Here is a 72,089-nt window from a genome sequence, read left to right on the forward strand (position 1 = left end):
TTAAATCAACAAAAAATACAACTGTGGAGATTGATTGAGATATTAAACCCTAACCCTTATCGTTATTTCAACAGAAAGGATGTAAGTAATTGTGTAAATTCGTTGGGTTTGATTGAGTACATTTTCCCCCAAAAAGTAATATACTCGTAGCATTGGAGCTATATCCCTATTTCTTGATTCAAAATTACATGGAATAAAGTGACTTCTCTAATCAAATCTAATCCTTTAACACTAAACAAGGCCAAATAGAGAAATATCTAAATCATAACTTGATATTGATGCAGCCAGTTATAGTTGCACGCCTGGGATGCCAAACCACAACAGTATCCTTCGTGGCCGATCAAGGTGACATTTATTTACAGTGTGCATCAACGACTCCAAAAAGAAACTGATAAGGAACCAATTAAGATAATTTCCAACCGAACCTGCCATAGGGTCCTGGGTCAGAACATAACTCGTTTTGACACAAAACTCATCTCTAATGGAGGAGGGTTAGGCCAAAAAAATTTAGGACCACAAGGTTAAAATATAGCCAAATGGCCAAAACGCTGGCCAAACATAGTCAACCTTGAAAGTTGGGCCCAGCTGTGCTACTAGCTAACATCATGTAGCCTCTTTTTTTTATTTTTTTTTTCAAAGACGAAATTAAAAGAAGAATTAAAATTTTTAATTTTTTCCTATAAATACCTTAGTTATTTCTACACCATTTCTCATATCTCTTTCACCCTTCCATATTATCTTACCTCATTTTAATGTCTAAGTTGTTAACATGCAAGTAAAATTAAAATATTTAATAACATGAAACTTAAAACAATATTTTAATATGATAGTTTATTCAATTAACCGATAAAGTTAAAGAACAAACTTAAAATAATAAATTATCGAAGGGGTTAAAAAATAGCCCCCTTTGGTTGGAGAGTGTATATAGATATGACCAGGTTCATCTTTTGGATTAAGAACTTCCCAAAAACCTCTGTTTGAGATGAGGTAATGATTAGTTTGATGTGTCAATGGAATTTCTTCTTAGCTTTTCTTTAATGAAGTACTAATAAGTTTTCCTCTTTCTTTGGTTTTGTGTTTATCTCCCTCTCTTCACAGCCGACCAATGGAGGAAGATGTAAGTTATACTACTTTTGAGATTATTTAGTGCATCTTTGTTATGTTTCTCTTTGGTATTTTCTCTATCTTTTCTCATATCTGAGATTGGGAATATGGTTGAGTTCTACTGGTTTTCCATTCTCTTCTCACCCCAAACCCCTAAAAGAAAAATAAACAAGAGATGGCATGTGTTTGACGTTTACCTGATAATGCCATCCTGATTCTAAGATTGTTATGTCTTTGTAATTTTACAACAATCTCTGGTTTCTCTGTCACAATTACATTGAAAGGAACAGACTTCAATTGCTTAGCATCACTTGATTGCTGATCGCCTCGTAAGCTTTCATACCTATAGTAAAGTTAACTGCATTACTTGATTACAACTTTCGATTTGGACTTATTGTAGAAACACAGTTGCAGAGGCACAGTAAAGAATAAAACCAATAACAAAAGTCTAGAATACTTGGAGTTGACATGGAACTGGAAAATAGGAAGGTTGCAGGGGTCATGTATCAGCATTTCTGGTCAATCAACTAGAAGAAAGCCTTTACCCTTTAGGTTGCACTTTCAATTGGATGCGTGCTTTATTCAATCATTTACAAACTCAACACCCCAACACACGTATGAAGTGGCATAACCACTTGCATTTGTTTACAGACATTTAATATACTTAGTACTTGAGTCTCTTGAGTCCATCAAACAAGTTTTGGGTGAAATCACTTGCCATTAATCAAGGCAGGTCATATGCCAGAGTAAAGACTAAAGCCAGAGTCTGTATTGCTTTGTATTTTTATGCATATTTCTTTTAATTCTCCTTTTGTTGACTTGGTGCCACTAACCAAAGACATTTTCATTAAAAAGAATATGTGTTGTATGCAGCTTTATATAATCAGTTTTAGAAGATGTATTTGAATGCATGATGATTTCGTGTTCAAATAATTTAGTATTCGAAACCGTAAACCAACAAGAACCGAATCGAAACCGGTGTAGATCAAACCGTAAGGTTCTAGTAATAAATTTAAACGGAACCGCACCAAACCAAATCGTTGATATTTTTCGGTTCCAGTTCCGGTTTAGAGGTGGAACCACACCGAAATGCACCATGCCCACCCTTAATCGCACCTAAGCATAATATTAGGACCCATTAGTAAAACTCCACTAAAACAATAAAATTTGGGAAAACGGAGTGCAAATTTGGAATTAGGGTATCGCAATACGCTAAGAAGGGTCCCTGAAAAATTTTGTAAAAAGTCAACAAGAAGGTCGACGATCAACCCTAAAAAGTCAATCGAGACGCCCCGGTGGTTAACTACGTTAAAACTTTGGAATTTCACTAAATCGATGTCCAAAACGGACTCGGGGTGTGATAGGAGTATATTTATGTGACTTTGTTATCTTATTTCTTTGCATTTACTTAGTTAATTTCCATTTATTTTGGTAATTTAAGTTATTTTCGTATTATTGTAGGTCCAGTTGGTAAAGATGACAATAAATGGCAAACTAGAGCAATTTGGAGCAGTTTTGGACTTAGATTGGATAGCATGCGTGGATAGTATATGGGCTGGACATTTTGGTGTTTAAATGGTGTTAAACATTGATAGGAGCATATTCATGCGACTTAAATGGCTTGTTCTCGTACATTTACGTTATGTTTCTTTAGTTATTTTAGTTCTTTATGCTTCTTTTGTGTGTTTTCAGGTTCTAAGGGCTTAGGGAGCAAGAAAGTGCATTTTGAGGCTATTTGGAGCATTTTTGGGCATGGATTGGATAGCTTATCCATGGAGCCAAAGTTTGGACGAAATTGAAGACTTGAAGTAGGAAAGTTAAATCCTAAAAAGACCTCATGTTTAAGCATCATTGAAAACTCCTACGCATTTTAGAACACAAAAACAACATTCCTAGCAACCTTAGGACATTGTCGTGTGTTTCCTTGTGTCTCCCTTCCTTGCCATGCAAGGAAGGGCTTTGTTCCCTATTTTAAATACTTAAACACTACCACTTATCATTCACCACATATCATTCACCACTTATCATATCATACATTCATTTATCACTTATCATAATCATTCACTTATCACTTAACATATCATACACTTATCACTTATCACTCATAATCACCTACAACATCCACCTACTTCACCTACAACATCCACCTACTCACCTACAACATCCACCTACTTCACCTACAACATCCACCTACTTCACCTACAACATCCACCTACTTCACCTACAACATCCACCTACTCACCTACAACATCCACCTACTTCACCTACAACATCCACCTACTTCACCTACAAATGACATAGCCATATGTTCCCTCCACTACTCCTATAAATACCCTTGCATTCATTCATTCATGGAGATCTCATTCCATTTCACAACACAACACCCCTCAAACACTTCCATTATTCCCTAACCGTGAGTCCCCCTTCCACCATTCCTCATCCATTTCCATAATTCCCCAAACCTCACCTTAGACCTTGTGCTACAACAACGAGGAAGATAAGAGGGCCTAAACGTTCATACAATTCAAGTTTGAGTTGTTGGAATGTTTAGGTGTTTCTTTGATTTCAAAGTTTAAATTCAATTCTCTTTGTTTTGTACGTATGAGGAATGGAAGAGAAGAATGCCTAAACGTTCATACAATTCAAGTTTGAGTTGTTGGAATGTTTAGGTGTTTCTTTGATTTCAAAGTAATGAGGAACTAATCCCCCTTTAGCTAGGGGGTGATTCGAAACTATGTTTATATTTGCAATATGAATTGATTACTTTTGGTTGGAATTTCATAAGTTGTGGATTCAATTCGTTTAACTGTTTGATTGATAACTTATTTATGTATGTTCATTGAGATTGCAAGCTTAATTTTCATGCATGAATATGACGCTAGAATATAAGTGAGTTTCACCTAATCGTTATGAACTTATATTCACAAGTAGTGGAGGTTGCTTATAAACAATCGCGTTAAACGAATTCTTGGCATAAGTTTCATGCGTATTCCATAGTAACGAATGCCTCGTCAACACTTCTAATTTTCATTGAACTTAATGATCTTTGTTGAATGTCTCTATCATGCGTATTCCATAGTTAGGGACTTTGATTAAGAATAATTTGGTTGTAATGCGTATTCCATTCAATCCAATGAATTTAGGGAAATCTGAAAGTTAATTTAAGCGGACCTAATTAACTTGGAGCATTGAGTTTCATAATTTATCGAAAGACCAACTGAGAATCAATCTTGTATGCAAGTATAACATGTGTGGAGAAGAACCCCTTAGCTAGCCTTCATTCCATTTATTCCATCATCCATATTCACATTTACATTCTGCTTAGTTTATTAACTTGTTTTGTTATTTCAATTTTCGTCAAATCAAAACTCTTCCCCCCTTTTTCCTTATTGTTCAATTTAGTTTATGTTTTAAAGCATTTTGAGTCTTTGGTTTGTCTTAGTGATTTAAAGTTTAGTTTTGCATTCTTTGAGTCTAGTATAGTGTTTTAAACTTTATTTTACGTTTTTGAGTCAAATCCAAGTGATTAACAATCCCTCCTAATCCCCGGTCCAGAACGATCCCTACTTATACATATACTACAATTGATAAAAAGAGGGTTTAATTTGTGTGCGTATAAATCACGCATCAAATTTTGGCGCCGTTGCCGGGGATTAGAAAATTTGCTAATTCCTTGGATTGTTTTATTTTCGTTTGTTTTTATTTTATTCCAGTTTCTTAATCTTGTTTTGTTTGTTGTTCTAGGTACTAGTTTATGACTCGGAGTTCTCATCCGATTCGTGAACACATCCTGGAGTGATTGGGTTCTTCGTCCGGCTGCAAGACGTAAAAGAAAGCGCTACTTGGGAGGCAACCCAATGCACTGAATAAAACAAAGCTTGTTCATAAAAAATAAAAAAAATAAAAAAAAAAAAATTGAAAAAAAAAAAAAAAAAAAAAGAGATACTAAACATGGAGAAAGATGGAGCCTTCACAGAGGTTGTTTGCTTGAAGCCCCACTACTGGGCAAAACTCTAGAAGCGGAAGGCATAGATGCGGAAGGCATAGAAGCGGGAGGCATCGGAGCGGAAGGCATCGGAGCAGGAGGCATCGGAGATAGAGCATTCGAGGCCTCAATACTTGGCCAAACGCTGGACGAGCCAGGAAAAATGTGCCTCTGGAAGTAAGCCGCAAGCCTTTGACGGTCACTTTGACGGTCACTTTGCATGCGACTATTGGATTCTTGCAGCTCATCAAGCTTCCTCTTCATGCCCGTCGAATAGTTGTTTGCAAGCACATGCAAACTTCTATTCTCGTACTTAAGCAGTTTGATCTCTTGCTTAAGACTTTCCACCTCCGCCATCAATGATTCCACCTGACGGGAGCGGGCAAGCAGGCGTTGGCCCATGTTGGACACAGAACTCGCACACTGAACACTAAGTGCGAGGGACTCTTGAACGGCCAACTCATCGGACCGTCCTGACAGCAGCCTACTATCTTTTGGAGTGAGGAGGTTCCTAGCTACTATTGTAGCTGTTGTGGCGTCCTGCATCACAGAGTCTTCACCTGTAAGAGGACCGTTAGAAGATAAGAAAGAAGGGCGCTATACGTTACCTTGACGCGGCGCGCCCGTATCACTGCTAAGGCTCAATTCCAAGCTAAGGTTCGATGGGTTTGCCATTTTTCAAAAGTGTTCAAAGAGAAGGGATGGAGTTAAATTTCAAAGGGCCGGAGTCGATTTTCAAGAATGGGAAATCTTCAGAGTGTGTTTGTTGTGGTGATCGATAGCTCAATAAAAAAGCCAAGGCGACGCGTCCACCGATTCAAAACGCCGGAATTTCCGGTGAAAGTTCGGCGACGTTTTCTCTGCTTTTCAGAAAACGCGTTCAACTTTGTCAAAAGTTCACGTGGAGGTCATCATCGCAGCTACATTTTTGCCGACAAGCGTAAATTTCGGCGACGCTTTCTCTGCTTTTCAGAAGACGTGTGCAGCTTTGTCAAAAAGAGCCGCATCCGCACTACTACGTGTCGTTCAGAAAGCAAAGGGGTGTCGTTCAGAAATCGAAGGGGCGCCTGCTCAGAAATCGAAGAGGCGTCGTTCAGATATCGAAGAGACATTTGTCGACAAGGGTAAAAAGTACCACCACTTGATATTATCTCTATATATGTCGACCTTCGTCTTTTATGGCAGGGCAAACCTGAAGAAAATGCCCAACTCTCCCTCACCTCTGAGGGCGCACTCCCAGCAAAGCCTTTCGAAATACTCAATTCTTTCTTCTTCCCCAAAGATGATACCAAATGCCTGGAGTACAGATGACCCAGGAGGAAACAGCACAACAAATACATGTGCTGATTCATTCACCGTTTCTTCAAAAGCAAAGGTATCTCATATCATCAAGGTCAAAAGCAAAAGTATCTCATATCATGCTCTTTCCCTGTCTTTTTCTTTGTCCTTGTTCTTACTCGCATGGCAAAGTAAAAGAAGCAATCAGCCGGCACTTGGAGTCAGTCTTCCGATCTGGATCCGACTGCCTGGAATTTATTCCTGATTGCTTACCTAGCGTTGCTCTCGAGTAGTCATCTTCAACGGTTGATACACTTCCAGAGAAGGGACCACTCCTGCAAAGATTGAACAAAGAAACAGATAAAAGGGGAAAGCTCAGACCTCCGGGGGAGACCAAAAGAATCCTGCTGCCCAGTTCAAGAGTAGCACAAAGGAAAATCAACGATGGGAGGCAACCAGTTCGAGAGTAAGCCTGTGGAATCATCAAGATCAAGCCTCAATGCAATCACCAAGGAGAAGAGGGAATTTACACTCCATAACCAGATTTGCGTCCCTAAACTCTTCTCTTTGTTAATTACATTTTGCCATGTTTAGTATGTTTAGTTGTTTTTTGTGTGTTTACTTATGTTTTGTGTGAATCTATGCTTAAAACATTGAGGACAATGTTTGATTTAAGTGTGGGGGGGTAACTAAGTATTTTGATGCAAATTCGTGGGATTTTATCACCCATAACTTCAAATGTTGTTCCTTGCTGTTTTAAGGTGTTTTTAAGATGTTTTAGAGTGTTTTAGTATGTTTTGTTTTTATAAATCCGAAAATCACATAAAAATTTGAAAAACATGTTTTGAAAAACCTAAAAAGAGTGTTTTGAGTCGTTTTTGTGTGTTTGTGTCTTAGGGTACCTTCCAACACAATGATAAGGATTTGGTTTGTAAATTGCATGACTGTTAAAAAGAGTTATAAACATAGAGAAAAGTTTGATTTACTCTTGGTATATGCTTGGTGATGCGAGAATTATACGCGCATAAATTAAACCCTCTTTTCGTCAAATTGTAGTATATATGTAAGTAGGGATCGTTCTGGACCGGGGATTAGGAGGGATTGTTAATCACTTGGATTTGACTCAAAAACGTAAAAACAAAGTTAAAAATGTTCACAAAGACTCAAAGGACTCAAATCAAGTTCAAAAGACTCAAAACTGCCTAAAAACACTAACTAAGCAGTTTCTGACCTTAAATCCAATGTTGGACGAATTTAAGATTATGGCTTGATTCAAATGTAAAAACACAATATAAAACACTTAACTAGACTCAAGTAATGCAAAACTAAACACTTAAAACACTAAAACAAACCAAAAGACTCAAACATCACCCAAAACACTCAAAACTGCCTTAAAATCACTTTCTGGGCAGTTTTGAGCACTTTGGTGAATTTGGACGAAATTGGGAAATGAAATGAATCAAAACACTTAAAAGCACAAACTAAAATGATTTCTAACTAAATTGGACATTAAAGTAAAGGGGGATTTATGTTTTGATTAAACTAAATGACAGATTGTAAATTAAAGCATAAGGAAAAGAAGTAAACACAAAATGAATAAATCGACAACTAATGAAATGAGATAACACAAATAGAGATGTAGCTAGAGATTCGATTTCACCATTGCTAAACCAAGTCCATGCTTGTTAAGTCAGATTATACTCAACCCTCTACTTATTTCTTGAGTTTGTTTCACTTAGATATGATCAGCCATATGATGTGTGGATTTGATCAAATGTCCCTAATCATGAACCTAATTGTGATGTGCAACTTTGGTTCCTAATCAAGAATATGTAATGCATAAGAAACTTTCACAAAACCAAAGGGAACACTTGGCAGGATGTTTGCAAAACATTCCCTTCATTCATTCACATATCCACCAAGATTATGCATGATGTGTGCTTTAATCTTGGCTAAACAACCTGTGGTTAATTCAAATGATGATCAAGCACTAAAATCAACACACTAAGTCACAATTAAATTGGAGAATGAAACAAGAAATAGATAGATTAAATGAGAATTCTGAATTAACTACATGGCACTCTTGCAAGATTACATCGAAAGAGAAAGTTCCTCATGGTACAAACAAAGAGAATCAAAGAAACACCTAAACATTCCAACAACTCAAACTTGAATTGTATGAACGTTTAGGCCCTCTTATCTTCCATTCCTCATTCTTACAAAACAAAGAGTATTGAAATTAAACCTTGAAATCAAAGAAACACCTAAACATTCCAACAACTCAAACTTGAATTGTATGAACGTTTAGGCACTCTTCTCTTCCTCTTCGTTGTAGCACAAGGTCTAGGGATAGGTTGATGGTGTGGATGGTTTGGGAAGTGGTGGAGGAATGGAAGGATGGTGTGGATGGTTTGGGAAGTGGTGGAGGAATGGAAGGATGGTGTTTGGATTGTAAGGGAGAGCACGGCACAAGGGAAGTTTGGTGTCTACATTCTGAAATGGATGAGTGAATGAAATGTAATGGATGGACTTTGTGAAGGGCACGGCCCCAAGGCAGTTTTGTTGTGAATGAATTGTCTTCAAAATGAGATGAATGAATGAGTATTTATAGGTGAAATGGGGAAGGTTGTGGCTGTGTAAATGGACTGAATGAGGAAGAAAACTTGCGGATGGGAAAGGGAGAGAGTAATGGAGCAACATGGAGTGTGTGTGATCCCCCAACAATCAGATTGGATCTAGGAGTTGTTTAACTCAAATGGCAGAGCATAAATCAGATGGAATGATGGGTTTCTGAGTGTGATACCTGCAAAGCATGGACATGATCTGCAAGTGTGGTTTATTTAATCCAAAACACATGTGGAATGTCTGCAAGCATGAAGGGGATAACCTGAAATTGGTTATAATACTATGGGAATGGCAGAAAGCACACGGCATGGACAAAGGGGGTTGGAATCACATGGAATGATGGGATGAAATGGAATTTCTGGAATAAAGGATGCAAGGAATGGACATAATCTGCAGGTATGTGGATATTTAATCCAAGAAACATGTGCAAAGTCTGCCACAATGGAGTGGACAATCTGAAACTTGGTTAGAATAATCTGGACATAGGGATGGAAGTGCAAAGGTGATTTGTTTCGGATGTGGAAATGCACAAGGGAGCTGGAAATGCATGAGAGTGCTCGGCAAAGTGTTTGAACATGCATGTGAATGCATGTTTTGATGTTGGAACCACCCAATCTGACTTCAAGCTTTTTGACTTGTTTAGATTCACACCAAAATGGCCGAAATGCACTACATTCCTTCATTTGCCTTCCAATTGATTTTATTACACACTTGGCTGCACACTAACACCAAACAATGTAAAATGCAACTAGTTTAATCCAAAAACAATACAAAAACGCCAAATAAGAAAGATATATATGCATGCAAAATATGACTTAACAAATACCCCCAAACCTGGTTTTTGCTAGTCCTCGAGCAAACTTGAAACTAAAACACACAAAACTCAAACATCTAACTAAACCACTTTCGCTGGCTAAACGATTGCACTGAGCATGTGCAACAAGCCTTTGAACCCCTAGGTGTCCCTAGTTGGAGGAGTTGTGTCTCCTGAGGGTTTACAGTGATGACACCCACAAACATTTACAAAATCTGCAAACAACTTGGTTAAAACATGCTTTAAACAAACTAATAAGAACCAATGAAGATTTTGTTTGTCATTCATTCAACTCAAAAGATTGCCACTTCAAAGAATCGTATCAATTGAAACGTATAAAGATATTTCTCAAAGTCTTACAACTTCAAGATCACCATACCCAAATGCTTAAGAAGGAATTCGCCTCAACTCTACTCCTCACAGAATCCACTCAAGTTTTCACTCAGATCTTAAGGTTTAGTCTCTCAACAACATATATGAGTGAAATTATGTCAATGAAATCAAAATTCTCACATATGAAATCTGAAATGGAAGCACAGTTTCTGAGTAGATCTCATGAAATGAATCAAATGCTAAGAATATAGATAACACACACACTTACCATCACCCATGAATACATCCTCAATGATCAGCTAGGTCTTTCTCAAGATTGTAATGTAAGGCTTAGGTTATAGGTTACGAGAGAAGTGATATGAAATACTAGAGCTTGGGGCTTACCAAAGTGTTCTTGAGGATCATGCTCTTCACTTGCATTTGTTTTCTTTCTTCTTTGTTTTTGGCATCCAGGCCCTATGTCTTATAATGAGGAGATTTGGAACTTGTATCCATTTTAATTCTCTTCTTTTCTTTTTTTTTTTTTTTTTTTTTTTATAACCCCCTTTTTTTTTTAGAAACATCTTCAACATAGGTGCTCTCGGTACATGCCACAATCTTGTTCTAAGCTCAATTTACTTTTAGTCTTCATCACCTTGGTATTCCCCAAACTATAAGGTATGGCTTGTAATGGGCTAGAATGTGGTGTGGGTGATGAAAGACTTGGGCTAAAGTGTTTGGCTGCAACGAGGGTGAATGGAACACACAAATGGGTAGGATTTAAGCCTTTTAGTAGTTAAACATGCATAGCCTAACATCATTTCATTGAGTTCATTCACGAATGATACTAAACACATGGTATCTGCAAAGAGAGTAATTCTTAGCATCCAATCAAAATAGAAGTAATGAGATCATTTAAAGTGAAATTGAAAGAAAGAGATAGGAGTAGAAACACTATAAACCCTCTCAAAGAAGCAAATAGGCTCAAAATAACTCACTAGGGTAGTCTCCACTATTCTTCTTCCAGAATTTGAGTATGGTACCTCTATCATCATAATTTCAAGAGTTATAGCTTTATAAATGACAACAAGATGCAACTCTTTTCCATAGCAACCTAATCGTTTGTTTTCAAACATAGTCCTCATATACATTCGTATTAGCATGCAAAAACACTCTTAACCGAAACTAACACATAAAACAAACACAAAACACAAACCTTCCATCCCACACCCCCAAACCAAATCCTTATCATTGTGTTGGAAGGTACCAAAAGACACAAACACACAAAAACGACTCAAAACACTCTTTTTAGGCTTTTCAAAACATATTTTTCAAATTTTTATATGATTTTCGGATTTATAATAACAAAACATAATAAAACACTCTAAAACATCTTAAAAACACCTTAAAACAGCAAGGAACAACATTTAAAGTTATGGGTGATAAAATCCCACGAATTTGCATTAACATCATTAGTTACCCCCCCACACTTAAATCAAACATTGTCCTCAATGTTTTAAGCATAGATTCACACAAAACATAAGTAAACACACAAAAAGCAACTAAACATACTAAACATACTAAACATGGCAAAATGTAATTAACAAAGAGAAGAGTTTAGAGACGCAAATCTGGTTGTGGAATGTAAATTCCATCTTCTCCTTGTTGATTGCATTGAGGCTTGATGTTGTTGACTCCACAGGGGTTCCTCCCATCGTTGATTTTCCTTTGTGCTACTCTTGAACTGGGCAGCAGGATTATTTTGGTCTCCCCCGAAGGTCTGAGCTTACTCCTTTGGTCTGTTTCTTTGTTCAATCTTTCCAATTCGTATTGAAAAGGGTTGGAGAATAACTCAGCCTACGTTTGTCTCCACATGCTTCAATGTATCATTTTCCTTGCCTTGCTTGCTCCCCTTGCAGAAGTGGTCGAGAGCAACGCTAGGTAAGCAATCAGGAATGGATTCCAGGCAGTCGGTTCCAGAACAGAAGACTGACTCCAAGTGCCTTTGATTGCTTTTGTTTTACTTTGCCATGCGAGTAATAACAAGGACAAAGGAAAGGACAGGGAAAGAGCATGATATGAGATACTTTTGCTTTAGACCTTGATGATATGAGATACCTTTGCTTTTGAAGAAATGGCGAATGAAGCAGCGCATGTATTTGTTGTGGTTGTCTCCACATGCTTCGATCGACCGTTTCCTTCTGCCTCATTTGTACTCCAGGTTTCTGGTATCTTCTTTGGGGGAGAAAAAATTGAGTATTTCAAGAGGCTTCGCTGGGAGTGCGCCCTCAGCGGTGAGGAAGAGTTGGACATTTTCTTCAGGTTTGCCTTGCCATAAGAGACGAAGGTCGACATATATAGAGATAATATCAAGTGGTGGTATTGTTCTTTTACCCGTGTCGACAAACGTCTCTTCAATTTCTAAGCAAAATGGCTCTTCGATTTCTGAACGGACGCCCCTTCGATTTCTGCACAGGCGCCCCTTCGCTTTCTGAACGACACGTGGTAGTGCGGATGCGGCTCTGTCAGAGCTCTTTTGACAAAGTCGCACGCGTTTTCTGAAAAGCAGAGAAAGCGTCGCCGAAATTTACGCTTGTCGGCAAAAGTGTAGCTGCGATGATGACCTCCACGTGAACTTTTGACAAAGTTGAACGCGCCTTCTGAAAAGCCGAGAAAGCGTCGCCTAAATTACGCCGGAAATTTCGGCTTCTTGAATCGGTGGACGCGTCGCCTTGGCTTTTTATAGGGCTATCGATCTCCGCCAACAAACACACTCTGAAAATTTCCCATTCTTTGAAAATCGACTCCGTCCCTTTGAAATTTAACTCCATCCCTTCTCTTTGAACACTTAAAAAAAAAAAAAAAAAATGGCAAACCCATCGAACCTTAGCTTGGAATTGAGCCTTAGCAGTGACACGGGCGCGCCGCGTCAAGGTAACGTATGGCGCCCTTCTTTCTTATCTTCTAACGGTCTTCTTACAGGTGAAGACTCCGTGATGCAGGACGCCACAACAGCTACAATAGTAGCTAGGAACCTCCTCACACCAAAAGATAGCAGGCTGCTGTCAGGACGGTCCGATGAGTTGGCCGTTCAAGAGTCCCTTGCATTTAGTGTCCAGTGTGCGAGTTCTGTGTCCAACATGGGCCAACGCCTGCTTGCCCGCTCCCGTCAGGTGGAATCATTGATGGCAGAGGTGGAAAGTCTCAAGCAGGAAATCAAACTTCTTAAGTACGAGAATAGAAGTTTGCATGTGCTTGCAAACAACTATTCGACGGGCATGAAGAGGAAGCTTGATGAGCTGCAAGAATCCAATGGTCGTATGCAAAGTGACCGTCAAAGTGATCGTCAAAGGCTTGCGGCTTACTTCCAGAGGCATATTTTTCCTGGGTCATCCAGCGCTTGGCCAAGTATTGAGGCCTGGAATGCTCTAGCTCCGATGGCTTCCGCTCCGATGGCTTCCGCTCCGATGCCTCCCGCTTCTATGCCTCCTGCTTCTATGCCTTCCGCTCCGACGCCTCGTAGTGGGGCTTCACGTAAACAACCTTTGTGAAGCTCCATCTTTCTCCATGTTTAGTATCCTCTTTTTTTTTTTTTTATATGAACATGCTTTGTTTTTTTTTTTTTTTAGTGCATTGGGTTGCCTCCCAAGTAGCGCTTTCTTTTATGTCTTGCAGCCGGACGAAGAACCCAATCACTCCAGGATATGTTCACGAATCGGATGAGAATTCCGAGTCATAAACTAGTACCTAGAACAAAAAAAACAAAACACAAATCAGAAACTAAAACTAAAATACATAATAAAAACGAACAATCCAAGGAATTAGCAAATTTTCTAATCCCCGGCAACGGCGCCAAAATTTGATGCGAGAATTATACGCGCATAAATTAAACCCTCTTTTCGTCAAATTGTAGTATATATGTAAGTAGGGATCGTTCTGGACCGGGGATTAGGAGGGATTGTTAATCACTTGGATTTGACTCAAAAACGTAAAAACAAAGTTAAAAATGTTCACAAAGACTCAAAGGACTCAAATCAAGTTCAAAAGACTCAAAACTGCCTAAAAACACTAACTAAGCAGTTTCTGACCTTAAATCCAATGTTGGACGAATTTAAGATTATGGCTTGATTCAAATGTAAAAACACAATATAAAACACTTAACTAGACTCAAGTAATGCAAAACTAAACACTTAAAACACTAAAACAAACCAAAAGACTCAAACATCACCCAAAACACTCAAAACTGCCTTAAAATCACTTTCTGGGCAGTTTTGAGCACTTTGGTGAATTTGGACGAAATTGGGAAATGAAATGAATCAAAACACTTAAAAGCACAAACTAAAATGATTTCTAACTAAATTGGACATTAAAGTAAAGGGGGATTTATGTTTTGATTAAACTAAATGACAGATTGTAAATTAAAGCATAAGGAAAAGAAGTAAACACAAAATGAATAAATCGACAACTAATGAAATGAGATAACACAAATAGAGATGTAGCTAGAGATTCGATTTCACCATTGCTAAACCAAGTCCATGCTTGTTAAGTCAGATTATACTCAACCCTCTACTTATTTCTTGAGTTTGTTTCACTTAGATATGATCAGCCATATGATGTGTGGATTTGATCAAATGTCCCTAATCATGAACCTAATTGTGATGTGCAACTTTGGTTCCTAATCAAGAATATGTAATGCATAAGAAACTTTCACAAAACCAAAGGGAACACTTGGCAGGATGTTTGCAAAACATTCCCTTCATTCATTCACATATCCACCAAGATTATGCATGATGTGTGCTTTAATCTTGGCTAAACAACCTGTGGTTAATTCAAATGATGATCAAGCACTAAAATCAACACACTAAGTCACAATTAAATTGGAGAATGAAACAAGAAATAGATAGATTAAATGAGAATTCTGAATTAACTACATGGCACTCTTGCAAGATTACATCGAAAGAGAAAGTTCCTCATGGTACAAACAAAGAGAATCAAAGAAACACCTAAACATTCCAACAACTCAAACTTGAATTGTATGAACGTTTAGGCCCTCTTATCTTCCATTCCTCATTCTTACAAAACAAAGAGTATTGAAATTAAACCTTGAAATCAAAGAAACACCTAAACATTCCAACAACTCAAACTTGAATTGTATGAACGTTTAGGCACTCTTCTCTTCCTCTTCGTTGTAGCACAAGGTCTAGGGATAGGTTGATGGTGTGGATGGTTTGGGAAGTGGTGGAGGAATGGAAGGATGGTGTGGATGGTTTGGGAAGTGGTGGAGGAATGGAAGGATGGTGTTTGGATTGTAAGGGAGAGCACGGCACAAGGGAAGTTTGGTGTCTACATTCTGAAATGGATGAGTGAATGAAATGTAATGGATGGACTTTGTGAAGGGCACGGCCCCAAGGCAGTTTTGTTGTGAATGAATTGTCTTCAAAATGAGATGAATGAATGAGTATTTATAGGTGAAATGGGGAAGGTTGTGGCTGTGTAAATGGACTGAATGAGGAAGAAAACTTGCGGATGGGAAAGGGAGAGAGTAATGGAGCAACATGGAGTGTGTGTGATCCCCCAACAATCAGATTGGATCTAGGAGTTGTTTAACTCAAATGGCAGAGCATAAATCAGATGGAATGATGGGTTTCTGAGTGTGATACCTGCAAAGCATGGACATGATCTGCAAGTGTGGTTTATTTAATCCAAAACACATGTGGAATGTCTGCAAGCATGAAGGGGATAACCTGAAATTGGTTATAATACTATGGGAATGGCAGAAAGCACACGGCATGGACAAAGGGGGTTGGAATCACATGGAATGATGGGATGAAATGGAATTTCTGGAATAAAGGATGCAAGGAATGGACATAATCTGCAGGTATGTGGATATTTAATCCAAGAAACATGTGCAAAGTCTGCCACAATGGAGTGGACAATCTGAAACTTGGTTAGAATAATCTGGACATAGGGATGGAAGTGCAAAGGTGATTTGTTTCGGATGTGGAAATGCACAAGGGAGCTGGAAATGCATGAGAGTGCTCGGCAAAGTGTTTGAACATGCATGTGAATGCATGTTTTGATGTTGGAACCACCCAATCTGACTTCAAGCTTTTTGACTTGTTTAGATTCACACCAAAATGGCCGAAATGCACTACATTCCTTCATTTGCCTTCCAATTGATTTTATTACACACTTGGCTGCACACTAACACCAAACAATGTAAAATGCAACTAGTTTAATCCAAAAACAATACAAAAACGCCAAATAAGAAAGATATATATGCATGCAAAATATGACTTAACACTTGGTTATGGTTATAATATATGACTTCACATGCAATCATAAAAGAAAAATTCGTTTTTGTAACATGCTTGAAGGAAGGAACTCAAACAAACGCTACAACCCTGTGAGACTCGAGCCATTACCTTCTTTGGAGAGTTATTTTCTGTGATTCTTTGTTTTCTTAAGTTGTTGCATGATCTCATTATTCCTTGCTCGGTTGCTACTTAGAATGCAATTGTATCATGATAGAACTAAATGCTAGAACTTATATCCGTTTCATTCAAAGCATGACATTGAATTGCATAACATATATCAAGATGAAGTTGTGTAGTTGCCATCATAGCCAAATAGCCTTACTTCCTATATTTCGTATATATTGTAAGTCTTAACCCCGTTGAGCCTCGTTTAGCCTATTTTCTTTGCTAACCACATCACCCCTTACCTAGCCTAGATTAGGACCATCTGTACCCTTGTTCTTGAAGCATAGTAAGCATGACGGAAAATGAATTCCTTTTGAGTTACATTATGCAAGAAAATGAGTGTGGGGGAGTGAAAGTTTGTTCTTAAGTTTATATATATGTTTTGAGATTCAAAAAAAAAAAAAAAAAAAAAAAAAAAAAGGAGTGAAAATAAGTAAGGATGAACTCACAAGCGTTGATGGTTGAAGAAAGGATCCAAAAAAAGTTGAATATGGCCCTAAGTTTTGTGTGATTCCCCCTTGGGTGTTCAAAGTTGATTTTTGCGTTCTAAAGGGAATTCTAAATGTCTAATTCATTACTCTGCTCACTATTGCTTAAAGAACCTTTGTTTTCCGTACTCCTTCTTTGTTATCCAAACACCCCAAGCCCCATTATAACCCGTGACTTCAATCTTAAGTGTTATGTATTTCAATTGTGGAGTTTGAACTTGGTATGAGCATATGGTGTCACTGGTTCTCGCATCTAAGTAGTAGCATTCCATTCATGAGATCATATCTAAACATGCTTATTAACTCCAGAAATTGCTTCCTTTGAAATACATATATGTGAGTGTTCGTTTTTATGTTTACATCAATCTTCTCACATATAACTAGTTTAGGGTGTGTAGTCAGAAAATCTGTGTGAAAAACGAGTGCATATCTTGTAAGGATTTGAGCAAATTCTCTAAGGCATGTTACTACATTCAAAACATGGTTTTAAATGCTTATTTGTGAAATAATATGTGGTGACTATGAGTAAGAATGTACTTAAGTGTGAAGATGACAAAAATCTATGGGACTAATGATTTTTAACTTGTCATGTGCATTGGAAATCCATTAGACGATTGTTGGAAGGTGTAGGTTGTGTTTTGTTCGTTTTGTCTAGTTTCGTGTTCTTTTGTTGTTTTGTTTTGCTCGAGGACTAGCAAAAGATAAGTGTGGGGGTATTTGATAGGAGCATATTCATGCGACTTAAATGGCTTGTTCTCGTACATTTACGTTATGTTTCTTTAGTTATTTTAGTTCTTTATGCTTCTTTTGTGTGTTTTCAGGTTCTAAGGGCTTAGGGAGCAAGAAAGTGCATTTTGAGGCTATTTGGAGCATTTTTGGGCATGGATTGGATAGCTTATCCATGGAGCCAAAGTTTGGACGAAATTGAAGACTTGAAGTAGGAAAGTTAAATCCTAAAAAGACCTCATGTTTGAGCATCATTGAAAACTCCTACGCATTTTAGAACACAAAAACAACATTCCTAGCAACCTTAGGACATTGTCGTGTGTTTCCTTGTGTCTCCCTTCCTTGCCATGCAAGGAAGGGCTTTGTTCCCTATTTTAAATACTTAAACACTACCACTTATCATTCACCACATATCATTCACCACTTATCATATCATACATTCATTTATCACTTATCATAATCATTCACTTATCACTTAACATATCATACACTTATCACTTATCACTCATAATCACCTACAACATCCACCTACTTCACCTACAACATCCACCTACTCACCTACAACATCCACCTACTTCACCTACAACATCCACCTACTTCACCTACAAATGACATAGCCATATGTTCCCTCCACTACTCCTATAAATACCCTTGCATTCATTCATTCATGGAGATCTCATTCCATTTCACAACACAACACCCCTCAAACACTTCCATTATTCCCTAACCGTGAGTCCCCCTTCCACCATTCCTCATCCATTTCCATAATTCCCCAAACCTCACCTTAGACCTTGTGCTACAACAACGAGGAAGATAAGAGGGCCTAAACGTTCATACAATTCAAGTTTGAGTTGTTGGAATGTTTAGGTGTTTCTTTGATTTCAAAGTTTAAATTCAATTCTCTTTGTTTTGTACGTATGAGGAATGGAAGAGAAGAATGCCTAAACGTTCATACAATTCAAGTTTGAGTTGTTGGAATGTTTAGGTGTTTCTTTGATTTCAAAGTAATGAGGAACTAATCCCCCTTTAGCTAGGGGGTGATTCGAAACTATGTTTATATTTGCAATATGAATTGATTACTTTTGGTTGGAATTTCATAAGTTGTGGATTCAATTCGTTTAACTGTTTGATTGATAACTTATTTATGTATGTTCATTGAGATTGCAAGCTTAATTTTCATGCATGAATATGACGCTAGAATATAAGTGAGTTTCACCTAATCGTTATGAACTTATATTCACAAGTAGTGGAGGTTGCTTATAAACAATCGCGTTAAACGAATTCTTGGCATAAGTTTCATGCGTATTCCATAGTAACGAATGCCTCGTCAACACTTCTAATTTTCATTGAACTTAATGATCTTTGTTGAATGTCTCTATCATGCGTATTCCATAGTTAGGGACTTTGATTAAGAATAATTTGGTTGTAATGCGTATTCCATTCAATCCAATGAATTTAGGGAAATCTGAAAGTTAATTTAAGCGGACCTAATTAACTTGGAGCATTGAGTTTCATAATTTATCGAAAGACCAACTGAGAATCAATCTTGTATGCAAGTATAACATGTGTGGAGAAGAACCCCTTAGCTAGCCTTCATTCCATTTATTCCATCATCCATATTCACATTTACATTCTGCTTAGTTTATTAACTTGTTTTGTTATTTCAATTTTCGTCAAATCAAAACTCTTCCCCCCTTTTTCCTTATTGTTCAATTTAGTTTATGTTTTAAAGCATTTTGAGTCTTTGGTTTGTCTTAGTGATTTAAAGTTTAGTTTTGCATTCTTTGAGTCTAGTATAGTGTTTTAAACTTTATTTTACGTTTTTGAGTCAAATCCAAGTGATTAACAATCCCTCCTAATCCCCGGTCCAGAACGATCCCTACTTATACATATACTACAATTGATAAAAAGAGGGTTTAATTTGTGTGCGTATAAATCACGCATCAAACATGTGCTAAACTCTGGAGAAATTAAAGTTGAGGCTTGGAAGGCAAGGAATTACACAAGAAAGCGAAATCATAGTTGGAGAGGAATATTATATTATCCTATCTTATCCAACATTATCTTATCTTATCTCCAGCTGCAAGGAATAATCCTAATCCCATTCCAACGCTTTCCACCTATTTCTTAGAGTCGTAAAAAACACCTAATCTCTTTCCTCCTTGGATTTAGCCGTTCCCCCTATATATATGAAATTCTTGCAACAATTTAGGGGGTGCCGTGATGCGAGATTTATACGCGCATAAATTAAACCCTCTTTTCGTCAATTGTAGTATAAGTATAAGTAGGGATCGTTCTAGACCGGGGATTAGGAGGGATTGTTAACCACTTGGATTTGACTCAAAAACGTAAAATAACAATATGAAACACTATACTAGACTCAAAGAATGCAAAACTAAACTTTAAAACACTAAGACAAACCAAAAGACTCAAAACAACACAAACACACTCAAATCTGCCTAAAAACCACTTTCTGGGCAGATTTGAGCACAAACACAAATTTGGACGAAATTAAGTAATAACTTGACTCAAGAACGTAAAAACACAATATAAAACACTAAACTAACTCAAAGAATGTAAAACTAAACACTTAAAACACTAAAACAAACCAAAAGACTCAAACGTCACAAACACACTCAAATCTGCCTAAAAACCACTTTCTGGGCAGATTTGAGCACAAACACAAATTTGGACGAAACTAAGTTGTAACTTGACTCAAGACTCTTAAAAACACAAACTAAATGTATTTCTAACTAATCTAACACTTTAAAACACTAAGACAAACCAAAAGACTCAAACATCACCCAAAACACTCAAAACTACCTTAAAAACACTTTCTGGGCAGTTTGAGCACTTTGGTGAATCTGGACGAATTTATGTAACAAATTGAATCAAAATACTTAAAAACACAAACTAAGACACTTTCTAACTAAATTGGACAATAAAGTAAAGGGGGATTGATTTTAGATGAATTTGAAATTAAAACAGAAACTTGGAAATAAAACAGATTGTAAAACGAATTTGATGGAATAGAATGGATGGGAACCTAGCTAAGGGGTTCATCTCCACATATGTTATACTTGCATAATAAAACGATTTCCAATTGCATTTCAATAAACCATTAATTCTCAACACCCCAAGTTAACCGTGATGCACTAATTAACCTTCAAATCTTCCTAACGTTATTGAATTGGATGGGTTAGCGCATGCAACAATTCAAAACATTCCCCACAAGTCCCCTACATGAATGCATAATAGAGATACAAGCAAGAATCATTACGCTCTATGAAAATTATAAGTGTTGACGAGGCATTCGTTACTATGGAATACGCATGAAACTTATGCCAAGAATTCGTTTAACGCGATTGTTTATAAGCAACCTCCACTACTTGTGAATATAAGTTCGTAACTATTAGGTGAAACTCACTTATATTCTAGCGTCATATTCATGCATGAAAATTAAGCGTGCACTCTCAATAAACATACATAAATAAGTTATCAATCAAACGGTTAAACAAATTGAATCCACAACTTATGAAACGCAATTTGAAGTAATCAAATCAAAATGCAAGCATAAACATATATTTCGAATCACCCCCTAACCAAGGGGGGTTTAGTTCCTCATAACTTTGAAATCAAAGAAACACCTAAACATTCCAACAACTCAAAGTTGAATTGTATGAACGTTTAGGCACTCTTCTCTTCCATTCCTCATACGTACAAAACAAAGAGAATTGAATTTAAACATTGAAATCAAAGAAACACCTAAACATTCCAACAACTCAAACTTGAATTGTATGAACGTTTAGGCACTCTTCTCTTCCTCGTTGTTGTAGCACAAGGTCTAAGGTGAGGTTTGGTGGTGTGAATGGTTTGGGGAGTGGTGTTTGGATTAATAGGGAAGGCACGGCACAAGGGAGTTTTGATGTCTACATTCTGAAATGTGGAAGGATGTGTTGTGGTATGTACAATGGAATGGAAGTGTTTGTGACTGAAATGTGTATGAATGAGTGTGTGTTCATTATGGCTGCAATGGATGCTTATTTATAGGTGAAATGGGGGGGAACATGACAGCTAGGAGGGAATGTGGCTGCATGTTTGAATGATTAAAGGATGCATGTGGGTTGGAAATGCATGTGCAATGAATATGTGGCTGCATGTGCAAGGGGACAATCTGGAAATGAAGGTGAATGTGCATGGCAAAGGGGAGTGTTGGGTGATGGGTGCATGTGGCTGATTTGTGGTTGCAATGATGAAATGAATGCATGTGGAATGGGATGGGAATGCAATCTGAAATGGGAGAGCATGTGGGTGGAAATGCATGTGGGTTAAAGTGGAATGACAGCTAGGTTGTGATGATGAATGCATGTGGCTGATTTAATGGAGGAACAAGTGCATGTGCATGGTTTTGGTTGGAATGCAAGGGAATGCAATCTGAAATGGGAGAGATAAGTGATAAGTGTATGGTTATGATAAGTGATAAGTGTATGGATATGATAAGTGTATGATATGTGGTGATGATAAGTGATAAGTGGTGATGATAAGTGATAAGTGGTTATGATAAGTAATGGGAGCATGTGGGTTAATTAATGAAGGAAATGCATGTGCAATGACAATGTGTTAGAATGGATGTGTGTTATGCATGGCATGATTGGGATTAGGAAAGGTTTAAATGTCCTAAAACTAAAGGGAACAAGGTTCCAACACTTTGGTCTTCAATTAGGTCTTCAATTTCGTCCAACACTTTGGCTCCAAGCATAAGCTGTCCATCCTTAGCCCAAAAGTGCTCCAAAAGTCTCCAAAATGCATCTTTTTGCTCCTTTAGCCCTTTGGACCTACAAACACACGAAAATAGCTTAAAGTACTAAAATAACTAAAGAAACATAACGTAAATGCACGAGAACAAGCCATTTAAGTCGCATGAATATGCTCCTATCATGCCGCGCCTACCATTCTTCCATTGAAGTTGTTGGAATTTTCAGAATTCTTTCTATCTTTGTTTTAAGTTTCAATGTTTATTTTAGATTGTTTTTCAATTAGGATGAACATGTGTAACTAAGTTTCTTTTTAACTAGAGGTGAATTTGAAGCCATGATCATATGTTTTATATAAATTGATTATATCCGGTTATTGTTTCATAAAACATGAATGCGATTTACTTATCTGCTTTATAGAGAACTTATTCTTGTATGTTTATTAAAGATGCGTACTTAGTTTGCATGCAGGGATTTGAAGTTAGAATATAAGGGAATTTCACCTAATCATTATGAACTTATATTTGTAAGTAGTAAAAGTCACTAGTCACCATTGAGTTAAGTAAATTCTTGGCGTATCATGCTTTTCATAGTTACGAATGTTTTGTCAATGCTTATGATTTTCATAGAACTTAATGATCTTTGAGATGTATCTCTATCATGCTTTTCATAGTTAGGGAACTTGAGAAGAATAATTTGGTTGTGTCACTGAGTCCAATTCAATGAACTTAGGAAAATCTGAGAGTTAATTAGTGTGGTTCAGTGCATTGTCATTCATGGTTTATAGGAAGAATAACTGGAAATCGATTTGTATGCATATGTTTCATGTGTGGAGAAGAATCATTTAGCTATCATTTCATCCATATCTCATTCATAACTTAATTTACTTGTTGCACTTTACTTTTGTTTTAATTAAATTCGTCCAAAATCCCCCAGTCATTGTTTTGATCTTAGTTTAACTTAGTTTTCAGTTTTATAAGTTTAATTTGTGTTGATTAGCATCCCTTCTAATCCCCGGAATAGAACAATCCCTACTTACTCGTACTACAATTGCATAATATATAGGGTTTAATTTGTGTGTTGGTTTCTACCCCAAAAAATTTTGACGTCGTTGCCGGGGATCAGTAAAATTACTAATCACTTTGTTTTTTTTTTTTTTTTTTTTTTTTTGTTTATTTTACTATTGATATTTGATTTAGTTTTTTTTTTAATTTTTTTTATTTCAGGTACTAGATAAGTAAGAGATGGCAATTGCTAATCTTCAAGCTTAAATGGTGAATCTTACTTCTCTTATGTCGCAGTATATCGAAAGGTCCATAATACAAAGTGTCCCTACATTTGGTGTGTCCTAGGCAAGGATATCAAACTAATCAACATCCTCAATTAATTGAGATTGGTGGTTGGGATAGTGTCAATGCTTGGGGTTATCAAGGCGATAACCAATCAAGGAACAACTTGTTTTCCAACACTTAAAATCCAGGTGGGAGAGATCATTCAAATTTTATGTGTTGGGAACCTCAACAAGTTCAACAAGAAGGATATTGGCAGCAACCTCAAGAGTTCTATTCAAGACCTATGCAGCCACCACAATCTCCCCCATAACAATTCCAACCAAATTCAAGTCTGTCAATGGTCATGTTAAAATTCTTCAAACACTAAATATTTCTTGTGCTTCTTTGACTCAAGATCTAGAAAACCAAGCTAAAGAGATGGTCGAGTTGAAAAATCAACTTGGACAGATCATAGAATTCATAGGACAAATTAGAGAACAAGGCAAACTTCCTAGTTCAACCATTGTCAATCCAAAGGGAGGTTTTGAAACTGCTAAAGCTATCACTTTGAGAAGTGGTAAAGAGATTGGAACTAATCCAAAAATGTCAAAACAAAGTCAAAAAGAGGACGAACAGCTACTGCTCGAAGAAGAGGAAGAAGACAAGGCCACGACAAGGAAGGAACAAACCTTGCCGCAGCCTTCTAAAGCCCTTACGCCACCCAATTCAGGTAAGGTTGTTCCAAATTTAATTCTTTCTAACCCTATTCCACCAAATGTACCTTTTCCCCGTAGGTTTATGCAATCAAAGAAAGAAGAAAGTGAAAAAGACATCTTAGAAACCTTGAGGAAGGTACAAGTTAATATCCAACTTCTTGATGTAATAAACCAAGTTCAGAAGTATGCTAAGTTTTTTAAGAAGCTTTGTACAACAAAGAAACGGATTCCGAAGAAGTAGGTGGTACATGTAAGTGAAAATGTCTTTGCAGTTTTGCAAAGAAAGCTGCCACCTAAATGCAAAGATCCAGGTAGTTTCACTATCCCTTGTGTTATTGGTAATACAAGGTTTGAACATGCTATGCTAGATTTAGGTGTTTCCATTAATGTCATGCCATATTCCGTTTATGCATCTATAAATCTAGGAGAGCTTAAAAATGATGGTGTCATTATTCAATTGGCTGATCGATCTAATGCATATCCGAAAGAGTATTGGAAGATGTTTTGGTGCAGGTAAACCATTTGATTTTTCCAGCAGATTTTTATGTGCTTGAGATGGAGGATTCAGCCCACTCGACACCATTGCCAATCTTAATTGGAAGACCTTTCATGAAAACAGCCCAAACCAAGATTGATGTGTCCAAGGGAGCTTTAACAATGGAGTTTGATGGCGATGTGATTAATTTTAATGTTTCTGAATCTGTTAAGTATCCTAATAATGTTCGTTCTTGTTTTGCCATTAATGTGATTAAAAATATAGGGCAAGAACGTTCAGCACCTATCAAGAAGGATGTATTTAGAACCTCCATTGAAAAGGGAATTTCACCTAATCGTTATGAACTTATATTTGTAAATAGTAAAAGTCACTAGTCATGATTGAGTTAAGTAAATTCTTAGCAGGAGTATCATGTTTTTCATAGTTACGAATGCTTTGTCAATGCTTATGATTTTCACAGAACTTAATGATCTTTGAGATGTATCTCTACCATGCTTTTCAGAGTTAGGGAACTTGAGAAGAATAATTTGGTTACGTCGCTGAGTCTAATTCAATGAACTTAGGAAAATCTGAGAGTTAATTAGTGTTGTTCGCAGTTAATTTGGGGCATTGTCATTCATGATTTATAGGAAGAATAACTGGAAATCGATTTGTATGCATATATTTCATATGTGGAGAAGAATCCCTTAGCTATCCATTCATCCATATCTCATTCACAACTTAATTTACTTGCTGCACTTTACTTTTATTTTAATTAAATTCATCCAAAATCCCCCCCAGTCAAACTTACTTTTTAGTTTTATAAGTTTAATTTGTGTTGATTAGCATCCCTTCTAATCCCCGGAATAGAACAATCCCTACTTACTCGTACTACAATTGCATAATATATAGGGTTTAATTTGTGTGTTAGTTTCTACCATATCAGGAGCATCGAAATTAGTCTAGGAGAGTTTTCGAAAAATTTCCAAAAAGCCAACATTATGGATATTCCAAAGAATATTCCAGGAATATTCCAAACCCAACTCAGAAATGGGTATAGGCCAAATTTGGGCTTGGATTTTGGGTCGATTGCCACTACAACAGCCGGATTCTGGAAATTTCACCGAGGGACAGAATAAGGTTCTCAAATAACCACAAATCTTTGTAAAACCTAATCACCTAATATACCAAATCGAAGATTAAAGGACGAGAAATCAAAGTATACCATTATAACTCTCGAACGTGGCCAGAGTGGGTCGGAAAAGCAACTGCAACTTTCCTGAGTTCGTTAGAAAATATGGGGAATTTTCCCCCGTGCCATTTCTAATGTTAGAGAATGAAGGATCTCGCTGGAGTTCGCAAGGTTAGGTGTGCTACTGCTGCTATGCAGCGGTCTATGTTTCTGTGCATACGTGCATCGACAGTGGAAGGGAGGAAACATAGGAGGGAGAAAGAGACATGAAACGTGGTGGTGTGGTGGCAGTCGGATTTATTTCGGTGTTCACGTGTAGCGAGCACAGAAGGAAGAAAGTGCAGAGAGTTTGAGAGGAGGAGGAAGGATAAGGTCATGGTGAGGTGGTCATCGCTAGTGGCAAAGGAGCTCGTCGGAGTGGCAAGTTATGTGGGTCACCGGTTTCTCTGTGTTTGCAGAGAGAGAGAGAGGTGAGAGTTAGATGAGAGAGAAATGAGAGTTTTAAAATAAGGGAGATGGTGCTCTGATAGGAGCATATTCATGCGACTTAAATGGCTTGTTCTCGTGCATTTACGTTATGTTTCTTTAGTTATTTTAGTTCTTTATGCTTCTTTTGCGTGTTTTCAGGTTCTAAGGGCTTAAGGAGCAAAGAAGTGCATTTTGGTGCATTTTGGAGTTGTTTGGGGCATTAAATGGATTGCATATGCTCAAAGCCAAGTAGATGGACGAAATTGAAGACCAAACCATACCTTATCACTTATCAAAACCATACCTTATCACTTATCATAACCATACCTTATCACTTATCAAAACCATACACTTATCACTTATCAAAACCATACCTTATCACTTATCATAACCATACCTTATCACTTATCATAACCATAACCATACCTTCCCCCTTGCATTGCAGCCACTCCACATGCATTTCCAACCCACATGCACATTCAATCATTCACACCACTCATTGTCGTGGCCTCCCTTTGCATTCACATGCATCCACTTCATCATTTCAGCACATTATCTTCCATATTCCTTCTTTAATCCACATGTATTCATCATCATTCACCACACCTTGCAGCCACATGCATTCCCCTTTTATATTTCCAACCCACATGCACTTCCCCCTTTATCATTTCAGCACATGCACTTCCCACTTCATCATTTCAGCCACCAAACATCCACATGCATTCATCCTAGCTGTTTTGCACATGCATTCACTTAACCTAGCTGTCATGTTCCCTCTCCCATCCAAACCTAGCTGTCATGTTCCCTCTCCCATCCATTCATCTCCCTATAAAAACCATACACACTTCACACAACACATATACACTCATTCATACACATTTCAGTCACAAACACCAACCATTTCCTTATTGCCGTGCTCTTCCCTACTAATCCAAACACCACCATCCTTCCATTTTCACCACTCCCCAAACCATTCACACCATAAAACTATCCTTAGACCTTGTGCTACAACGAAGAGGAAGATAAGAGGGCCTAAACGTTCATACAATTCAAGTTTGAGTTGTTGGAATGTTTAGGTGTTTCTTTGATTTCAACGTTTAATTTCAATACTCTTTGTTTTGTACGAATGAGGAATGGAAGAGAAGAGGGCCTAAACGTTCATACAATTCAACTTTGAGTTGTTGGAATGTTTAGGTGTTTCTTTGATTCTCTTTGTTTTGTACGTATGAGGGACTAAACCCCCCCTTGGCTAGGGGGGATTCGAAATATATGTTTATGCTTGCATTTTGATTTGATTACTTCTAATTGCGTTTCATAAGTTGTGGATTCAATTTGTTTAACCGTTTGATTGATAACTTATTTATGTATGTTTATTGAGAGTGCACACTTAATTTTCATGCATGAATATGACGTTAGAATATAAGTGAGTTTCACCTAATAGTTACGAACTTATATTCACAAGTAGTGGAGGTTGCTTATAAACAATCGCGTTAAACGAATTCTTGGCATAAGTTTCATGCGTATTCCATAGTAACGAATGCCTCGTCAACACTTATAATTTTCATAGAGCGTAATGATTCTTGCTTGTATCTCTATTATGCAATCATGTAGAGGACTTGTGGGGAATGTTTTGGGTTGTCGTATGCAATCATCCAATTCAATAACGTTAGGAAGATTTGAAAGTTAATTTAAGCGGACCTAATTAACTTGGAGCGTTGAGAATTCATGGTTTATTGAAATGCAATTGGAAATCGTTTTATTATGCAAGTGTAACATGTATGGAGATGAACCCCTTAGCTATTCTATCATCCATTCATTCCATTTCATCAATTTCATATTTACATTCTGTTTTAATTTACAATCTGTACATTTAGTTTAATTTCGTATAAACCTAAATCCCCCTTTACTTTAATGTCAAATTAGTTAGAAATCAATTTAGTTTGTGTTTTTAAGAGTCTTGAGTCAAGTTACAACTTAATTTCGTCCAAATTTGTGTTTATACTCAAAACTGCCCAGAAAGTGGTTTTTAGGCAGATTTGAGTGTGTTTGTGCTGTTTTGAGTCTTTTAGTTTGTTTGAGTGTTTTAAAGTTTAGTTTTGCATTCTTTGAGTCTAGTTTAGTGTTTTATATTGTGTTTTTACGTTTTTGAGTCAAATCCAAGTGATTAACAATCCCTCCTAATCCCCGGTCCAGAACGATCCCTACTTATACTTATACTACAATTGACAAAAAGAGGGTTTAATTTGTGTGCGTATAATTCTCGCACCAAATTTTGGCGCCGTTGCCGGGGATTAGCAACTTTGCTAATCCTTTGGATTGTTATTTTTCGTTTTCTTATTAGTTTTAGTTTTAGTTTCTGTTATGTATTTTAGTTTTAGTTTTGATTTGTGTTTTGTTTGTTGAATTCAAGTACTAGAGAAGCACAACATGGCACTTGATAATGCTTCTCTTTTGTCACAGCTCATGGAAAGGTCTCAAATGCAAAGCGTTGGTACATTTGATCTTCAATCAAGGAATAACGTGTTTTCCAATACTTACAATTCGGATTGGAGTGATCATTCAACTTCTATGTGGTGGGAACCTCAAAATGTTCAACAAGAAGGATATTGGCAGCCACCTCATATTCAATATGCCCAACCAAACTCAAGTTCGTCAATAGATTATAATCAAAAGCTTAATGAATTAATTTGTTTGGTGCAGGGCTCACAAAATCAAGTCAAGGAGGGCTAAAATCAAGACAAAAGGTTGGACCACTTGGAAAAGCAAATTGGGCAGATCGCGGAGTTCGTAGGACAGTTTCGAGACCAAGGCGAACTCCCTAGTTCAACCATTGCAAATCCGAAGGGAGAATTTGAAACTGCCAAGGAAATCATGTTGAGAAGTGACAAGGAGGTTGGAACGGACCCTCAACCATCAAAATCAAATCACAAGGAAGAGGAATACACCCAACCCACGGCAAGGGTGGAAACACCTTTACCGGAGGCACCTATTGCTCCTATGCCATCTAATTCAGGTATGGTTGTTCCAAATTTCATTATTTTTAACCCCGTTCCAACAAGTATCCCTATTCCTTGCAGATTCATGACTTCCAAGGAAGAAGAAGGTGAAAAAGACATCTTGGAAGCCCTTCCAAAGGTGAAAAGTAGGGAATGTCATGAATTCATCAAAGAGGACGTTCTTGAAACCAAAAAACCCAAAGAAGTTGAATTTGATGACATTGGACAAGTCATAACCATCACATGCAATCTGGCCAAGTCCAATATCCCTGAAACTTTCAAAGGAGTGGTGTTTGTCATTGAGTTCTTGTCGGACAAAACAAGTAAGTCATCTTTTCCAAATTCCATTACATTTTATACTAACTTGCTGTTTTTTATGAATCAGGCACCTACACTAGAATTCAAACCAATGCCGGTTCACTTCAAGTATCACCTTCCATTCAAGGACCAATTCCATGCCGTTTGATTTGATTTAAAAAAATAAAAAAATAAAAAAATAAAAAAAATAAAAAAAAATAAAAAAAAAAGATACTAAACATGGAGAAAGATGGAGCCTTCACAAAGGATGTTTACGTGAAGCCCCACTACGAGGCGTCGGAGCAGAAGGCATCGGAGCGGAAGGCATCGGAGCGGGAGGCATCGAAGATAGAGCATTCGATGCCTCAATACTTGGCCAAACGCTGGAAGACCCAGGAAAAAGGTGCCTCTGGAGGAAAGCCGAAAACCTTTGACGGTCACTTTGAATCCGACCTTCAGACTCTTGCAGCTCATCAAGCTTCCTCTTCATGCCCGTCGAATAGTTGTTTGCAAGCACGTGCAAACTTCTATTCTCATACTTCAGCTGCTTGATCTCTTGCTTGAGACTTTCCACCTCTGCCATCAACGATTCAACATGACGGGAGCGAGCAAGTAGGCGTTGGCCCATGTTGGACACAGAGCCTGCACACTAAACACTGAGAGCGAGTGACTCTTGAACGGCCAACTCATCGGACCGTCCTGAAAGCAGCCTACTATCCTTAGGAGTGAGGAGGTTTCTAGCTACTATCGTAGCTGTTGTTGCATCCGTCATCATGGAGTCTTCACCTGTAAGAGGACCGTTAGAAGATAAAAAAGAAGGGCGCCATACATTACCTTGACGGGGCGCAACCGGATCGCTGCTGAGACTCAAATCTAAGCAAAGGTTCGATGAGTTAGTCATTTTTCAAAGGTGTTCAGAGAGAAGGGGTGGATGGAGTTAATTCTCAAAGGGCCGGAGTCGATTATCAAGAATGGGAAATCTTCAGAGTGTGTATGTTGGGGTGATCGATACCTCTATAAAAAGCCAAGGCGCCACGACCACCGATTCAAAGAGCCGGATTTTCCTGCGTAAAGTTCGGCGACGATCTCTCGGCTTTTCTGAAAACGCGTTCAACTTTGTCAAAAGATCTCTGACAAAGCTGAAATCACGTGGAGGCCATCATCGCAACTACACACTTTAGCCGACAAGCGCAAAGTTCGGCGACACTTTCTCTGCTTTTCAGAAAACGCGTGCAGCTTTGTCAAAAGGAGCCGCATCCGCACTACTACGTGTCGTTCAGAAAGCGAAGGGGCGTCGTTCAGAAATCGAAGAGGGTCGTTCAGAAATCGAAGAGGCGTCGTTCAGATATCGAAGAGACGTTTGTCGACAAGGGTAAAAGAACAGTACCACCACTTGCTATTGAGAAATCCCTATATATGTCGACCTTCATCTCTTATGGCAAGGCAGACCTGAAGAAAATGCCCAACTCTTCCTCACCTCTGAGGGCGCACTCCCAGTAAAGCCTTTCGAAATACTCAATTTTTTCTTCTTCCCCAAAGATGATACCAGATGCCTGGAGTACAGATGACCCAAGAGGAAACGATAGATTGAAGCATGTGCTGATTCATTCACCGCTTCTTCAAAAGCAAAGGTATCTCATATCATCAAGGTCAAAAGCAAAAGTATCTCATATCATGCTCTTTCCCTGTCCTTTTCTTTGTCCTTGTTCTTACTCGCATGGCAAAGTGAAAGAAGCAATCAGCCAGCACTTGGAGTCAGTCTTCCGATCTGGTTCCGACTGCCTGGAATCTATTCCTGGTTGCTTACCTAGCGTTCCTCTTAAGTAGTCATCTTCAACGGTTGATACACTTCCAGAGAAGGGACCACTTCTGCAAAGATTGAACAAAGAAACAGATAAAAGGGGTAAGCTCAGACCTTTGGGGGAGAACAAAAGAATCCTGCTGCCCAGTTCAAGAGTAGCACAAAGGAAAATCAACGATGGGAGGAAACCAGTTCAAGAATGAGCCTGTGGAATCATCAAGATCAAGCCTCAATGCAATCACCAAGGAGAAGAGGGAATTCACACTCCATAACCAGATTTGCGTCCCTAAACTCTTCTCTTTGTTAGTTACATTCTGCCATGTTTAGTATGTTTAAGTGCTTTTTGTGTGTTTACTTATGTTTTGTGTGAATCTATGCTTAAAACATTGAGGACAATGTTTGATTTAAGTGTGGGGGGGTAACTAAGTATATTTGATGCAAATTCGTGGGATTTTATCACCCATAACTTCAAATGTTGTTCCTTGCTGTTTTAAGGTGTTTTTAAGTTGTTTTAGAGTGTTTTAGTATGTTTTGTTTTTATAACTCCGAAAATCACATAAAAATTTGAAAAACATGTTTTGAAAAGCCTAAAAAGAGTGTTTTGAGTCGTTTTTGTGTGTTTGTGTCTTAGGGTACCTTCCAACACAATGATAAGGATTTGGTTTGTAATTGCATGACTGTTAAAAAGAGTTATAAACATGGATGAAAGTTTGATTTACTCTTGGTATATGCTTGGTTATGGTTATAATGTATGACTTCACATGCAATCATAAAAGAAAAAATTCGTTTTTGTAACATGCTTGAAGGAAGGAACTCAAACAAACGCTACAACCTTGTGAGACTTGAGCCTAAACGTTATTTGGAGAGTTATAATCTGTGATTCTTTGTTTTCTAAAGTTGTTGCATGATCTCATTATTCCTTGCTTGGTTGCTACTTAGAATGCAATTGTATCATGATAGAACTAAATGCTAGAACTTATATCCGTTTCATTCAAAGCATGACATTGAATTGCATAATATATATCAAGATGAAGTTGTGTAGTTGCCACCATAGCCAAATAGCCTTACTTCCCATATTTCGTATATATTAGTTTTAACCCCGTTGAGCCTCGTTTAGCCTATTTTCTTTGCTAACCACATCACCCCTTACCTAGCCTAGATTAGGACTTTCCTATACCCTTGTTCTTGAAGTATAGTGAGCATGACTTAAATGAATTCCTTTTGAGTTACATTATGCAAGAAAATGAGTGTGGGGGAGAGAATGTTTTGTTCTTAAGTGTTTATGTATGTTTTGAGAGTCAAAAGAAAAGAAAAAAAAAATTGTGAAAAACATATGAAAAAAGAAAAACAGAAAAGAAAAGAAAGAAAGAAAGAAAAAAGAGCTTGTTCTCCCTTTTTGTTCAAAAGTTGAGTTTTCATTCAAAAGGGAATTCTAAGTGCCTAAATTCAATACTTTGCTCACTATTGCTTTAAGAATGTTTGTTTATCCTTCACCTTTCATTGTTAGCCAAGACCCTAGCCCTGTTACACCCCTTTGACTTCTATCTTGATCGTTATGTGTTCAATAATGTGGAGTTTGGAATTGATATGAGCTTATGGAATCACTGGTTCTCATTCTAAGTAGTAGCATTCCATTCATGAGATCATATTCATGTCATTATCGTAAATCCAGAAAATGCTTTCCTTGTTATAACATATGTGAGATACTAGTCTTTCATGTTTACATCAATCTCTCACATATAACTAGTGTAGGGTGTGTAGTCAGAAAATCTGTGTGAAAATAGAGTGCATTCTAGTAAGGAATTGAGGAAATTCTCTAAGGCATGTTACTACATTCGAAATGTGTTTTAAATGCTTAATTGTGAACTAGTATGTGGTGACTATGATTAAGAATGTACTTAAGTGTAAAGATGGCTAAAATCTGTGGGAATAATGATTTTTAACTTGTCATGTGCATTGGAAATCCGTGAAACGATTGTTGGAAGGTGTAGGTTGTGTTTTGTTCGTTTTGTCTAGTTTCGTGTTCTTTTGTTGTTTTGTTTTGCTCGAGGACTAGCAAAAGATAAGTGTGGGGGAATTTGATAGGAGCATATTCATGCGACTTAAATGGCTTGTTCTCGTGCATTTACGTTATGTTTCTTTAGTTATTTTAGTCATTTATGCTTCTTTTGCGTGTTTTCAGGTTCTAAGGGCTTAAGGAGCAAAGAAGTGCATTTTGGTGCATTTTGGAGTTGTTTGGGGCATTAAATGGATTGCATATGCTCAAAGCCAAGTAGATGGACGAAATTGAAGACCAAACCATACCTTATCACTTATCAAAACCATACCTTATCACTTATCATAACCATACCTTATCACTTATCAAAACCATACACTTATCACTTATCAAAACCATACCTTATCACTTATCATAACCATAACCATACCTTCCCCCTTGCATTGCAGCCACTCCACATGCATTTCCAACCCACATGCACATTCAATCATTCACACCACTCATTGTCGTGGCCTCCCTTTGCATTCACATGCATCCACTTCATCATTTCAGCACATTATCTTCCATATTCCTTCTTTAATCCACATGTATTCATCATCATTCACCACACCTTGCAGCCACATGCATTCCCCTTTTATATTTCCAACCCACATGCACTTCCCCCTTTATCATTTCAGCACATGCACTTCCCACTTCATCATTTCAGCCACCAAACATCCACATGCATTCATCCTAGCTGTTTTGCACATGCATTCACTTAACCTAACTGTCATGTTCCCTCTCCCATCCAAACCTAGCTGTCATGTTCCCTCTCCCATCCATTCATCTCCCTATAAAAACCATACACACTTCACACAACACATATACACTCATTCATACACATTTCAGTCACAAACACCAACCATTTCCTTATTGCCGTGCTCTTCCCTACTAATCCAAACACCACCATCCTTCCATTTTCACCACTCCCCAAACCATTCACACCATAAAACTATCCTTAGACCTTGTGCTACAACGAAGAGGAAGATAAGAGGGCCTAAACGTTCATACAATTCAAGTTTGAGTTGTTGGAATGTTTAGGTGTTTCTTTGATTTCAACGTTTAATTTCAATACTCTTTGTTTTGTACGAATGAGGAATGGAAGAGAAGAGGGCCTAAACGTTCATACAATTCAACTTTGAGTTGTTGGAATGTTTAGGTGTTTCTTTGATTCTCTTTGTTTTGTACGTATGAGGAACTAAACCCCCCCTTGGCTAGGGGGGGATTCGAAATATATGTTTATGCTTGCATTTTGATTTGATTACTTCTAATTGCGTTTCATAAGTTGTGGATTCAATTTGTTTAACCGTTTGATTGATAACTTATTTATGTATGTTTATTGAGAGTGCACACTTAATTTTCATGCATGAATATGACGCTAGAATATAAGTGAGTTTCACCTAATAGTTACGAACTTATATTCACAAGTAGTGGAGGTTGCTTATAAACAATCGCGTTAAACGAATTCTTGGCATAAGTTTCATGCGTATTCCATACTAACGAATGCCTCGTCAACACTTATAATTTTCATAGAGCGTAATGATTCTTGCTTGTATCTCTATTATGCAATCATGTAGAGGACTTGTGGGGAATGTTTTGGGTTGTCGTATGCAATCATCCAATTCAATAACGTTAGGAAGATTTGAAAGTTAATTTAAGCGGACCTAATTAACTTGGAGCGTTGAGAATTCATGGTTTATTGAAATGCAATTGGAAATCGTTTTATTATGCAAGTGTAACATGTATGGAGATGAACCCCTTAGCTATTCTATCATCCATTCATTCCATTTCATCAATTTCATATTTACATTCTGTTTTAATTTACAATCTGTACATTTAGTTTAATTTCGTATAAACCTAAATCCCCCTTTACTTGAATGTCAAATTAGTTAGAAATCAATTTAGTTTGTGTTTTTAAGAGTCTTGAGTCAAGTTACAACTTAATTTCGTCCAAATTTGTGTTTATACTCAAAACTGCCCAGAAAGTGGTTTTTAGGCAGATTTGAGTGTGTTTGTGCTGTTTTGAGTCTTTTAGTTTGTTTGAGTGTTTTAAAGTTTAGTTTTGCATTCTTTGAGTCTAGTTTAGTGTTTTATATTGTGTTTTTACGTTTTTGAGTCAAATCCAAGTGATTAACAATCCCTCCTAATCCCCGGTCCAGAACGATCCCTACTTATACTTATACTACAATTGACAAAAAGAGGGTTTAATTTGTGTGCGTATAATTCTCGCACCATGCTCCAGGAAGAAGGGAGTCACAGGGACAAAGAGGAGAGGTGACCCATATGGGTGGGTCCTATTGGCTCGCAAAACAAAGCCACAAATGACAAAACAGAAATTTATACTAAAACGTGAAATTACTAAAACATCCTTTACATTCGTAGTTCCTCAAAATTTTAACTGTAGCTACAATTTTGGTTCCGTTTGCGCCCACACATTTGTAGCGACGAGTACTATGACAATATGCTAAGAGGATGGTTCATACGTGTTACAATACAACGGTCAACAAAAGTCAAAAATCTCGCTTCTAGGGCATTTTCGTCAAACCACTCATTTGAAATTTATAAAATTGTAAAATTAGGGACGAGTTGTCACATCAAGGATCCAAACCGCCTGTTTAATTATCACGATGAAATTTCAATTTTTCTTAGAGAACAAATTATTTGTTAATTTCTTTAAACTTAATTAGATGCCTTAAACATTTTCAGTTTGGCTAATATTTTGTAAGGATGATCAATGAGGTGTAACTTGAAAAATAAATTGTTCAAATCGTTAAATTTTGATGCGGTGTGGGCCCTATTTCTAATCCCCATTTTTATATAAAAAAATGGAGATCCCTTCCCCTAAAAGCTTCATTTTAACATAAAGCAATGACCCATAATAAAATGTTAGATTAAAAACAACAAAGCTAGGGAAATAATTTATACAATCTCTTTAATTCATGCATGATTCACTTTTCTCAACTCAAAAGCCAAAATTTAATAGGGACGTGCACAAAGTAAAAAATTGTGTGAAAAAAAAAAAACAAACACTCCCTTAACAGCATGTTTACTTACAAGAAATACAATTTGAATCGTTTTATTAGTCTATTTGTTCCGTATATGAAATACGGTATGAAAATAATTTTATTTATTAACTTTCTCATGTGTTTACAAACACATATGATAGGAGCATATTCATGCTACTTAAATGGCTAGTTCTCGTGCATTTACGTTATGTTTCTCTCGTTATTTTAGTCCTTTATGCTTCTTTTGTGTGTTTTCAGGTTCTAAGGGCCTAGGGAGCAAGAAAGTGCATTTTGAGGCCATTTGGAGCATTTTTGGGCATGGATTGGATAGCTTATCCATGGAGCCAAGAGGATGGACGAATTTGAAGGCCTTGTATTCACTTTGGACATAAAACAAAGGGCCTAGCCCATTCTCTCTTATTCTCTCCCTTATAGCCATGCAAAGAACCATCCATTCCATAAAAAACAATCCATCAATTCACATGCAAAACCACCATTAACACACATGCACCCAAACAAAGCCAACCTAGCTAACCCTACTTGCATTCTTTATTCACTCTTCATCATTGCATTCATTCTCCAAACACTTTCATTAATTAAAACACATTTGCACATCCACTCATTCTTTCCCCAAAGCCGTGCATTCCCAATCCCTTTCCAACATTTCACATGCATTTCCACCTTGGTCATGCTTTCCCATTTCATTATTCATTCACTTTGCATTCATTCAATCAACCCACATGCACTTTAATCATTCAAACATGTAGCCACATAATCATTCACCCTATCCATTCTTTGTCACAAAACAATGTCACATACACTATTCATCACACAACCTAGCTAACCCTTCATGCATTATTTATTAACTCTTCATCATGCATCAACATTTTAAATCATCAAAAACCAACCCATTGCCGTGCATAATCTCTCATCATTTCAGCCACATTTCTAACTCACATGCATCACATTCATTTCCAAACAACAATCACTTCAAATGCCATGCATTCACATGCATTTACACCACCAAAAACCCCTTTGCCGTGGGCTTTCAATGCCTTTCCAGCTTTCCCTTTTATTTTCCAGCTTTCATTCTTCATCATTGCAGCCATTCCACATGCAATTCTTCATCATTGCACCATAAATCTTCCCATACATTCAAATGCCATGCATTCACATGCATTTCCAGCAAGAAAACACCTAACCCGTGCAAACACACCCCATTTCCAGCTTTCACATGTTGTCCTAGCTGTTTTTCCATCATTCCTCCACACAAACACCTTAAACAAACAGCCATATACATCTCCACTCCTCCTATAAATACCCTTGCATTCCCATCATTCAAACACATCTCATTTCATACACAACACACCACAAACACATCCCTTTCTCTCTTAGCCGTGAGTCTCCCTTAGAATCCAAACACCATTTTTCCATTCCCCTTCCACTTCTCCACCACTCCTCTTCCATTCCACACTTCCATCCCCCAAACCAATTATCCCTAGACCTTATGCTACAATAAAGAGGAAGAGAAGAGGGCCTAAACGTTCATACAATTCAAGTTTGAGTTGTTGGAATGTTTAGGCGTTTCTTTGATTTCAATGTTTAATTTCAATTCTCTTTGTTTTGTATGAGGAACTAAACCCCCCTTTAGCTAGGGGGTGATTCGAAATATATGTTTATGCTTGCATTTTGATTTGATTACTTCTAATTGCGTTTCATAAGTTGTGGATTCAATTTGTTTAACCGTTTGATTGATAACTTATTTATGTATGTTTATTGAGAATGCGCGCTTAATTTTCATGCATGAATATGACGCTAGAATATAAGTGAGTTTCACCTAATAGTTACGAACTTATATTCACAAGTAGTGGAGGTTGCTTATAAACAATCGCGTTAAACGAATTCTTGGCATAAGTTTCATGCGTATTCCATAGTAACGAATGCCTCGTCAACACTTATAGTTTTCATGATGCTTAATGATCTTTGATTGTATCTTTATTGTGCTTTTCACGTAAAGGACTTTTGGAGAATGTTGTGAATTGCGTTGCGCTAACCCATCCAATTCATTAACTTAAGGAAAACTTGACGGTTAATTTAAGCGGACCTAATTGACCCGGGGCGTTGAGAATTAATGATTTATTGAAATGAAATTGGAAATCGTTTTATTATGCAAGTATAACATATGTGGAGATGAACCCCGTAGCTAACTTTCCATCCATTTGTTCTTTCTTTTCTTGTTTCTGTTTTCATGTTTAATTTAACTTGTTATTCAATTATGTTAAACATGTGAAACTAATTTCTTTTTAGTTGGAGGCGAATTTGAAGCCATGGACATATGTTGGTTATGATTTGATTTACTCCAGTTATGAATTCATGAACTTTAGATGTGGGTTACTTTTCTGTTTTGATTAAGAACTTGTTTATGTATGTGGGTTGAGGGTCGACACTTAATTTGCATGTCTAAACTTGATGCTAGGATATAAGGGAATTTCACCTAATCGTTATGAACTTATATTCATGAGTAGTAAAGATCGCTAGTCACGATTGTGTTTAGTAAACCCTAGGCTGGATTAACATGCGTATTCCATAGTTATGAATGCCTAGTCGATGTTTATGATTTCCGTTGAACTTAATGATCTTTGTTGAATGTCTCTATCATGCGTATTCCATGGTTAGGGACTTTGATTAGGAATAATTTGGTTGTAATGCGTATCCCATTCAATCCAATGAATCTAGGGAAATCTGAAAGTTAGTTTAAGCGAACCTAATTAACTTGGAGCATTGTCATTCATCGTTTGTTGAAGTCATAACTGGGAGTCAATTTATATGCTTATGTTCATGTGTGGATAAGGAACCCTCTAACTAGTTGTTCATCATTCTATTTCATTAATTTCGTTTTTAGAATCTGTTTTAATTCCAAGTTTCTGTTTTAGTTTAAATTCATCCAAAACCAATCCCCCATTTATTTTAAAGTGTTAGATTAGTTAGAAATACATTCATATTGTTATTTTACGTTTTTGAGTCAAATCCAAGTGATTAACAATCCCTCCTAATCCCCGGTCCAGAACGATCCCTACTTATACATATACTACAATTTGACGAAAAGAGGGTTTAATTTGTGTGCGTATAAATAACGCATCAACATACAAAATTAAAATGTGTTTGTTTCCCCTTTAAATCTATAATCAAATACTAAAATTCAAGAAGCATGTTAATTAGGGAGGGCAAGTTGATCCCATTTTTTTTCTCACTTCCCTTAATTTAAGTTGTCTGATTTCTACTTTCTTCTGTAAGTAAAGATACCCTAAAATTAATAGATTAGGATAGCGGGCACCCAATATTTTTTACACACTTTGCAGGGCCCCTTTATAGTGTATTTCAATGATCCAACCGCCTATTTTTTAGATCTCCTCTCAAAATCATGTTTACTAAAAAATTAACCAAATTCAAAACCGTATTCATTAGTTTTCTTGACTACAAATGAATGTCTTAGTTGTCACATCCCCTGCTTGACTCTATTGTAGCACGATATTGTCCGCTTTGGGCCTCGACCACACCTTCACGGTTTTGTTTCTGGGAACTTGTACGAGAACTTCCCAGTGGGTCACTCATCCTGGGAATGTTCTCACTTTGTACTCGCGTAACTTCGAAGTTCCGATGGAACCCATTCCCAAAAGGCCTCGTGCTAGGTAGAGATGGGAATATACATATAAGGCATACATGATCCACACCCCTGGGCAATGTGGGATGTTACAATCCACCCCCTTTAGGGGCCCAACGTCCTCGTCGACACAATTCCGACTAGGGATTGGCTCTAATACCAAATAGCCTTCCTAGAACTTGGAGGGGCGCAAAATAGAAAGTGTGAGTGGGCAAAAACAAAGCTTTTCAAAACCATTTTACTTATCAAAGGTATTAACCCCTCGCTGTAAAACCTATATAATTTCCAAGAAAATAGAATACATACACATATCAAAACCATACTCGGAATAACAACATCCACATATATACCATGTTAAATATCTCAGCATCAAATATGTAAGCCAGTTAATATAAATCAATGCAAATGGTATGTCAGCCGGAGTCACTTAATATGACCTATACGGCTGAATCTATAGCTCATCCATCTAGCCGGAGTCACTTAATATGACCTATACGGCTCAACTAATAGCTCAACAAGTATGCCTGCACACGAGTCGGAACCACCTAAAGTGGTTTGTACGACAGAAATGGGTGTAAATAAATATGCTCAAGTGCTACGATCACGTGAAGACGATGTGAATGATCGCGGGTCACCTACGAGTCGGAACCACCAATAATGGTTTGTACGACAGGAGTGTGCACCTAATTTGGATCCAAGATAAGCGTATGGTGCGGGAGGTGAACATCACGTGAAGGACTGTGCCCTAACCACGGGCGGGAGCACTAAAACTGGGGTGCAGGTTTATGAGCTCAAAATACATCTCAACATAATCATGCAACTAACATCCACAATTTATAAACTCATCTCGTACTTACCTGAGCACCCACAACGTCAACAACAATATATGCAACTTCTAAATACATATTCTAAGTATAAGACATTCGGCATGGCATATATGTGGATGTTGCTATTCCGAGTATGGTTTTGATATATGTATGTATTTTATTTTCTGGGAAATTATACAGGTTTTACAGCGAGGGGTTATTACCTTTGATAAGTAAAATGGTTTTGAAAAGCTTTGTTTTTGCCCACTCACACTTTCTGTTTTGCGCCCCTCCAGGTTTTAGGAAGGAGTGCTTGTTGGTGGCTTACGAGGAATTGACGGCAGTTCTAACAGATTATCACTAATGTAGGACTACCTTTGGTGTTGTATAATTAGTATTTGTCCTGCTGGACTGCACTAAGGTTACTTATGCTCTGACTATAGTGTTTTCACACTTAATTATCGCTACTTGTACTTATACTTGTTTGGTGTAAATTAGTTAGTTTGGTTTTTATTTATTCGTATTCTTTTATACTTATTGCTTATGCACTGCGCACATGGCTACATCACCATCACGTGATGACCAACATGTCTCGATTTAGGTTGGGATGTGTCATTAGTGGTTTTGGATTTATCTTTTTTTTTTTTTTTTTTTGTAAAGATGATTTATGAATGATGAATTGAAATATAGACGATTTAGATATTTAAAAAAGTTATGAAGTGCTCCCTATAAAATGTTTGTCAAAATGTCTGTCAAAAAATGACAGTCTTCGATCTTAACTCAAAATTGATATAGCAATTTGATTTGATTTAAGGCAGTTTCAAACCCAAACCAAAACAAATATGGACCAATTGCAGTTGGAACCAAACCACGAAAGTTTAAAAGCTGAACGAACCCTCTATAAATGATGAATTTAATGAGGAGCTATGACATAAATTCAGTTCGAATCCTCTTGAATCAAGTCTCATAGGCAATAGTTGCAAAAGAAGGAACAATTAAGAAACAATTCAGTTCCTCATCCCATAGTTGCATAAACATAAACACAGAAAGAGATGGATACCTCTAAATTACCCCCTTAAACCCCAAAGAGTGCAAAACTTGAAAATATGAATGTGAGAGAGAGAGAAAGAGAGATGCATGGTAGAGTACAACTACGAAGGCGTTAATGCTTAAGATGGAATTAGGTAATGTACACTTAGGTCTGGCAAACGGGTCGTGTCTGTCGTGTTCGTGTCGTTTTCGTGTAACACCTGTTATCTTAACGGGTCGTGTCGTGTCACACCCGTTATCTTAACGGGTCCTTAACAGGTCGGGTCACTTTACCCAACGGGTAAAGTGACCCGACCCGTTATGACCCGTTAAGAAAAAAATATATTTTTTTTTAAATTTGCACATATCACACATTGCCACATAAATATTACTTCAAAACATTAAAACATTTGTCGTTTAAGTACTATATCTACATTCGAAAATAAGAGCCTAATAAAAAAATAATACATACACTACTAATCTATTACAAATATTAAATGTGCAAGGATATGCAAAATGAAAGAGTTTTTGTTTTCAAGATTGTAAGTCTTTCTCAAAAGTTTACACCTCTATCTACAAAATCTTCAATTTACATCGATCATCATGAAATTGTATTGAAACTTTGGCTTCATCTACTGCCTTGAAGAGTTATGTTGAAGATGTTTTCAGTAAGATTTTCCACGTCAGAACTCTCTTCCGCATAAACTAAGTATAGAAAAACCAAACATTAAAAATCATTCAAATTATGAGAAGTTTACCAAAATAATTATGAAAAGAAATAAAATAATAATACTATACCATATAAAAATATATTAAAATAACCGTTAAATCGTGATTTTTCGTATATAACCGTCGAAAAGCTTTGTTCCATTCCTTGATCTCTGAATGTTTGTTTTTTTGTGATTTTTTGTTGATGTGATCTCCAAGCATATACAAACAAGTTTGACGGTTTGGATCGTTGAAATTAGTTTTGGAGAATTCGTATCCCAACAAAACGATAGATTGACTAACACTTAGAGTTTATTTATACTTTCATTAAGTACAACATAAGATTTTGTGGTATCCACTTGTGTAAATATTTTAAATTGAAGATCGAATTCATTCATTGTATTCATATAGGGTCAAGGAGTGTACCTGTAAAAAATCATCAAAATCAGAGTTAAAATAACCGTTAGATCGTGATTTTTCGTTTATAACCGTCGAAAAGCTTTGTCCCGTTACTTGATCTCTGAATGTTTGTTTTTTGTGATTTTTTGTTAATGTGATCTCCAAGCATATACAAACAAGTTTGACAGTTTGGATCGTTGAAATTAGTTTTGGAGAATTCGTATCCCAACAAAACGATATATTGACTAACACTTAGAGTTTATTTATACTTTCATTAAGTAGAACAATAGATTTTGTGGTATCCACTTGTGTAAATATTTTAAATTGAAGATCGAATTCATTCATTGTATTCATACAGGGTCAAGGAGTGTAGCTGTAAAAAATAATCAAAATCAGAGTTAAAATAACCGTTAAATCGTGATTTTTTTTTTATAACCGTCGAAAAGTTTTGTCCCGTTACTTGATCTCTGAATGTTTGTTTTTTGTGATTTTTTGTTGATGTGATCTCCAAGCATATACAAACAAGTTTGACGGTTTGGATCGTTGAAATTAGTTTTGGAGAATTCGTATCCCAACAAAACGATAGATTAACTAACAAGGGGGCGTTTGTTTGCCCTCACTAAGTCGGACTGGACTGGACTGGACTAGCTATTAGTCCAATACCGTGTTTGTTCCATGCTGGGACTAACATTAATGAGACTAAAGGGGACTAGCATGGACAAAACCCTTCACTAAGAGGTCTTAGCGAGACCCCTCAATAACCATGGGACTAGCTAAGACTATCCTCTCTTTCTCGTCCTCGTCATGTGTTAAGTCACATTTTGCATACATTTATATCTTCCTTATTTGGCATCTTTGTGATTGTTTTGGATTAAACTAGTTGCGTTTTACATTGTTTTGTGTTAGTGTGCAGCCCAGGGTGTAATTCGACCACATTAGATGGTTCTAAACAGGAAGTGGTGCATTGGTGTCACTTTGAGTGAAGCTAAACAAGGCAAAAAGATTGAATTCAGATTGGGAGGTTCTAACACCAAAACATGCATTCACATGCATGTTCAAACACTTTGCCGAGCTCCCTTTGCATTTCCAACTCAATCAGTCCATTCCGTGCACTCCCATGTGATTGCAAGTCAGATTATGCAATTCTAAAACATCAAAACATGCATTCACATGCATGTCCACAACCTGACCCGTGCACTTCCATTCCCATATCCAAATTATTCTAACCAAGTTTCAGATTGTCCACCCCCTTTTGTGGCAGACTTTGCACATGTTTCTTGGATTAAATATCCACATACTTGCAGACCTTGTCCTGCTCCTTGATGCACTTCCACCACCGAAACACATCACCTTTGCATTTCCATCCCCTTTCTTGCCCATGCCGTGAGCTTTCTGCCATTCCCAGAATTTTATAACCAATTTCTGGTTATTCACTTCTCTTTGCAGACATTGCACATGCATCTTGATTAAATAAACCACACCTTTGCAGATTATGTCCATGCTTTGCAGGTATCATGCCAGAAATCCATCATTCCAACTGAAATATGCTCTGCCATCTGAGTTAAACAAATGGTAGATCCAATCTGATTGTCTCTCCATCATTAGACTCATTCAGAAATGCACCAAGACTTAGGGATTTTCGGACTGAGATCAGGGGGGATCACACACAGCCTATTACACTCCATTTTCTGTCCATAACACTCACTAATCTCCATCTCGGATCCATTCCATTACATACACCATTTTGCTCCAATTTCTGTCCATCATTCACTCTCATTCCCCCTCTCCATTCCATTGCATTCGACACTCTCACACTTTCACAGAAACTGTCCATTTCTCTCCATTTATGCACCACTCACAGAAACCATTCGACATTAGTTTCTCCACCCTCATTTACAATCACATTTGGGAGCTCCAACACCGAAGGCACTCTTCAAGGAATTCAACATCAGTTTTGCTTCAAGGGTTCCTTCTACTTCATTCTATGTTCATTCATGTTGTGTATGTTTATGTTAAATCTTGTGTAAACATGAATTGTAACTAATCCTCCTCTAGGGATTCGATGTAACCTTGCAAAGTTTGCCATGTAATTAAGTTAGAATGCTCATTTTGTCCATCTATTTCTTGTTTCATTTTCTGTTTTAATGGTGACTTAGTATGTTGATTTTAATGTTTGATCATCATTTGAATTAATCACTAAGTTGTGTAGCCAAGATTAAAGCACACATCATGCATAACCTTGGTAGATATGTGAATGAATGAAGGGAGTGTTTAGCACACATCCTGCCGAGTTACTCCCTTTGGTTTTATGAAAGTTTCTTGTACATTACATAATCTCTAATCATGAACCAAAGTTGCACATCACAATTAGGTTCACGATTAGAGACATTTGATCAAATCCACACATCATATGGCTGATCATATCTAAGTGAAACAAACTCAAGAAATAGGTAGATGAATGAGTATAAACTAACTTGACAAACATGGATTTAATTGAGCAATGGTGAAATCGAATCCCTAGTTTCATTTCCATTGATACTATCCTATTATATTGGTTGTTGATTCATTGATTTGTGTTTACTTCATTCTCTTATGCTTTCAAGTTAAAACAACAAAATCTGCATAGTTTGATTAGTTTGATTCAAATCTGCCTATTTAGACTAGTTTGATTTATTTCTTAGATTTCTTGCAAACAAGTAGTTACAAAGGTCCAATTAGTCCCTGTGGATTCGACACCCTTACTTATGCCATTATACTAAAGATATTCTAGCATTAGGAAGGAAATAATACTTTAACAAAAATGGCGCCGTTGCCGGGGACTGATTTCAGTCCCTTGTAATTGCTTGTTTGCTTGTTTGCTATTTTGATTAGTGTCAAGGTTCATAACTTGTCAAATTGATAATTGGAAGTTGATTTAAGTTGCATATGACACACCCCGTCCCGAAGGAGGGTATGATGGCCGTCACGTGAGAGTGACGTAACCATTTGCACAGTTCGGAAGCTTTAAAATATACTACTTCTAAAATGCAACACCCGAAGGTGAGTCCTTATTTGGTCCATTCTGTCAGAACTCCGTTGAATTTCCTCGTAGTCACCACACCTTTGCAATTCTTGAACCTGGAGGGGCGCAAAACAAAGTTGAGTGGGTCAGTAAAACAATTCTTTTCCAATTCCAAACACTTCTCAAAACTTTGTAACCCCTCGCCGTAAAACAAGTATAATTTCCCAGAAAATAAACATATATACGTATGTATAGATATGTCAATCATGTTCCATGATATGCCATTCATGCTCACAATATGCCATTCATGCTTGAGAATATGCCACAATAGAATCTCATAATAAATGTAAATGCTCAAGCGTAATCACATCACAATATATAATCTGGCAGCCGGGAGTCACCTAACGTGACATGTACCGCTGCACTTAGAGCTCCACGCTCAACTCAATCACTGAATCTGCACACGAGTCGGAACCACCTAACGTGGTCTGCACGACAAGCTGGGTGTAATATATATGTATGCTCTAGTGCTACGATCACGTGAAGCTGGCGATAAATCGCGGGTCACCTACAAGTCGGAACCACCTAATGTGATCTCTACGACAGGCTTGCACCTAACTTGGATCCAAGACGAGCATGCGGTGCTGGTGAACATACACGTGAAGGCTGTGCCCTGGCCCTGGACGGGAGCACTAACACCGGGGGTGCAGATTATGAGCTCTCTAAACCTCTCAAACTACCATTGCATAATAAACAGGAATGCATAACCACATGAATACCGCTTACCTGGCACTTACCTGTGCCTCCTCAGCACCATGCAACAGTATGCATAATTATGGTAATGCACATATTAAAATATGATGCATATATGACAGGATATATAATTCGTATTTCTTTTAAAATACGTTTTCTGGGAAATATGTCAAGCATACGTATATATATACTGAAAAATAACTGCCCACTCACTGATCACATCGACGTCTCATAGGTCCCTGAGCCTCCCCTAGATTGGTTACATTCTTCTTCTGTATAATTTTCACCTATACAAAAAGTAACCAAATTGACGTTATTTAACGCACATACACCAAACATTCGTCCATAACTTTTCATACGTTGCTCAATTTGGGTGTATAAATATACCACGGTGATCTACGCGACGTCACGAACGCGTGACAATTTTCAGAACTCCATTTGGAGCTCTCACGCGCCCCCACGCGCACTGTTCACGCGCTGCCCACGCGCGCGTCTTCTTCCTCGCGTCGCCGGACTGGTTTCGCCGGAAATAGTGTTTTGCCGGAATTTCTGGGTAAATTTCAAAGTGTCATAACTTCTTCATTTCATAACCATTTTCGACGTACTATATATCAAAATGAAGGTATTGACGAGACGAACACATCCATACCTGCCTTGACCCCTAACTCGCCGTGGTTTCGCCGGAAAACCCCTCGAAAGCTCCGGCCAACTTTGACCACGATGATCCCGACGTCCAAACTTCTCAAACGAAGTACTCCGAGGCTCCTTGGGACCTCACCAAGCTTCCTACAAGCTTCAAAATCCCAAAAAACATCAAGCTTTGCGTGTGCATGAACAGTGCACACGCACAGTGAAATTGAAATCCATGTTTTCCGAAGTGAAACTCACCTGAAATTGGTACCATCGTGTTCGTGTGGTCCTCAGGAGTACGATGGTGGTCTTAGATCCTTCGTTGGTATAGTTTTAGGGTGGTTTGTGGGTGGTCCGTGTGAGTTCGAAGGAGAGAGAGAGAGAACTCTCAGAGAATGAGAGATTTGTGAGGGAGGAGAGAGAGAGAGACAAGGCACGGGAATGAGGGAGAGATTTGAGGGAGGTGGGATCCTCCCCAATCCCCAAATCATCAAATTACAACATATTTTACGCCCCTTAGTCCCGTTTAAGGGCATTTTCATAACTTCACGTCCTCGGAATTAAAATTCCGGGACGGGTTGTGACAGCATACATTTCATATATGGAAAAGAATCATTTAGCCATTCCATTATCCATTGGTTTACATCAACTTGCTTTACAATCTGATTTCGTTATAATCTGTCCATTTAAATGCATTTCGTCCAAATACAATTTCTCCCTATAGTTTGTTAAGTTTTAGGCTTAGAATCTGTCTTATCTTGTGTTTTGAAGCATTTTGAGTCAAGCTCAAACCTAATTTTCGTCCAAAATTGAGTTTAGTGTCAAAACTGCACAGTTTGTGTTTTTAGGCAGTTTTGAGAGTTTTTAGCTTGTTTTGAGTCTTGTGAATCTGTTTTGAGTCCTTTGAGACTTTGTTTTGTCCAAATTAGTTAGAAAGTGTTTTGATTTGTGTTTATAAGTGTTTTGATCCAAGTTTCCATCCAATTTCGTCCAAATTAGTGTAGGTGCTCAAAACTGCCCAGAAAGTGGTTTTTAGGCAATTTTGAGTCTTCTAGTTGCTGTTTTGGGTTTTAGGGTTGTTTAAGTGTTCTAAGCGTTTAGTTCCACATCCCTTGAGTCTTTTCAAACGTTTTTAAGTTTATTTTTGTTCTTTTCATTGTTGTTTGCTTCTTGATTTTCATTCACACTTGTGTTACTTTGTTTCAGGTAGTATATGTCAAATAGACTTGTTGAGTTAGGCCAAAGAATTGAACGGTTGAAGGGCCACACTTTGGACAACTTTGTGCCATCAAGTTCATCCCTAATCCGTGAGGAAGAGGAAAGGACTTCACCTAGTTCAACAAGTAAAGGATCTGAGCAATTTGATTGGGAAAGAGAAGAAGAGATGGCGGGCAACCTAGATGAGCTTAGAGCTTTGGAGGACTTTGCTCAACCAATCATACCAAATTCACCCTCATGCATCTTGCTGCCCACAGAAGCTAGAAACTATGATCTCAAATCTTCACATTTCCATATGTTTCCTTCATTTTATGGCTTACCTAATGAAGACCCTTTAGCTCATATTAAAGAGTTTTACAATGTTGTGAGTGGTTTACCTTTGCAGGGAGTAAGTGAAGCAAATTTGAGGATGAGAGTGTTTCCTTACACCTTGAAAGATAGGGCCAAGAGTTGGTTGATGACTCTAACACCAGGTTCCCTCACCACATGGGATGCCGTGGCTAAGAAGTTCTTGGAGAAGTTCTTTTCCACTCAAAAGACAGCCACATTAAGGGGACAAATCTTCAACTTCAAACAAGATGATGGTGAACCTTTCAATGAGTGTTGGGAGCGTTTTAAAGGCCTCTTGATACAATGTCCACACCATGGGTTACCTTTTCATTTACAAATGCAAATTTTCTATGATGGACTAACCCAAAATTGTCAATCAACTGTGGATAATGCAGCAGGTGGAGCATTGAAGAAAAAGAATGCTCAAGAGTCATATAACATTTATGAGATGTTGGGGTCTAATGCTCAACACAAAGATTTAAGGGGTAAGAAAGTTGGAGTCTATGAAACAAGTTCTAATCATGAGCTTTTGTTGCAGGTAGCTAACCTAGAAAGGAAGCTTGAATCCGTGCTCAACATGGTGCCAAAAGCAAATGAAGTGTGTGCCATTTGCAACATACCAAGCCATCCTACTCACCAATGTCCATCTAGGGAGGCTTATCCCGAGTATGTTCAAGAGCAAGTGAACCTCATGAATTCTTACAATCAAAGACCAAGGAATGATATGTATTCCAATACATATAACCCGAGTTGGAGAGATCATCCCAATTTTTCATGGAAGAACAACAATCCAATCCAAAATTTCCAACCAAAACCTGCCACTACCCCTAGTCTAGAGGATACGGTTAAGTTGTTAGCCCAAAACACTTTGCAATTCCAACATTCCACAAATAGCACTCTCCAACAACATTCAGCAGCCCTAACCAAAATGGAGACACAATTGGGGGCAGATTGCAAATGCCTTGAACCAAAGAGAGGTTGGGAAGTTTCCAAGCCAACCCGTGATACTCCAAAGGAACCAAGAGCAAGCCAAAGCAATCACTACACTTAGAAGTGGTAAGGTTATTGATAATAGAGTTGGCAATGAAGTTACTAATGAATATGATCATGTGAATGCAGGTGTCACTCAAGGAGACAATGGGAAATCAATTGAGGAACCGAGCCATGCCACTTCCTCATTGGAAGCACCAAATCTTCACAAGGCCGAGAAACCATACACTCCACCAATACCATTCCCTGGAAGACTTGCCAAGAGCAAGCAGGATAAGTCATTTAAGGAGATTTTTGATATACTGAGCAAAGTGAATGTTAACTTACCTTTGCTTGATGTCATTAGGAACATGCCGGCATATGGGAAGTTCTTCAAGGAGTTAAACAGCTACAAAAGGAAGTATGGACCACATGAGAAGGTAGTAGTGTCTGAGAATGTTAGTGCAGTTTTGCAAAGAAAACTTCCACCAAAGCTCAAGGATCCAGGAAGTTTCTCTATCAACATCACCATAGGGGACAAGAAAGTAGAGAAAGCGATGCTTGATTTGGGTGCTAGCATCAACTTAATGCCTTATTCAGTGTACCTTCAACTAGGTTTGGGAGATTTGAAAGCCACCACCATTTCATTACAACTTGCAGACAGATCAGTTAAATATCCAAGAGGTATAGTAGAAGATATTCTAGTTCAAGTTGATAAACTAATCTTGCCTGCAGATTTTGTAGTGTTGGACATGGAAGAAGCTCCTATACATGATCGTGAGTTGCCAATATTGCTTGGGAGACCCTTCATGGCCACAGCCAAGACCATCATTGATGTGCAAAATGGACTCCTCACTATGACAGTGTTAGGAGAGACAGTTCAATTCAAAGTGTTTGAATCTCTTGCTCATCCTTCTTCATCTCTTGATTGTTATGCCATTGATGTGCTTGATTCACTTGTATTCTCTAAGTTCTTGCAGGCACAATCGAATGAACCCTTACAAACTGTTTTGAGTCAATCTCAAGATGAGTTTGATGAAGAAGATGCACTCATGGAAGAAGTAGCTGCCTTGGAAGCATTGGCATTGTATCCTTTGAATGTTTCACCTCGTTTTGAGCCTTTAGAATCATCAATATCACATCTAACTCCTTCCACTGTTAAGGCACCAAAACTTGAACTTAAGCCACTTCCACCACATCTAAAATATGCATATCTAGCTGAATTTGAAACTCTTCCAGTTATCATAGCTTCTGATCTCACCCCAATTGAAGAAGATAAACTAATTAGGGTGTTAAAAGAGTTTAAATCAGCTTTTGGTTGGTCTATTGCAGATATCAAGGGAATAAGCCCTACCATGTGCATGCATAGGATCCTTTTGGAGGAAGGAGCAAAAACAAGCCGTGAACCACAAAGAAGGCTCAATCCACACATGAAGGAAGTTGTTAGGAATGAGGTGTTGAAATTGTTAGATGTGGGGATCATATATCCCATATCTGATAGCAAGTGGGTGAGTGCCATTCAAGTGGTGCCTAAGAAGGTGGGAATCACGGTGATGAGAAATGAAAACAATGAGCTTGTGCCCACAAAGCCCACGACCAGTTGGCGTGTTTGCACCGATTACAGGAAGTTGAATTCTAGCACTAGAAAAGATTACTTTCCTATGCCTTTCATAGATCAAATGCTTGAGAGATTGGCGGGTTACTCACACTATTGTTTTCTTGATGGTTACTCAGGTTACAATCAAATTGCAATCGCTCCGGAGGATCAAGAGAAAACAACCTTTACTTGCCCCTTTGGAACATTTGCATACAGAAGAATGCCTTTTGGACTTTGCAATGCTCCAGCAACATTCCAAAGATGTATGTTGGCCATCTTCTCTGACATGGTAGAAAGGTTCATTGAGGTATTTATGGATGACTTCTCAGTGTTTGGTTCCTCTTTTGATGAATGTCTTAACCATCTATCGTTAGTACTTCAAAGATGTCAGGAAACAAATTTGGTTCTCAATTGGGAAAAGTGCCAATTTATGGTGAAACAAGGAATTGTGTTGGGACATGTAATCTCTAGCAAAGGAATGGAGGTGGACAAAGCCAAAATTGACGTCATCACCAATATGGTAGCCCCCACCACTGTGAAGGGAGTAAGAAGTTTTTTGGGCCATGCGGGTTTTTATCGTCGTTTCATTAAGAACTTTTCAATGATCACTCGTCCATTATGCAATCTGTTAGCTAAAGATGTTGCATTTCATTTTGATAAGGCTTGTATGGATGCATTCAATACTTTGAAAAATGAACTAACCTCGGCTCCTATTATTATGGCACCAGATTGGTCTTTACCTTTTGAATTGATGTGTGATGCCTCTGACTATGCTATTGGTGCAGTTTTAGGGCAAAGGGTGAACAAGCTTCCACATGTGATCTACTATGCAAGCCGGACTCTGCATGATGCTCAACTTAACTATTCCACAACTGAAAAGGAGTTGCTTGCTGTTGTTTTTGCCTTAGAAAAGTTTAGGTCATATCTTGTGGGATCTAAAGTTATTGTGTTTTCTGATCATGCAGCCATTAGGTATTTGATGACAAAGAAAGATGCTAAACCACGCTTGATTAGATGGATACTCTTACTACAAGAGTTTGACTTGGAAATTCGAGATAAGAAGGGCAGTGATAATGTTGTGGCTGACCATTTGTCAAGGCTTAATGAAAACCATGGAGTGGGACAACCCTTGCCCCTAAATGAATCATTTCCAGATGAGCAACTCTTTGTTGTTCAAGAAAAAGAACCATGGTATGCAGATTTTGTTAATTATCTTGCTTGTGATATAATGAGAAATGACCTTTCTTTTCAGGAAAGAAAGAAGTTCCTTGCCATGGTAAAGCACTACGTTTGGGACGAACCATATTTGTTTAAATATTGCCCTGATCAAATCATTAGGAGATGTGTCCCAGAGAGTGAGCAACAAAGCATCCTAACATTTAGCCACACATTGGCATGTGGAGGCCATTTTGGTGCCAAAAAGACATCTCTAAAGGTTTTACAATCTGGTTTCTTTTGGCCTACTTTATTCAAAGATGCGTTTGATTTTTGCTCTAAGTGTGATAGGTGCCAGAAGATGGGGAACATTAGTCGAAGAAATGAAATGCCATTGAACAACATTTTGGTGGTGGAACTCTTTGATGTTTGGGGAATCGATTTCATGGGACCATTTCCATCCTCTTTTGGCTACTTATACATATTGGTGGCAGTGGATTACGTATCCAAATGGGTTGAAGCCATTGCTACAAGAACTAATGATCATAAGGTTGTGTTGAATTTTCTTAAAGATGTGATTTTTTGTAGGTTTGGAACCCCAAGAGCTATTATTAGTGATGGTGGCAGCCATTTCTGCAACAAACCTTTTGAATCCTTGATGAAGAAGTACAACATCAATCACAAAGTGGCAACCCCGTACCATCCTCAAACTTCAGGGCAAGTGGAGATTAGCAATAGGGAGATCAAGAACATTTTGATGAAGACTGTGAGCCCTACAAGGAAGGATTGGTCATTGAGGTTAAATGATGCACTATGGGCATATAGAACAGCATACAAGACCCCCATTGGCATGAGTCCTTATCGCCTTGTGTTTGGGAAAGCTTGTCATTTGCCAATGGAGCTTGAACACCGTGCATATTGGGCCATCAAGAAGTTCAACTTTGATTACAAGGATGCTGGAGTAGCAAGGAAGCTCCAACTTAATGAGTTGGAAGAGCTTAGAAATGAGGCATATGAGAATGCCAAAATCTACAAGGAACGGACTAAGCTCTATCATGACAAGGCCATCCTAAGGAAGGAGTTTCACCAAGGTATGAAAGTACTTTTGTATGACTCACGTTTGAGACTTTTTCCAGGAAAACTGAAGTCTAGGTGGGTGGGACCATTCAAAGTCTTGCAAACATTTCCCCATGGAGCTGTGGAGATAGAGAACATGAAGAATGGCACTTCTTTTAAAGTCAATGGGCAGCGATTGAAACCATACTTGGATAAAGTGGATGAAGAGCAAGTGTATCAAGTCGTGGATGTTCTTGAATTTTCAACACCATGAACAAGCTACCATGTCTTGCCTAGACATTAAATAAAGCGCTTGCTAGGAGGCAACCTAGTGTGGTTTGTGTTCTTTCTTTATGTTGTGTTTATTTTGTTACCATTCTATTTTCTTTGCCTACTTACATTGCATACAAGTTTAAACATCGAGGACAATGTTTAGATTAGGTTTGGGGGTGGTTTGGAAGTTTTGTTTTGTGTTTGTTGTTTTGTGTTTGTGCCTATTTGAGGTGTTAGTGTTGGTTAAGAATGTTTTTGCATGCTAATACGAATGTATATGAGGATTATGTTTGAAAACAAACGATTGGGTTGCTATGGAAAAGAGTTGCATCTTGTTGTCATTTATAAAGCTATAACTCTTGAAATTATGATGATAGAGGTACCATACTCAAATTCTGGAAGAAGAATAGTGGAGACTACCCTAGTGAGTTATTTTGAGCCTAATTGCTTATTTGAGAGGGTTTAAAGTGTTTCTACTCCTATCTTTTTCTTTCATTTTCACTTTAAATGATCTCATTATTTCTATTTCGTTTGGATGCTAAGAATCATTTTCCTTTGCAGATACCATGTATTTAGTATCATTCATGAATGAACTCAATGAGATGATGTTAGGCTACGCATGTTTAACTACTAAAAGGCTTAAATCCTACCCATTTGTGTGCTCCATTCACCCTCGTTGCAGCCAAACACTTTAGCCCAATTCTTTCATCACCCACACCATAATCTACCCATTCTAGCCCATTACAAGCCATACCTTATAGTTTGGGGAATACCAAGGTGATGAAGACTAAAGGTAAATTGAGCTTAGAACAAGATTGTGGCATGTACCGAGGGCACCTATGTTGAAGATGCTTCTAAAAAAAAAGGGGTTATAAAAAAAAAGAAAAGAAAAGAAGAGAATTAAAATGGATACAAGTTCCAAATCTCCTCATTATAAGACATAGGGCCTGGATGCCAAAAACAAAGAAGAAAGAAAACAAATGCAAGTCAAGAGCATGATCCTCAAGAACACTTTGGTATGCCCCAAGCTCTAGTACTTCATATCACTTCTTTCGTAACCTATAACCTAAGCCTTACATTACAATCTTGAGAAAGACCTAGCTGATCATTGAGGATGTATTCATGGGTGATGGTAAGTGTGTGTATTTCTATATTCTTAGCATTTGATTCATTTCATGAGATCTACTCAGAAATTGTGCTTTCATTTCGAAATTCATATGTGAGACTTTTGACTCCCTTTACATAATTTCGCTCATATATGCTTGTGGTGAGACTAAAACCTTAGGGTCTGAGTAAGAACTTGAGTGGATTCTGTGAGGAGTAGAGTTGAGGCGAATTCTATCTTAAGCATTTGGGTATGGTGACCTTGAAGTTGTAAGACATGGAGAAATATCTTTATACGTTACAATTGATGCGATTCTTTGAAGTGGCAAACTTTTGAGTTGAATGAATGACAAAATCTTCATTGGTTCTTATTAGTTTGTTTAAAGCATGTTTTAACCAAGTTATTTGCAGATTTGGTAAATGTTTGTGGGTGTCATCACTGTAAACCCTCAGGAGACACAACTCCTCCAACTAGGGACACCTAGGGGTTCAAAGGCTTGTTGCACATGCTCAGTGCAATCGTTTGGCCAGCGAAAGTGGTTTAGTTAGATGTTTGTATTTTGTGTGTTTTAGTTTTAAGTTTGCTCGAGGACTAGCAAAAACCAGGTTTGGGGGTATTTGTTAAGTCACATTTTGCATACATTTATATCTTCCTTATTTGGCATCTTTGTGATTGTTTTGGATTAAACTAGTTGCGTTTTACATTGTTTTGTGTTAGTGTGCAGCCCAGGGTGTAATTCGACCACATTAGATGGTTCTAAACAGGAAGTGGTGCATTGGTGTCACTTTGAGTGAAGCTAAACAAGGCAAAAAGATTGAATTCAGATTGGGAGGTTCTAACACCAAAACATGCATTCACATGCATGTTCAAACACTTTGCCGAGCTCCCTTTGCATTTCCAACTCAATCAGTCCATTCCGTGCACTCCCATGTGATTGCAAGTCAGATTATGCAATTCTAAAACATCAAAACATGCATTCACATGCATGTCCACAACCTGACCCGTGCACTTCCATTCCCATATCCAAATTATTCTAACCAAGTTTCAGATTGTCCACCCCCTTTTGTGGCAGACTTTGCACATGTTTCTTGGATTAAATATCCACATACTTGCAGACCTTGTCCTGCTCCTTGATGCACTTCCACCACCGAAACACATCACCTTTGCATTTCCATCCCCTTTCTTGCCCATGCCGTGAGCTTTCTGCCATTCCCAGAATTTTATAACCAATTTCTGGTTATTCACTTCTCTTTGCAGACATTGCACATGCATCTTGATTAAATAAACCACACCTTTGCAGATTATGTCCATGCTTTGCAGGTATCATGCCAGAAATCCATCATTCCAACTGAAATATGCTCTGCCATCTGAGTTAAACAAATGGTAGATCCAATCTGATTGTCTCTCCATCATTAGACTCATTTAGAAATGCACCAAGACTTAGGGATTTTCGGACTGAGATCAGGGGGGATCACACACAGCCTATTACACTCCATTTTCTGTCCATAACACTCACTAATCTCCATCTCGGATCCATTCCATTACATACACCATTTTGCTCCAATTTCTGTCCATCATTCACTCTCATTCCCCCTCTCCATTCCATTGCATTCGACACTCTCACACTTTCACAGAAACTGTCCATTTCTCTCCATTTATGCACCACTCACAGAAACCATTCGACATTAGTTTCTCCACCCTCATTTACAATCACATTTGGGAGCTCCAACACCGAAGGCACTCTTCAAGGAATTCAACATCAGTTTTGCTTCAAGGGTTCCTTCTACTTCATTCTATGTTCATTCATGTTGTGTATGTTTATGTTAAATCTTGTGTAAACATGAATTGTAACTAATCCTCCTCTAGGGATTCGATGTAACCTTGCAAAGTTTGCCATGTAATTAAGTTAGAATGCTCATTTTGTCCATCTATTTCTTGTTTCATTTTCTGTTTTAATGGTGACTTAGTATGTTGATTTTAATGTTTGATCATCATTTGAATTAATCACTAAGTTGTGTAGCCAAGATTAAAGCACACATCATGCATAACCTTGGTAGATATGTGAATGAATGAAGGGAGTGTTTAGCACACATCCTGCCGAGTTACTCCCTTTGGTTTTATGAAAGTTTCTTGTACATTACATAATCTCTAATCATGAACCAAAGTTGCACATCACAATTAGGTTCACGATTAGAGACATTTGATCAAATCCACACATCATATGGCTGATCATATCTAAGTGAAACAAACTCAAGAAATAGGTAGATGAATGAGTATAAACTAACTTGACAAACATGGATTTAATTGAGCAATGGTGAAATCGAATCCCTAGTTTCATTTCCATTGATACTATCCTATTATATTGGTTGTTGATTCATTGATTTGTGTTTACTTCATTCTCTTATGCTTTCAAGTTAAAACAACAAAATCTGCATAGTTTGATTAGTTTGATTCAAATCTGCCTATTTAGACTAGTTTGATTTATTTCTTAGATTTCTTGCAAACAAGTAGTTACAAAGGTCCAATTAGTCCCTGTGGATTCGACACCCTTACTTATGCCATTATACTAAAGATATTCTAGCATTAGGAAGGAAATAATACTTTAACATCATGCTCAACGACCACTTCCGACAGACTCCTCGTCATCTTTGGTCACCTAGATCAATCATTAACTTTCCGACTCTCTTTTAGATCCATTTCACAACCAACTTTCATATAAAATATACCAAATTGAAGCTGGGAGTGACAAGATTACGATTTTACCTGAATCGAGATCAAAATGTGGTCAAATGTGGCCGGAAAATGGCCTGGAGGTCTCGGCCTGTTTGGGCTTCTTCAAATCCATGACAGATTCGAGCATGCAAAGCTAAGATCTCGGTCCAGGGATGGTGATGAATTTTTTGGCGGTGCTAACTTCATCCAATTTAACGAGGGTTAACTGGAAAACACATCGGGAAACCTGCAACTCGTTAGGAATATTGGAGTCGTGAGGTTCTGTTCGAACAACGCATAGCTAGAGAGGGAGGGAGGACAGAGAAATAGAGACTAGAATCAATAAGGAATTTGACCAGGAATGAGAAAGAGACATGAATTGAGAGGTCTGAGAGGAAAAAAAGAGGGAGAGGGAGGGACGATGAGAGAAGAGGAAGAGAGTGGGACGGAAATGGTAGGAAAAGATGGAGAAAAAGATAAGATCATCATAAAATATTAATAATTTAATATTAAATAATATAATATTAGAATTTGTTATTATCTAGCTTCTTAGTCCAATACTGCACCAAACGCTTCACTAAGTTAGTCCAGTTTAGTCTAGTCTAAGCCAGTCCAGCTTAGTCCTTGAAGCTAATCCAGTATGAGATAGTCCGGCGCAACAAACGCCCCCTTAGAGTTTATTTATACTTTCATTAAGTACAACATAAGATTTTGTGGTATCCACTTGTGTAAATATTTTAAATTGAAGATCGAATTCATTCATTGTATTCATATAGGGTCAAGGAGTGTACCTGTAAAAAATCATCCAAATCGGAGTTAAAATAACCGTTAAATCGTGATTTTTCGTTTATAACCGTCGAAAAGGTTTGTCCCGTTACTTGATCTCTGAATGTTTGTTTTTTGTGATTTTTTGTTGATGTGATCTCCAAGCATATACAAACAAGTTTGACGGTTTGGATCATTGAAATTAGTTTTGGAGAATTCGCATCCCATCAAAACGATAGATTGACTAACACTTAAGAGTTTATTTATATTTTCATTAAGTATAACATAAGATTTGTGGTATCCACTTGTGTAACTATTTTAAATTGAAGATCGAATTCATTCATTGTATTCATATAGGGTCAAGGAGTGTACCTGTAAAAAATCATCAAAATCGAAGTTAAAATAACCGTTAAATCGTGATTTTTTGTTTATAACCGTCGAAAAGCTTTGTCCCGTTACTTGATCTCTGAATGTTTGTTTTTTGTGATTTTTTGCTGATGTGATCTCCAAGCATATACAAACAAGTTTGACCGTTTGGATCGTTGAAATTAGTTTTGGAGAATTCGTATCCCATCAAAACGATAGATTGACTAACACTTAGAGTTTATTTATACTTTCATTAAGTATAACATAAGATTTTGTGTTATCCACTTGTGTAAATATTTTAAATTGAAGATCGAATTCATTCATTGTATTCATATAGGGTCAAGGAATGTACCTGTAAAAAATCATCAAAATCGGAGTTAAAATAACCGTTAAATCGTGATTTTTCGTTTATAACCGTCGAAAAGGTTTGTCCCGTTACTTGATCTCTGAATGTTTGTTTTTTGTAATTTTTTTTTTTGATGTGATCTCTAAGCATATACAAACAAGTTTGACGGTTTGGATCGTTGAAATTAGTTTTTGAGAATTCGTATCCCAACAAAACGATAGATTGACTAACACTTAGAGTTTATTTATACTTTCATTAAGTAGAATATAAGATTTTGTGGTATCCACTTGTGTAAATATTTTAAATTGAATATCGTATTCATTCATTGTATTCATATAGGGTCAAGGAGTGTACCTGTAAAACATCATCAAAATCGGAGTTAAAATAACCGTTAAATCATGATTTTTCGTTTATAACCGTCGAAAAGCTTTGTCCCGTTACTTGATCTCTGAATGTTTGTTTTTTGTGATTTTTTGTTAATGTGATCTCCAAGCATATACAAACAAGTTTGACGGTTTGGATCATTGAAATTAGTTTTGGAGAATTCGTATCCCATCAAAACGATAGATTGACTAACACTTAGAGTTTATTTATACTTTCATTAAGTATAACATAAGATTTTGTGGTATCCACTTGTGTAAATATTTTAAATTGAAGATCGAATTCATTCATTATATTCATATAGGGTCAAGAAATGTACCTGTGAAGAATCATCAAAATCGGAGTTAAAATAACCGTTAAATCGTGATGTTTCGTTTATAACCGTCGAAAAGCTTTGTCCCGTTACTTGATCTCTGAATGTTTGTTTTTTGTGATTTTTTGTTGATGTGATCTGCAAGCATATACAAACAAGTTTGACGGTTTGGATCGTTGAAATTAGTTTTGGAGAATTCGTATCCCAACAAAACGATATATTGACTAACACTTAGAGTTTATTTATACTTTCATTAAGTAGAACAATAGATTTTGTGGTATCCACTTGTGTAAATATTTTAAATTGAAGATCGAATTCATTCATTGTATTCATATAGGGTCAAGGAATGTACCTGTAAAAAATCATCAAAATCGGAGTTAAAATAACCGTTAAATCGTAATTTTTTGTTTATAACCGTCGAAAAGCTTTGTCCCGTTACTTGATCTCTGAATGTTTGTTTTTTGTGATTTTTTGTTAATGTGATCTCTAAGCATATACAAACAAGTTTGACAGTTTGGATCATTGAAATTAGTTTTGAAGAATTCGTATCCCATCAAAACGATAGATTGACTAACACTTAGAGTTTATTTATACTTTCATTAAGTATAACATAAGATTTGTGGTATTAACTTGTGTAAATATTTTAAATTGAAGATCGAATTCATTCATTGTATTCATATAGGGTCAAGAAATGTACCTGTGAAGAATCATCAAAATCGGAGTTAAAATAACCGTTAAATCGTGATGTTTCGTTTATAACCGTCGAAAAGCTTTGTCCCGTTACTTGATCTCTGAATGTTTGTTTTTTGTGATTTTTTGTTGATGTGATCTCCAAGCATATACAAACAAGTTTGACAGTTTGGATCGTTGAAATTAGTTTTGGAGAATTCGTATCCCAACAAAACAATAGATTGACTAACACTTAGAGTTTATTTATACTTTCATTAAGTAGAACAATAGATTTTGTGGTATCCACTTGTGTAAATATTTTAAATTGAAGATCGAATTCATTCATTGTATTCATATAGGGTCAAGGAATGTACCTGTAAAAAATCATCAAAATCGGAGTTAAAATAACCGTTAAATCGTAATTTTTTGTTTATAACCGTCGAAAAGCTTTGTCCCGTTACTTGATCTCTGAATGTTTGTTTTTTGTGATTTTTTGTTAATGTGATCTCTAAGCATATACAAACAAGTTTGACGGTTTGGATCGTTGAAATTAGTTTTGGAGAATTCGTATCTCAACAAAACGATAGATTGACTAACACTTAAGAGTTTATTTATACTTTCATTAAGTATAACATAAGATTTTGTGGTATCCACTTGTGTAAATATTTTAAATTGAAGATCGAATTCATTCATTGTATTCATATAGGGTCAAGGAATGTACCTGTAAAGAATCATCAAAATTGGAGTTAAAATAACCGTTAAATCGTGATTTTTCGTTTATAACTGTCGAAAAGCTTTGTCCCGTTACTTGATCTCTGAATGTTTGTTTTTTGTGATTTTTTGTTGATGTGATCTGCAAGCATATACAAACAAGTTTGACGGTTTGGATCGTTGAAATTAGTTTTGGAGAATTCGTATCCCAACAAAACAATAGATTGACTAACACTTAGAGTTTATTTATACTTTCATTAAGTAGAACAATAGATTTTGTGGTATCCACTTGTGTAAATATTTTAAATTGAAGATCGAATTCATTCATTGTATTCATATAGGGTCAAGGAATGTACGTGTAAAAAAGCATCAAAGTCGGAGTTAAAATAACCGTTAAATCGTGATTTTTCGTTTATAAGCGTCGAAAAGTTTTGTCACGTTACTTGATCTCTGAATGTTTGTTTTTTGCGATTTTTTGCTGATGTGATCTCAAAGCATATACAAACAAGTTTGACTGTTGGGATCGTTCAAATTAGTTTCAAAGAATTCGTATCCCATCAAGTTCCAATGGTGTGTATATATATACACATATATATTTATTTATTTATTAAGTAGATTTAAATCTATTTATTTTGTACGTATAATTAACTGGTACACGAAGTAGTATATCACATGTATCATTATAAAAATAGTGAGATATGTCATATGTGTGATAAAAAGTTAATAACTTAAAAAAATAAATAAATAAATTTCTCACCAATTCTATTAATTTTCATTTTTCCCTCTCTTTTTTGTTTCCTTTTCAACTTTTCTTATAATTTTCACTTTTCCCTCCAACATCTTTCCCTAATTCCCTCACTTTTTTGTTTCATTTTCAACTTTTCTTATCATTTTCATTTTCCCTCTATTTTTCTTCAAAAAGGGCGGTAGGAATGGAATAGAATCAAATCAATGGATGCATCATGCATATTAATTAATAATTATTATAGTTTTTATAAAATTTAATTCAAAATTAAATATATATATATATATATAATAAATAATTATTATAGATAGTTAATATTTTGGGGGTATAATTATTATAGTATATATAATTATTATAATTATTATAGACTTTATAGTTAATTTAATATATATATATATATATATTTATTATAGTTTTTAGGGGTATAAAATTGTTAAACTAATGTATATAATTATTACAGCATTTTTTTAGGGTTATAAAATTATAAAAATAATATTCTGCTTATCGTGTATTGTGTTACCCACGTGTATACCCGAATCAACCCGTTATCTTAACAGGTGCTTATCGGGTTACCCGATAACAACCTGATTCGTTATCGTGTCGACCCGAATACCTGTTAATTTCGTGTCGTGTCGTGTCAGGTTATCGGGTCGTGTCAGGAATTGCCAGGCCTATGTACACTCATGCGTGCAGTGGGCATCAAAATTGCAGTTTAGCGGTGCATATTGATACCAGCTTCTCCTTACATAGGTGGCTACAACATATTACATATAATTAATATATATATACATATATATATATATATATCTCTAATAATTAATGAAACACTCTTTGTTAACCAAAATAGGATGAAAAGATAACTTAGTTTTCTATCACACAAAAAAAAGATGGGCAATAATGTAATTTCATGGGTTTAAATTTTACTGTTTTTGATTGAAACATCAATTAAAAACCTCCAACTCTCCTCACGTTCTCTCTCCCTCTATCCTTCTCGTTTTCTAAAAAAATGTGTTCATATACATAAAGTATGTAGACAAATACTAATATATATATATATATATAAAATAAGAGAGAGAGAAAGAAAGAGTAAATAAAAAGACTGATTGATTGACCATGTATTGTCCCATCAGAAAGGTCGTGATGATTATCAAGGATTAAAAGGCTGCCAACCCTCCTTCTTCCCAATTGCTATAAAGATCCCACAAATTTATAATCTCTGCACGCACCCCACGCGACTTTTTCTTTCACTTTAACCCGATATTTAAAATATTTGTATTCATAAAAATGTTTGATATGCATATTTATGAAAATATTAATAAATATATTAAATATCAATTGTTTTTAATGAAAATTATAAAATTTTAAAATAAAATTTTATGGATTGTAAATTATTGATTTAAACAAAATATAAGAATTATTTGATATTTACCGTATATGTTAGAAACATAAAATAACGTTCAGACTTCACCTCTTATTTTCAAAAAAATATCCACTATATTAAATAAATTTTAAAGCATTGCTTTTACCCAATTTCAATGGGGACCATGAAGTGTGGAACACACTTTCATTCATGGTGTGTGAAACTGGAAATTTCCCTTGTCATTTTTTTTTTTTTTTTTAATTTTGATTTAATAATACAAAAGTAACCATTGTCTCGTATTGTCTTTCACATTGGAATAATTGCTCTCCCATCTCCTTTCACCACCAGTGAAGCAACAAGACGCCCATATGGATGTATAACCCAGACCCTAACCCTGACCCTAACCCTAAACCTAGCAGCTAATCAGCTCCTACAACAACACAAAAAGAAAGTGGATCGGGATGGGGAAGAAGATCAATGAAAAAGAAAACCTCAATCAGCTGGGTTTTTGGGCAGCTTTACTTGCAAAGCTGTTTGATGTTTTTTCTCAACTTCTCCATCCTAAAAGCATCAAAAGATCTTGTTTTGCAGTCCATCTAATCCCAAATTGGACATTGGACGTTGTGTTCCCAATCCCATACTCTATTATTAGACTGATCATAACTTCACAAGCTTTTTAGTTATGATGTGGACATTTGTTGGTTCTAGCTAGGCTTCTAGCTCTTGGACATGCATATGCGATGAGTGTGAGATTAGAATGCATTACGTTATAGAAAATGATAACAAGAAGTCTTTGTTTTTTTCTAACATTTTTTTAAAATTTTTAATTGTCAGGTTTAATAAATCAAACAGAAATAATCTATGAACATTATTAAACAAGGTGAGTAGAGCAAGAAAAAAATAATATATGATTATTATTTTCCTTAGACCATCTCCAACCCCTTGGTTAAAACTTAAAACTTTTAATCCAGAAGCAATTTTTGTGCTCCATGAAACTCGTTAGAAACTTAAAATCGTCAGGATAATTTTTTTCTTAAAGTAACTTTAAAAAAAAGTTATTATGTGGACTATTCTAATTTAAATTTATGAACATTTAAACTAAAAATATTTAGATTCTGATAAATATTGAAAAATCACCAAACCGGCACCATCAAACTCGTGAAACACTATAAAAGAATATGAAACAAATGACATTATTTTTTTAATTATTTTAGCCGTTGGATTTAAATTTGAACCGTTAGATTTTTTTTCTTATTGTTGAATTTAATTATATTAGATCTTCACTATTGGATTAAAACATATATGGTGCCCACTAAATTAGAGGGAATCCTGGGTTAAATTTGCCCCATAAATGAGTTTTGGGCTAAAACACATATTTGACCCAAAGGTTGGAGCATCTTGGGGGTAAGTTTATAACCTAAAATTTGAATTTTAGTCTAAGGTTGAAGTACGTCTTACATTACATATCCATGGTTAATTCGTTTTTGTATCATTTACTTATTTGTATTTTTAGTAGACCTGACATTCGTGTCATTTTTGTGACATACCCGATATCTTAACGGGATGTGTTGTGTAACACCCGTTAAAGTAAACAGGTAATTTGACCCGATCCGAAATCGGCTCATTAATATTATCAGGTAATATGACCTGACACATTATTGTTAAGGAATATATATTTTAAATCAATAAATAATGAAAATGAAAAACATAATTTGACCCAAAAAAATTGAAAACATAATACTAAATTTGTATATGTAAATCACATTGTCACGTAAATATTACTTCAAAACATAAAGACAACATTTGTTTTTTAAGTATTACATACCACTAAAATAAGAGTCTAATGAAAAAAACATTAGTACATTACTACAAAATACCAAATGTTCAAGGATATGCAAAATGAAAGGAGTTACGTTTCAAGGTTGACGAAACCTTGCACGTTTTTGACAATAAAACCCTTCAATTTTCATCAATCACCAAGGGAAATGATATTGTTTATTTTGAACTCCCTTAAAAATACTATTTATGAGGGTTTGTATGGTTTTAAAAATTCAAACGACGATGTATCCATCCTCAAAGTGTAGAGGATGCGATCTTGAGCGTTTGCATATTATTTCATATTTTTCGCACTTGTAAATTAATTATTATATTTTTAATGTTTTTGGTATTTTTAAATTACTTGATATTTTTATTTTTTTAATGTGTTTTATAATTTTTTAATCTCACTCCTATAGTATTCTATAAAAATAAATACTTAAATTTTTTGAATTTATATAAAATAATAATACAATAATTCATATTTTAATATACAAAATATACATATACACTCTAGCTATTGTATTTTATAGTAAGTTTTTTTAAGTAGTTCAAAAAATTAAAATCATCAAAATAATTTCTTTCTTAATGTGTCCAAATAGTTACCCTTGTGTCACTCTCGTAAACCTGTTAATGATCCGTTATTAACAGATCCTTATCGTGTGACTGGATTAGTTGTCGTGTCGATCCAAAATCCATTATTTTCTTATCGTTTACGTGTAGTGTTAACGGGTCGTGTAAGAAATTGTCAGGTCTAATTTTCAAAGCACCAAATCAGTAATATCTCTACTAAATAATAAAACACTTATTGTCAACCAAAACTCTATAAAATTACTAGTTTAGCCCTCTAATTAAAATAGAACATGAATAAGAAATATGGGGTAGAAATGTAATTTCACACAACCAAATTTTACTGTTTTTTTTTTAAAGCCTCACTTACATGTAATCCTAATATATCTCTAATTAAAAAAAAAAAAACTTCCCACTCCCACATTCTCTATCACTCTCTTCCTCTCTCATTCTTTTTAAAAACAAAAATAAAAAATTTTCTCACATACTTTATATGTGCCCATATGCTAGTTAATTATAAAGTAAATAAATGCTGAAATGTCATTGCCATGTTGGTCAGGACTCAAGAATTGTTGCAAGGTAGAGTCACTTTCTAAATGATTACTATCTTCCTTTCCATTGATTCCTTCATTTGCATGAAAGTTTTGCATGTTAACGTATTCAAATGTGAAATCATATCATCTTGTATTAACAAATTTCTATGCAGGAATATAGTATCACTGCATCTGAATTAATTGAAAGAGGGAGCCCCACATAGACATAGTTATTAGTTCCCATGGCCAGAGAATGATGAAAGATCAAAAAGACAAATTAGTAAGGATTGCTATTTAGTCAAACAAGCCTTTTGTCCACAAGTATTCATTGCACAAACTCAACCGTTGCAATTAAATAGCAGTAATTGATATAGATATTGAATGGACAAAATTGAACGTAAAAGATTAATAGTTGTGGATATCAAATTTAATCACAAAAATACGATTAAAAATATGCAAACACTGAATGCTAAGTAGCATTAAAATCGAACTTCAACTATTGTATTTGAAGACTTTCTCATTTCTCACTCTCTCTCTCTTTCAAAAACTTGAAAATCGCAGTAAAGCTAGCAAAAGCCCTTTTTATTCCTTTCTGAATCAATTTACGTAACTAAGAGGGTAAAAGATGTGAGACAGATGAGAGAGTCAGAGAAACAAGGCATGGATGGTAAGTCACACTCACTCATCACTCACTCATGCTTTTCTCTGTACTTACTACTCCTTCCTCTCAGATCACCTGTCACCATGCACATATATATCTGATTCTCTCTCCCTCCCTCCCTCCCTCTCTCTCCCCCCCATATCACCTGTCACCATGCACATATATATCTGATTCTCCCTCCTTCCCTCCCTCCCTCTCTGTCTCTCGTACTCACTCACACAGCAGATTCTATTCTCCTACACTCGTAAATCCTTCGTGGTTTTTGGGTCCACTAGTGACTAATCTGATACCCTCTTTGACCATTTGCTTCCAACTAAACACGTATTGGGGATGTCAGTCTCTTCTGTTACCTTTTTTCTTTCATTTACTTCCTTTCTCCTCTTCTCACTATACATGTAGATGTATATATTTATATATATAACCTCCATCCATCTCTTCAGGAAGAGTACAGCAACCATGTCTTGTTTCCCATTTACATCACTTCGCAGCATCCACACCTTGACAACCCTTCAATCTTCAATGCTTGTCTTTTCTCTCCAAACATGCTCTTGCTCTCTTCTTTTCAAGAAGATGAACTTGCTATCAGATGATGATCAGTCGTTGCCAACTTCTTGGAGCCAATACCACCGCCTTTGGCTTCCACCACAACTGCAGAGCGATGCAGCCAGCGTTTGATCTTTCATGGTGCTATCCTACCTGAGCTCCTCTATTTATTTTATAATTTTTTTTTCTTTACCAATTTCTTCTCACACGCTATCTCATTGATTCAGCCCTTCTTCTACCTTGTGCATTCTTTCATCTCTTTCTTGACCTTGCAAGACTTTTATGTCTTTCCAAACCCATTCTTACCACCCTCCGTTGTCTTCTTTTGTTACGTTTACTTCTTGACCTTTGTCAACCCTCCCATCTTATCTATTCTTGTCTATCCCTCTTGAGCTTTATTATTTTGTAATGCTTGATTTTCCCATTAGGCCTTAGTTTTATCTGATTTGTATAATTATCTCTGGACTTGTACTGTACTTTTGGCTTGAATATATTTATCTGAAGATGATTATGTTTATTAACTTTCATTTTTTTTAGCTTACGAAATTTGTTTATGTTCTTCTGAGTCCATAATAATTGCTAGCAAAAACCCTAGCAGATAATGCATTTTCCTTATTTTTTTCAGGGTGTTTCATCTGAATATTTCATACGTAAAAGCAGTGTTACATGACCTTTTGGTCCAAACTGCAATGTCAGAAATTTAATTACAAATTTACTATCATTCCAGACCTTATTTTGGTCGAAAGCCTAACTTCTAACTGAGGTTTAAGAATCATTCAGAAATTGGAATAACCATACAAAATTAAGCAGCAGGAATATTCAAACTGCCTTAAACCAACGTTTAAATCAAGTACACAATAAATTATTATCTACACAATTGAGAAAAAACGTCAAATTTGTACGGCTTATTGATTGTAAACACCTCAAAAAAGGGGTGCATACATCATTCCCGTTATCAAAATGCCCTCTATGCTACAACCAATGTTTTCACGCCCTGCTTTTGCAAAAGTGATTTACAGTAGCTTACATTATCTTGGGAAATCAATGTTAGGCAGACTAAATTTTTAAATCAAATGATGTGTTATTATTAAGTAAATCAAATGATGTGTTATTAATAAGAAATAAACACGTTAATCGATATTTAATTAATAATCTAATCATCTACAAACGTATTATTTAATTTGCAAAATTGATTTAAAAATTTTAGTCTCTTTGGTATACGAGCTTCAACTTCTTTATTCAACGTTACTATCGATTGATGAGCTTCCACCAGCACGCCTTCTACTATATTGCTCTCGGACTCTTCTAATTTCAAGTCTGAGTTGATCAAATCGTTATGTTGTTTGAGTTGTACTCACCATGCTAGTCATGTAGAGGCATTTGTCGAGCCAACTCAACCAGGGTGTCGTCGAAGTTATTGATTTCTTCCTTTGTCGTCTGCCATTGAGCAAAGCCAAACCTGCTTTCATGCCAATTAATGCAGTGGAAATATTCGAAAAGCCTTGCATCACCGCCTAAAAACAATAAAACACAAGAAACTGGGATCACAACAAATTCATAAAAAGAATTAACTTGGCTCGTCAATGAATGGGGAGGAGTTCCATCTCAATTCACTACATGATCAATTCACATAGTTCTATGTTGTGATATAAATCGTTCATATTATAAATCATTATATAAAAATTATCTATTCAAAATATGAATTAAATATGGGATCATTTAATATCGAACTATATAAAAATAGATAGACAAATTCGGCAAAAAAAAATCACAAAGAATATTGAAAAATAATCAGAAGAATTAGATAAGTCCAGCCAGACTGCCAAAGCAGGTGTAAGTCTGACAATTTCCTTTTACATTTCCTCATTTTTGTCAATAGGGTGGGGGTAAGAAAATTTAGACAAATTTAACACACAACAATTAGTTCAGAATGTTACGTTCACAAGGAATTAACTTGGCTCCTTATGATCGAAATCATTTATATTGTAGATCCTTAAAGATCATCTTAGCGAAAAATAAAAAAAATTATAAGGTCGTTTAGTCATCAAAATATATAAAAACAAGTGGTCGTGTACAATGAAATCATTAAGAAGTTAATTGACTAAACGACCTTATTTTCGATTGATTTTTTTTGCAAAAATAATATTTACAGAGTAATTTATAATAATTATAAGCACAAAACTTTGTGAATCGATTACAAAGTATTTTAAAGAGAAACACAATACAATTTATTTGTGAATCAGAACATTTCTTTTGAAAAAAAAAAAAAATATATATATATATATTTATTTATTTATTTACAGTTTCGTAGCTTCCATCTATCGCCACAAATTGAAGATGATTTAAGGGTCACATTATGGACAAAAATAAGGGGAAAAATTACGTTCGAAAGAACTGAGAATACAAGAAAAATAAAGGACCAAAATACATTCAACATCCACAGCCTGTTGTTACATTTTAATTGAATGAAGAGAACCACGACCTTCTGCCATCGGGTTGAGAAGCCGATCGCCTAAAGCCTGTTCTGGAACATCTGGCCAAACGGTTCCGCAACTTTCGACTACTAGAGACCGGAACCAAACAAGGATTAATATTTGGAGCTCCCATGCAAAGGTTGTAGTTGATCTTGATTGATGGGAACTTCTGGCAGCTGAGGGACCGGAAAGACCCGAGAGGGGATTTTCCGGAGCAACGAAACTCAGGCTTGTATAATGGGGTTGTTAATGAGGAGGAATCTGATCCCTCAGAAGAACATGTGCAAAATGATAGTGATATACTTGTTCTTGCATTCTCCTTAGCCATTGATCTTGCTCCTCGAAGCTTGACAAATGAAACTATGCCATTTCGGCAGAGAGGACATGCGATTGAGCCCGGGGGGCCATTGGACACAGTTGAAGTGCAGTTTGTGGAACAAAGGTACAAGGCACACCTTGTGCAGAACTCATGATCGCAACCTGCACTACGAGAATTGTTAATATTTGGCAACCAACAAATTTATGCATGATTCTACCATCTAGCATGCAGAAAGCCAATAGGAAGCAAAATTTTTTGGACTCAGAGAAAGACAATATATATAACAATGGATCAAATATACACCACTCTGAAAATGGCTCATATATTACCTACTGTACAGCTAACTCTGAATTTTCTAAAGATGGGGAATATTTAGCAGTAATAACATGTCTACCAAATTCAAGGCTCTTTAAAATTCAGTATACAAACAATAATTGGTACTGATTCACTGTTCATTATATGGATAATAAGACTTCGTGTTAATGGTGAAGCCCTATACATGAAGCTTACTAGTGCTCCTAAAACAATAAAAAGGGATCCAGCTTCTTAAATTTCAACCGATCTGTGTTGAAAGAAATGTGAAACTACAGATAGGTAAATGGAATGCCGAACTGAAAACATCTAAATAAAATGCCCCACAGTTGCCTCCAGATGAACTCCAGATGCTTAGAGGTTCAACCATTCAGCATTTCTTCCACTTCGATACTTGAAATTAAGCACAGTAAACACCCTTCAATGCTATTTTTATTTTACATCATATAACAGTAGCAAACATGTTTCTTTTAATTTAGGTACCAAGAAACTGGTCACAATTACTTTGGGGCCACAAAATCCTGCCGTAGGCGGAGTTGGTTTGGTAGCTGTGGAACCGGCCATTGCTTTTAGATTTTATAAAGCCCAATTGTAACTGCAGGACAGTCGCATTTTTGTTACTGAGCCAACCGCAGTCATATTTGAGTTCTGTTTGAGGCTAAAGGTTTGTCATTAGGCTTTAGGGCTTCAATTCTAAAGCCTAAATCCTTAAAACACTAAATCCTTATCGGGCAGTTGCAAATAAACTAAACAAAAAAAGGAAAAGAAAATACCAGTCACTGGAGACGAACAAAACTCTGCCTCCGACAGCAGTTTTAGTCCCCAATTAAATTGATTACTGAGACATGCCTAAAGAAGCTATCCGGGAACAAGACGAGACAACACAAGAGTGCTGAAGGACAAACACTTTTCCAGTTAAAACGAAAAAAATTTCCTCAATACCTTTGAGAATAAGTTGTTTTCCAAATTCTAATCCTCAA

The 72,089-nt window shown here is 36.6% G+C and overlaps 2 protein-coding genes, 1 non-coding gene and 1 pseudogene across 3 annotated transcripts in view; 1 reads left to right on the forward strand and 3 right to left on the reverse strand.

The window, feature by feature from the left end:
• The window catches only part of LOC137737982 (mannosyltransferase APTG1-like), a 4,205-nt pseudogene extending 3,880 nt beyond the window's left edge, over nt 1-325 (reverse strand).
• A 49,244-nt stretch (nt 326-49,569) lies between these two features.
• On the reverse strand, nt 49,570-49,680 carry LOC137738517 (small nucleolar RNA R71). Its single transcript, XR_011068961.1, has one exon. It is a non-coding gene; the product is annotated as a small nucleolar RNA R71 (small nucleolar RNA).
• A 992-nt stretch (nt 49,681-50,672) lies between these two features.
• Nucleotides 50,673-51,675, forward strand: LOC137735991 (uncharacterized; the record flags this gene model as incomplete). The annotated part of the gene is made up of 2 exons (XM_068475342.1): nt 50,673-51,206; nt 51,661-51,675. Coding segments are annotated over 2 exons (549 nt in total), but the record flags the coding sequence as incomplete, so codon positions are not given.
• An 18,588-nt stretch (nt 51,676-70,263) lies between these two features.
• Nucleotides 70,264-72,089, reverse strand: part of LOC137737029 (E3 ubiquitin-protein ligase XBAT32) — a 6,429-nt gene continuing 4,603 nt past the window's right edge. Inside the window, exon 10 of the mRNA XM_068476374.1 lies at nt 70,264-70,958. Coding sequence (XP_068332475.1) covers nt 70,462-70,958 — 497 coding nt within the window. The 3' untranslated portion in view covers nt 70,264-70,461. The remainder of the gene's footprint in view (nt 70,959-72,089) is intronic.

This window comes from Pyrus communis, chromosome 6 (assembly GCF_963583255.1).
Source record: "Pyrus communis chromosome 6, drPyrComm1.1, whole genome shotgun sequence".
NCBI classification, from domain to species: Eukaryota; Viridiplantae; Streptophyta; class Magnoliopsida; order Rosales; family Rosaceae; genus Pyrus; species Pyrus communis.